A 72089-nucleotide genomic window follows, 5' to 3' on the forward strand; every position below is an offset into this window, starting at 1 on the left:
AATACATAAACCATTCCTGGCATAGAATTATTAACATTTTATATCCCAATAGTCACCATCTCTGCTGTAAACCTTTTCTGAATGCAGAGGATGGTGGAGTAGATATGCACAGTTGGACAACACTGATGAAGCATGGCAGGTGGGTCAGAACAGTGAGATTAGAAAATCACACACAGAGTAAAGGTCTTGACTGAACAAGAGCCAAAATATGTGAACATATCTGAATTGCCACAATAATAACTCTGCCCTCCCTAATATTTTGAAATTTGCTCAGTTATTTGAAAACTGTAGCAGATTAGTGATTAATACATCAATAAAATCCAAGTTTGTGCAAATAACATTTAATTTATTTAGAATATAGTTTGTAAAAAGCAGGAAGTAGAGGCACTTCATGTCTTAATCACTTATTTGTGAAGCACTAATGTGTGCTGAAATATTTCTCCAGACTCACAGAAAGCTGGTGTGTAAACTTGTTTCTTATGCTAGAAAGCACTCCGGTATCCAAGGTGATATCATCTTGTTTTGATGGTGATGCTATGTTCCATTTGAAGGGCTCCTTTAAACTGACAGCTCATGTGAAGAGGCTGCATAACTAAGGCTGGCTTGCCACCTACTGGAGTGTTCTTGTATCCAGACTTTTCAGGTGTAATCCTAGCATCCACCATGTCACACTGTTATCTCTGTATCCGTTAAATTATTGCTTTCCCATTGTAGATATTTTAAAACTCTTCAAATGTCTTCATAACCTTTCATGAGCTACACAAACATTCAGTAGCTTAGTTGTGAAGTGGAAACATGATTTTCGAAACCTTGAACTTGTAGTGTACATTAATATTTAGCCCCTCCACCTCTATACTCCGACTCTAAATAAAATGCTTAATTGGAAGGCTTAAATGTTGGATTACGAGTCCATTACTCTACTCATTGATCCCCAGTCAACCCCAAAGTGAAAAACAGAGCAAATAATTACTTCCAGATGTCACCTAATTATAATAATATATAACGGTTAGAGTTGGGTACATGCAAGTTGAATGTGAAACAAGTGAAAAACTAAAACAATTATATTCTAATAATATTAATGTAATAGTTAGATAATGTTATAATCAATATTCTTATTAATAATAATCATGATAATATTGATTATCATTATTATTTGTATTTTTATAATAGTATCATTCTTAGGAGTATTAGTATTAGTTGTAGTGGTCAACGACTTAATACATATATTTTTTTTTCTAAATTATTACATTTAATTTATTTAATCTTTTAACTTTGGGATCCAGATTTCTTTGTGGGTCTGAAAACACCTAATTAGAGGTTTAAATTATTTTCAAAGAATTTGAGCATACGAGCATATTTATTTTTAATAAGAAGATTAATATAGCATGAAACTTGTTCGGATTGTTTGTATTGTAATCAAACCACTATCAAAAAGTCTTAAATATGCCTTGTGCACTTCACGCAGAATCTGGATTTAAATTTTTAGTCAGAATTTGGTCTGTCAGAAACAGGAAATGTTGGTAATCTTTCATTTAGTTCCTCTTAAAAGCAAAAAGCAAGTTCATAAAGAAAAGATCAGGATAACAAACGTACCCAAACCAGCAGGGGGCGGTAGACAAACAAGCAAACACCTCAGTGATGACGGTCCTTAACGTGGCTGAATAAAGACGTCTCTTCTTGTCTGCGCTTGAACGAGGCAGCAGGGCACCGAGCCGAGGCTCCGTGGTGCTGAAAGGACAGCTCCACCGCTTTCTGACAGCTGCAGGTAGGCTCATTTGTCGCCATGGAGATAAATTAGACAAAGTAAAGTGATCGTCGTCATCACCGGCAACATTACGCATCATTCTGCAGGGAATTAGAAAATATAGATGAGGCGTAAATGTGCGTTTGGCACGACATTCTATCACGCTGTTTAGGTATAAGACAGATTTAGGTTTAAAGTGTGATAATTTTAGTCTGAAGGTTTTTATATCCAAAGTTTGCTTCTGCTGTAGGTCAGCAGACCTCTGAAACAAGGATGAGATATTCTTAGTATTCTCAGTGGCACCTAAGAGTCCCTAGATCCTCATTTGCTCAGAAATTAGTTCCTGTCGTCCTCAGAGTTGTGTTTTCCTCACTCAATCTTTGTAAGAAAAAAACCCCAAACTGTGTCATTTACACGTAAACTCTGTAATTTCAACTCAAGCATTTTTAACTCAAATAAATTATTGTCTGGAAAATGAAACAAGATCTTGTTTCTTTACTAAAATATGCATTTTTGCACTGATAAAATATTCAGCCCTACGTATGAGTGAATTTTTATAACCACAGTTCAGTGCACATTCAGCTGCAAGTCTTTAGGAGTTTGACTGTACCGTCTGCAGACGTTAATATGTTCTCCAGTTCTTCTTTTCCAAATGGGTTTAGTACGGTTAGATGAAAGTGGCTTTGAACAGCAATTCTCATGTCTTGACACAGATTCTTAAGTGAATGGAGGTGTGGACTTTGACTGGACCATTGCTAAAGGTTTTCTTTCAGGCTTGCTCTGCATTTAGCTCCATCAGTCTACCAGTTTTGATGTAGAGTCTGTGTTTCATGGCATTTTTGCATTAAAGCTAATAAGTACAATTTTGGTTTCGTCTCTGCAGAGTGTCTTTCTCTACTTGAGACAAACTTTTTATGACTTTCTTTGTTATGTGAGATGACAAAGCTTGATAAACTAACCCTACTTTAATTTCACAATAACTTGACCCTTGACCTGTTTGGCAATTGGCAGCACTTGATTATATTTAGAGGTTTAAGGAGCAACTAAGAACAATTTGCGTCACAATTTTCTGAGTTTTTTAAAAGGTGTATATTTTTCTTCCAGTTGAGTTACTCACTCAGTTGTTCTGTTATTATCTAAATATATTATTCCGATTTAGTTTGTCTATTGTTTCCTTTGCTCTCACACAGATATGTTCACCCGGATGTTAAAGCTGAGACTGCTTAATGCCGTAGCGCCTGCGTATTTCTTTGCAGCTACAACAGTCACATTTATTTTACACTTTTGCCTCTTCATCCCGACAATCTTCCCCAACCCGGACACATCGCTGAAGAGCTCCACAGTCCTTCACACAACTGTTTTCCTTTTCCTGATGTTTAATGCTTTGGGGAATTACATAATGACAATCAAATATCCGGCCGAGAGTAACAACGAGATTGCGATTCCTGTGTGTTCACCAAGTTGCTCTGACAAAGTGGATTCCCACTACTTACTTAATGGCCGTCATTTCTGCAAACTGTGCAGGAAGGTCATTTTCAGGAGGGATCACCACTGTTTTTTCACTGGAAACTGCATTGGCAACAAGAACATGCGTTACTTCATCATGTTCTGCATCTACACATCATGCGTATGCATGTACTCCTTGGTTCTTGGCGTGGCCTTCCTGACAGTTGAGTACTCCATCTCCTTTGAGAACCCATTGACCTTCCTGACCCTCCTCCCTTTCTCCACCGCCTACTTCTTCATGGGTGAGTTTACTAGTTTAAAGCTATGATTAACCACTTTTATTGTTTTTTCATTCCTAATTCATGTAATCCTTTCTCTCACAGGCACAATCTCTGGCCTGCAGCTGTTCCTGGTGCTGATGCTCTATGTGTGGCTGGGCATTGGCTTGGTGTGTGCAGGCTTCTGCTGCCAGCAGGTGCTGCTGGTGGCCCGGGGGCAGACCTGGTGTCAGATGCAGAGAGGGGATCTGGTGGATAACCGCAGCCCCTGGAGAGCAAATCTCAAGGATGTTTTTGGCGCCCGCTGGATCCTTGGTCTTATTCTGCCTGTGCAAACAGTGGAGATGTACTCTGAAGACACAGATGGACTTAAGCAAGACTGACAGTTGTCCATTTGTCTCAGTGAGAGCCACTCTCTTCCAAGTGGTTCAACCAAGTGGTTCATTTAGCAAAAAATAGTTTTTCGGCATTTACTGTAGGTGTAAATTAATTTTTAATCTGTATGGATGCTTTACGATGTTTGAAATTTACAATAAGATAGCTGACAGTTTCATCCTCTTACAGGTAGGAACCATATAAGCAATGTGAAATAAGTGCTGAGTATAAATGTTTATTCTTAAAAAGGCATTTCTAAAGGCAATATTAGGAAAAATAAGTTGTACCTTCCAACAAATTGCAACCGATCATCGGTTTTCATCCAATCAGTAGTCTGACTTTACAGCATCCTCCCAACATATCCATAGCCTTAGTAAAGATGTGTAAAAAGGCCTTAAATTAAATACAGCTTTTATTGCAATAGCATAATCCTATTTTGAATATTTAAGAAAAATGCAACCTGTCCTCTCAACCATTCCATAAGATTAATTTTGTGTCCAGGTAGTGATTATGCATCTTTTCCTGTGAACCCATTCACCTTAACAGGGTTGCCAGGGTCTTTGGAAGTGATACAGGCCTGCAGCACCATAGACACTTAATCAGAGGAACAGATAAGAGGAACAGACGCTTGTCCACGTACTTTGTTTCAAACCCATGCTTGTTACAAAAGACTCCATCTTAAGGACATGGATCCTTTAAACTCTCTGTAATCTTTAACGAAGCGGAGGTATAGATATTTGTAAATGTAAAGACAGAGAAAGTAAATACCTAGATCACATCCCAAATTTCCAGGTTAAACTTTTCAAGTGTATTTGTGTTGTTGAGTTTTCAAGTAGCCACTTTGTGACCTAAGATAAGCACATGTCTGCCTGACATGAATGGCATATTTTTTGTGTCTTTTCTATTCTGAATAGATGAGAGAAGTGACAGCACATAAACATTTTTCCCAAAAAGAGGAAAAGTGGCACATCTGTAATTTTATTAATTTTAGGTACATGATCTCCCTTCAAATAATCATTTTACTAAATTTTTAATGTGCTGTGACTCAGGGCCTCATTTTTACACATTTCTTTTTGGCATTAAAATAAGCAATGTGGGTGCTGTGTTTTACAGCAAGCAAGTTTCCAAGCAATATTTATATGTTTGCCTTTAAAGCTTTATGCTATATAATCACCAGTACCATGCAGTGCTCTGAGATTATCTTTCCTAACCCTAATTTGATTCTACAGTTTGACGTTCAGGAAACCAGGGGCAGTTTTCACTGTTAAATTAAGGGCTAACAGATGAAGAAAGAATTGGCAGCATAAACAGCCAGACTTCACAGGACTGCTTGACTTGAGCCTGGGGACATTTTCTACTCACACTAATGTTTTTCTGAATGAAAATTGTTGACGGAAATGGGGATTATAATATCCAGGGTATTACTCACAATGTGCCATGCTTATAGGCGAAGATTTGATATCTTCTTCCTCTGCTATAATGACAGAATAAGCAGCATTAGAACAGGATTTTATTCCCCCTTTCTGATGCATCTGCAGCTGCTTCCTCAAAAGTTGTGGACGTTTTGGTATTCAAGCATACTTTTGGAGACAATGTTGCCTATTTGTGTATTGCAATAAAAGTTTAACCCATTTAAAACCACAACAAGCGGCTACTTTTTTCACTTTTACTAATGACACATCCTTAGAAAAATAACAAGAGGAAATTATCTCAGTTTAAGACTTGACAAAGACAAGAATGCACAAGTCACAAAACCAAACAGCAGCAGAGTAAAAACAAGAAAATCCCATCCTCTTAACTTTAAATATGATTAATATCTTACCAAAAACCAATGATTAATTAAAGATTTAAACAGAATTACAACTAAGGATTTTAAAGACTGTAAATTTCAAATATGAAGGTTTTTACAATATAAAGCAACTCAGAAAGTAACGTGTCAGTAGATCATCCAAATTGGCAAAAAAAAATAAATCTTTGGAGTCCTCTGAGTGCATTCAACTTCCCTCCACATGATAAAAAGATTTACAAAACTACGATAAAAATCAAGCACAGAAATATGAAGCACAAACATGAATAGACTTAAAAAGGCACAGGCATTAAGATATATATTTAGATTCACATTATTTCTTCGATACAGAATGCTTGACTGAATAAATCTGGGACCAAAGTGCAAGTCTAAAAGCTGTCATGTTTTTGCCAGAAAACCTTTTATACCAACATTTATAAAGCAAACTTTGACAAAAAGAATAGAGATGGCAACAAAAGATCTAGAATCTAAACCATCATGTGGCTACAGCACTCTCATTGCTACATTTCTGTTCCATATCAACAGAGCTCTGAAAAAAAAAAAGATGGAGTAAATTTCACCATGAAACTGGCAAATATCTCCATGTCACTTCTTAAGATTATTCACACCACTTTGTTAAAATTTTTGGTCACAGTTATGAGGAATAAATAATACCAAAAGTAAATATTATATTTAAAACGTGAGAAAAAAAACAAAACATTTTACCAACATCCAGTGATGTTTCTTGATAAATAAACCACAATAGGAAAAGAACCAAAATAGTGGCAGAAATAACCTGATTTAGTTATCTAATGCCTAATAACGATGAAACTTGATGAACCATTTTAAGTGTCAGAAAAATAAATGCAGTAACTAATTAAAATTATTAGTGACTGAATAGTTTTGTAACAAAGGTGATCAGCGTCACCATTTTCAAACTTACAAAGGTTTAAGGTTAAAGAAACTTTAATTTTGGTTTTCATTGAGCTGTTGAGGAAAAATTTCTTGGTAATTAATCATCATCAGAATCCATCACTATACTCAACCTCCAATATTTAAAGATAAAATTACTATGTGTTTAAAGAAACAAAATTCCAGAAATTTTTAAAGTTGGAAAATTTCCCAGGGAGAAAATGAAAAGAAACGAGAAATTTTAAATATTTCAAGTTGGTGCTGCTCATGGATTCCAGATGTAGCTTGGAAAATAAAATAAAAAAAACAGATTTCATACAAGTAGATCTACACATATCAAAAGCTATTCCAGTCACATACTGACTTATTAAAGGGTAAAACGACCACAGCCTCTACATGCATTTTGCATTCCTCCATCACATGCAGATGATTTCTACAACCTGGACGGCTGACATTTCTCATTGAAGATTCTGAGGCGGCCCAAGAAGAGGATAGTGTGACTAAATGCGGCTTGAAAAATCCAAGCAAGGAGATTTTTACTGTTCATGCTTTCAATTAGTAAAAGGAATCCATGCTCAATAATATTTATTATTTTTGGAGTATGGTGTTATTTCACCTTGTTTAAAGGGAGGGGTAGGCTTTTAAAAATGTGTTTGATGTTTAACGAAATAATTGTTCCATGAAAGCAATTAAAACCTAATGAGATATTTTGCTTTAAAAGTTAAAGCTTTGCAATTGTAAAATTTATTGGATGTTATCCGTTAATGGTAAAACCAAATATTTACGCTAGTATTTGAATATGATGTGATGAAAAACTATCATTTTTTAAAAATTAGGTAATCGCTTAAATTCACGTGAAAAGTTTCTGAGAATTTTCCACCGCTTTATAATCTTGTCATATTTTAAGTCTGCCACTCAAATGTGGTTTTTATGTACCTTTTTTATTTTTAATCACAGTATATTTAAAGTGCACAGCTTGAAAAACAATATTACAAGTTATTCAAATTGTAGTCATTTGAATAACTAAAATATATGACTAACTGGAGTCATATTGACTCCATTTGAGGCTTTCCTACTTAAGATATTTTTTGGACAAAGTATCTATCGCTGTCAAGTAAAACAGACAGATACAGCTGTGTACCTCAAGTTATTGCTGTGCAAGTTAAGCAGGACACAATCAATATTAACGTAGCCCATGTAATACTGATAACATGTTGCATGTTATTTTCCCGCAGTTGAAGTTACTGAGGCTTCTACGATGTACAAGGCATTTTACTGACTTGCTGTTATGGGGACAAAAAGAAAACATCCCTGAAAATGTCTGCACTGACTCAGAAACCTTGATGAAAAACATTAGTGACCTGTGTGTTACTGCATCCACCAATGCAATACAATACTCTGCAGATTGCTTCAGATAGGGTGAAGAAGTGAAAAGCTGCAATCTGATCTAGATAAGTCACAATCTGTTTGCCTGTCCTCGTTTCAAAACGAAGCAGAAAATGTACACATTTATCAAGAACCAATCACATTTAACTGGTTTCAGCACTTGATGTGCTGTCTTTTTAGCTTGTTGTGACCCAGTTCACCCAGCTCTTTTCTCCCAGTGTAATTCAATTGCTATGACTATTCGCACTTTAACACATAAGGCATTTGCTCATGCATTTAACAAGAATTCAAAGGTTATAGTAAAAACAAAAAGCATGTTGACCTGTTTGTTAGAGGTGTATGACAGACGTCAGACATCCGTCTGGCTAATCTGCTATAAGGCATGCGTTTTTTTAGGCATTTGACACAGACAGCCAGAAAGCCCCGCTGCAAGTACCACTTTCACCCATTTCGCATCAGAGGCAGATATTTTGTTAAAGGCAAGGGTTTGAAACATAAGCATGCTTCCAAACACCCGTTGATTACAGAGGATGTGCTTCATATTCATGTCAAACCAGCAGTGCTAAATGTTTCAGGATTCCTGGTTTCTACATTGTGCTCTGCGCAAATGTTCATTTCCCCTCAACTTTCTAACATTTTGTCGTAAGTGGCAAATAACTGTGGATGGCAAGAACAACAATAGACAATTCTGAGATATGTGTGGTGTGCATATGAATTCAAACCTTTTAGCTTTACATCCATAAGTAAAATCTAGTGGCAGGTCAGGATTAAAAGGGATAAAATAAGACTGCTAATGTATATTTATCGTTGCAATTAATCATAAGTTAGTGAACAAAGGCGCAGTGGGCAGAGCAACATCAGGATGTGGCGATGTTCAGTTCTAAATGCAAATGGGAATCTGTGCAAAGATCTTACACCTAATGTTCACAGGTGTTTCCCTAATTTAACAGAGCCTGAGCTGCTTTCAAAGAGGAATAGGAAAACATTTTAGGCAAACATTCCCCAAAGCTGTAATTGCAGCAAAAGCTGGTTCAAAGATTTACTCTTAGAGGTTAGGGCCACAAATATTAACTGCCCTTTTGAAAAAAAAGAGAAATCTTTTGATAAATATTTACAGCAGGACATTTGTTGTAATTCTTAAAGAGCAATCATTTCATTCCTAATCTACTATTAGGTTTTGATATTAAAAAAAAAAAAACTTTCAAAAAGGTGATGGCTACATTTTTGTATACTTGATGTTGTGATATTTGCACAACATAAGGAAAATAGACCTAAATAAAATTGACTATCATTCTGTTGTGGAAATTAAATTCAATTATCGAATGAAAACAGCTAAAACCTTTATTGTTGTTATATCTATTTTTAAAACAACTGTTTCTTTTTAACTTTTAGTGTTTGAAATTATAAAGTGTTGAGAGCCGTTGCAGAAGAACCAGTCGGGGCTCCGGAATCACAGGCTGCAGACTCCTGGTCTAGAAGATAAAATTCCAATAACAAGTTGTTTGCTGTTGTAAAGTGACAAAATGTATTAAAAGAACTTCTGCAAGGCACTGTCCACCTACAGCCGCCTGATAAAATGGTGAAAGCTGAGCTGTGTTTGCCATAACCGTGTGACACATTCAGCATCTGATGACCTCTTCATTAATCCTTTTGAAACCAGATTCAGAACTGCTGATTATGTCCACAAACGCGTTATGCTAGGATACTCTGAACTTTAACCCCGAACTGCTGCTTTTCAGTGTCTTGCAAAGACACCTGGAGTTTAGTCCAGAGCTGTGGATCCCCGCTGCTCAGCGCTTCGAGCAGCAGAGCTGTTTGCTCCTGCAGCAGGTGCAGCTGGCCCTGCGTGCGCTTGTTTTCTTTGATCAGTTGCTTTGTGCGCAGCGTAATCCCTAGCAGGCCAGACTTGTTGAGGATGTTGTAGGTATTGCTGAAACGCTTCAGTTTGGTGCTGTGCATGGAGATGGGATCCTGATATTTCTCTGCAGGCATGCTGCCGTCATCAGATATGCTCCTCAGCTCCTCATATGTGAAGTTGGCAAATGAGCTGGTTTCTGTTGCTGCGGTCAGAGATTTGTCAGAATTTTGCTCCTGAATCTCAGTGTGAGATTTGTTGCTCGGTTCTTCAAAGTCGCAGACAGCTTGAGCTTGCATTTGCAGATCTGACAGTGGGCTGGAGGAGATGTCAGGCCTCAGAGGGTCATGGCGTCTCCTCTGTCGCTGCTCATATCCTGCTGTTCCGCTTGCAATCAGCCTTGATGTTTCCACTCTCTTAGAGGGCGAATCCACTGGGTAGGGGGCAATTCTTGGGTATGATTTGAGGATGGGAGTGTAGCTTTTTGATTGTTGCATGCCGTCAGAGCCAGCTTTCGGAGAGCAGTTTGTGCCATTCGATACCAATGGCTGAAGAAGAACCACCTGAGATTGGGGCATCACTTCCATTGATGAAGGAAAGCCCCACTGTTTCTCTGGTGGAGCCATTGGTGATGGCTGGAGACAGAAAATAAAAATCATTTTAAATTTACTTTGTAACACCAGTTTAGTAGGTAATAAACATAAAAAAACCTGTTCAACCACTCAGAAACGATCAACAATACAAAAAAGTCCTATTACTTAACTTGGTTGTCATAATGATACAACAAAAATCACAATTTACTACATTCTGATGTTTGCAATAATTTGTTTTTCATTTTGCTTTTCACTAATCAGCAAACACAGTATACCTAAATGCTGACATCACCACTCTTGCTGCTGCTGCACAGATTAAATGGCTGCTCCTCAAGGTTCCCTAATGGTATTATAAAATGGAGGAGAGAAGTGGGGGAAAGCTTGATCTAACCAGATGTAAAACCATACGAAAACGCTGGCAATTTGAACTATCAACACAAATTCCTGTCTGATCAATTGGCCGATTAGCATAGTATGAAACATTATATTTGTGGCAGATCCTGAATTTGATCCCCAGCAGAGGATCATTTGTTCATAGTTTCTGCCAAATAAGCTGATTTAATAAGCCTGATCTTAGAGTTTACAGTTAGGAGACAACAGGAGCGACAGACTCCAGGACAGCTGTGCATGTTTTCATGTAGCTGCAGCATGCTGGCAGGTCCACCATCTGAACAGTACAAGATTAAGCTGTATTTTACACAATTTGTTGTGTGTCAGAAATATATGGCACTTAAAAAGAGGATTTAAATTCACTTTGATTTCCCTCCAATGACTTTCAGATTATGCTGAAGTCAAATGACATTTATTTACCAGTCAGACCATGGTACAAAATCAGAGGTGAATGAGAAGAGGACTAAAACTGGTTAAAAGAATCTCTTTACAAGAAGTGTTTAGATTTTTTGTAAAAAAAAAAAAAAAGAGACATGGGGAAGCAGCTCCTCCACTAGCTCTATGGTTTCAATGCTTAATCAGTAAATGCAAACCTTGCTGCAAAACATAATATGATTGGCAGGATAAAGATTCAAAATTGCCAGAAAAAATTGTTGCAATTCTTTTGCTTTTTACAAAAAACAGCAAATTCTATAAAATTTGACTGTTGTGCAACTGAAATTTTGGACAAAGGCAAGATACATGATTCAAACAAAACTTCATAAAGATTACAACTCTATAATCTATTTATGAATTTCAGAATTTATAAAAAATAAGATGTGACACTTACAAAGCTGTTAGTTTAGCAGTTACAAACAGTGAATATGGTGCATGTTGTTCTATTTTACCTGCTTTAGGACAAAGTTGTTCATAATGATCATTGGGGACAGTCCAGGATATGAACCTCCTACCAAGGCCACCGGCTGACCAGCTGGATCCTGCCCGATTATTGACCCATTCCTTCCAGTATCTTCCGAGTCTGTGATCTCCACTGCACTGAAGTACTCTGAGCTGGCATCTGACAATGAGAAGGCTGGCATATGGGTCTGATCATGTTCTAAAGTCACAGGTTTGTGTATAACCTGATCATTAAAACTGTAAACAACTCAGACACACATTACGTATCTCTTCACCATGAAGAACAGGACAGAACAAATCTAGTGATGGAGGCTGAATCAAATTCAGGTCAGCCTTGATCATATAAATAAAGGTCATCGCCTGCAGAGCTCAGTGCACATTCTGACTGTGAGCTAGATCTCCACATTTGATTTGGGTTGACTAATTTTATCTCAAACAAATGTAGTTTCTAATAATAGTACACACAAGTCAATAAAATGGAATACAGGCTTTAATAACAAAAGTAGGTATTCTGAATTAAAGTATCTAATTCTTAAAAATATTTCTTATATCTTACAAGAGGATTTTTGCTCTTGTGTAAACTAAAATAAAAATAATAAAAAATGCTAAATGAAAATACAGACTCACAAACTGGAACAGTTTATTACAAATTTTTAAATACCCTTTGTTACCGAGACTGACATATAGTTTGTGAAAACTCAGCAACAAGTCATTTGATAATATTTGCTCATGATTATTTACTGCTAAATTTGTTGAGTATTTACAAAGCAGGAATCTAAAAGAAACACAGTAGGAAATTAAGTGTATATATACCTAAAAAGCAATGCAGCACTGAATCATTTGAAATCCAAGTGATATTTCACAGGTGTTGCAAATTTCTTCTGGATACTTCAATGTGGACAGAGTCAATAACATCAGATCATGTAATGCAGACAAACCTGAGAAGCCTGAATCTCTTTCCAGGTCTTGTTTGGACATTCTCATCTGCGCTGTCATTGTAAATGGTGGCAGTCTCTGTGTGTTTAGTTTGTTAAAACTGCTCATTTTGGAATCCACTGAGGAAAAAAACACAATGGGAAGTTAAATAGTACCAACATCCCCCCCCCAATCAGGAAAGGTGTTGCAAGTTAAAGTATCACAGTCACAAATGTTATTCTTTGCAAAATTATTCATAAGTATCACTAAATTAAATCATAAAAATTAATTAATTAATTAATTACATATTTCAAATTACAAATTTAGTAAATAATGAAATTAAGACATGGGGCTCATTTTAACATGTAATTCATCATTTTGATGCTTCTTTGTAACAGTACCCTTAAACATATTAAAATGCACATTGCAGCTCATTAGAGAAGCATTAATAGCATCAAGGTCCTCTACAGATTAATTGTCTTGAAAAATTCAGTAATAGGTCCAGCCACTGAACAATAAAATACAATGGAATATGTATGAATGCTATTTCAACAACAAATATTAGAGCCACAATTATTAAAATATATATTTAACATATTATTTTCCATTGGCTTGTCATTTTTGAATAGTGACATTTCATACAAAAATAGTGGTATCTAATAAAAATTAAAAACTGATTTCAACTGAAATTAAATCCATATAAGCTGTTTAAATTTTAGCTGTTAATTAATAAACTAATTTCACTGACTTTTCTCACGTACATTGTGTGACGGTGCATAATACTGCTTGGTTCCTAGAGATGAGTAGGTATCACCACAAGGGGTCGCCTATCCTCTTTTATTTGGTGATACCTACTCATCTCTAAGGAGCCAAGCAAGCAAATTGATATCACGTCAATAGGTCTGGTCGATTTCTGAGATTAGTTTACTTCAATCGCTTCAGACATAAGTGCATTGACCTCAGATGAAAAGCATCTTCCTTATGATTTACAGAATTTGTTATCCTCTTTTTTTCATTTTTGAAGTGCAGGTTTCTGGGCTTGTTTTTCACTTATTTGATATTCTTATCTCATTCCTCTAATCACCTACCCATCAAGCTGTCCACAAATTATACGTACGAATGACATTCCAATGTATTATTTACCAAGCGTCAATGTATCTTATCTTGCCTAACGCTTTTTATTAAAATATGACATTATGGTGTATTGCTTTGAACATATATTTGTGAGGTAAATCCCCTTTACTATCCAGGACTTGATTAGGTGAAACATAACAAATTTGGCCCCGTTACTGAATTCAGCGTTCGGTTCAATGACCTGCCATGCTCCCGCAGCCTGTACTGTTGAAGTAGAATGAGTTATAGTTTCACTTCTTCACAATGAAGCATGAGGAAACTAAACAAGTAATTTTTAGTGTGCATAAAACGCGTAGCTTGTCAAATACCGTTGTTTAGACGAGCAACGTACAATTTTTTAAATCAACCGCTACGAGCTTTACAATGGTTAAGTTTATCTTAATGCAACAACAGTTCAACAGAAGCCAAAAAACAAAAAACAAAAACAAAAAAAACATTAGCTGCTGTTTGTGTGCACTGAGCAGGGACTACACGTCTCCCTGTTTATAGTGTGCTTTCCTTCGCTGTTAGCACAAATAGCTAGGTGATGCTAACTGGGTTGAATTTAAGCTAACTACGACGTCTTCCCGAAAAGAACAACTACCTACTCCACTAATAGCATTTTAAGAAAAACTTACCAATAATTCGTTTTCTTTAAAACTGATATTTGATGATAGTGACATCCAAGTTGCTTCTTCAGTTGCTGCTCGACACTGCCGAAGCTAACATTCGTTACTCCTCGCTATCTGTTCTGGTTTTGACCGTTATCACGTCTTACAGGCAAATATATTCAAACGTTTACTTTAACATTAACATTTGGTAAGTGATATAGGTGAGTAAGACTTTGTCTTGAAAGGTAAACTTATAATTGTATTCTCAGGCGGGCTTAAGTAAGAATTGTACGATCGGTTCCCCCTGCAAGACATAACGGAGGGCTTAAACATCCCATGGTAACATGACAGGTTTCTGCAGTTGTCAAGGAAACTACTCAACAGTTTTTTTTGTTTTTTTTTGTTATTCTAGAAGGATAGCTATCGGGGAACAATCGCTAGCAATAAATATAATGTAAGTCAGTAGAAAAAAAAATATTATGGCTCACAGAAAGTGACACCCAAAATTCAGTCTCACAAAATAATTAACTATTACATAGCTCAAAGTTTAAAGAATATGGAAGACTAATGACTTAATATTTGTTCAGAAGACAGTTGTTTACGTCCTCCACAAGGAGGACACAAGCAACTAACGACCTTTGCCATTCAAAAGTTTTTTATCCAAAGGTATTCATAAAACGTTGAGTGGAAGGAAAATGTGAAAAATCTTGAACTTTATCAGCCTATTCAAATTTGTAAGCTGTGCCTTGAAAATAGATGTTGTTGAAAATTGCATAAGTAAGTATATATATCAGCAAATGAACACAACTCACACAAGCTATTGTCTGACAGTAATAAGAATTTTATTACAAAATAAATATTTAAATGAAATAAAAATAATGGAACGGGTGAAATATTTCTGCATTCTCATAGATTTTCTTTGATATATGAAAAAGAAAAAAGTCTCACATAATTAACTTGACTGATCAATTCCAATAAGATTCTGCTTCTGAGAACAGATTCAGGAAGTCACCTGTGGAGCAAGACTTAGTGAGTGTTGTCTTACCAGAGGGGAAAAATGCATAAAGGAGACACTTTTCAACCTTGTGATTTTGATAAAGGTGCATCAGTACCACATGACAATGAATGTGATCCAGAAAAAACTATTTAAAAAAGAATGCACTTTTCTGGTTGACCAATTCTTCCAGGCCTCATCCGGAGTTTGGGTCCCGTATTTAATTTGATCACATGTGGTGGATTTGCTTTTCCAGTGTCTTTTTTAGCATGCCTCTTAAAAAAAGAAATAATAAATGGAGGTTGCTGAAACAGTCCTGTAGAGAATTGAATGTAAAGAATTGGATCATAGCATGCTGCAATGGAGTCAATACATCCTACAAACCTTTAGCAATTGATTAAGAAACTGTGACGATAGGGTAGATCTTTAACTAACCACACAGTTTCATGTCTAAGATTAACAACAACGTTGTCAAATAAAATATTTCAATATTGAGCATTATTATATTTTAAACACTAGAGGGAGACCTATCATTGTTGCATGTACAAAGCAGCAGCTGTACATTCAGTCAAAAATAAAACCGCCAATACAAGTCAAAGTGTTTATAATAAGGTTTCGACAAAGGATAACAAACTTTTTAAAGGTTGCTGGTCCAACTATTTTAGCAATAAATATAGAGATTTAACGCATATTACCACCTTTAAATACAGAAAAAAAAACCTGACAACTTAAAATAACTGACACAATAACATCAAGTGGAAGTTTAAAAGTTGAGTCTGTTCTTTTCTACATTGCACTGGCTCCCATGGATGTCCATTGTGTCAGATGTGTAACAGAGAGTGTTTCCACCAATCAATATGCACATCCTGTTGAATCTCGTTATTGCAGACACCCTGTCCGTCAACGGGACAACGTGTCAGCAAACCAACCCAGCTGTTGGAGTCTCTGGCAGTGGACACACAGGTTTTGATAGATGAGTGGAGGAGACTCTTCATGCTGTCACCAGGCTGGAGATAAATAGTCAGCCACACTGCAACAGTAGTTGGGTTGTCGCTAAGTTACCTCCGAGGAATCTGGCACCTACAGGTTAACGAGAGTAAAATATCGCACCTTTATTAACATGATTTCGACAACTAGCTGGTACTTTTTCCTCAGTAAAAAAGTGCATCATTACCTGTCACAGTCTTTTGTTTTTTGTTTCTCCTTTCTCTTCTTTCCTCTTCCTCGTTGCCTTTTCCTACACAATTAAAAAAATAATAATTATCCAAGTTTTCCAGATTCTTTGAAAATTTTTACTACTCATTGTAAAAATTTAGAAGAATAAAATTCTTACCTTCCAACCTTCCTCAAAGGTTTCCGCACTCTGAGGAGAAAGTTTCAATAGATTACTGGAGAACAAATCAAAGTGTGATTTTAGTTAAATACATATGTAGTGAATGTAATTACCAAACTGGTCTCTTAAAAGTTTATATTTGGAGGGTTATTACATATATTTCACAGGGAACCTCAGTCTGGACCATTGGTTTACTTTCTCTCACTATCAGACTGAATGTGATATTGATTTGAGTTCTCAGTCATTCTTCTGATTTATTCATTTTCCAAGAGTTGTACAATAATGTTTACAATTTAAATTACTATTACAATCAAGGTTTGGGTACACATGTACAATTTTATTGCAAGTGTTCTCTTATCCCTATCCCTATTTTGCCACAAATTTTTGGTGAAATGTCTCTTAGCAAGTTGCATCATTTGAACATTCTTTTTGTAGCTTTTTGTATCATGCTGACAATAAAATGTAACCAATCTTCTTGGCTGAAGTTGACATCAATTGAGTTGATGTCAGAAGCCATATCAGTAGGTTCCTTTAATTTCCTCCTGCTTTGTCAGCTCCCAAACCAATTTTGATATTTGTCTTTTGGATCAATGTCCTGTTGGAACTCCCAGTTTCAGTCACATTCAACTCAAGAGTTTCTTAGGATATTCAAGAACAATCGAGGAGCAATCAAAACTCAAGGTTATCATAAACATAAACTGCTGTAACGTGAGTGTCACTGTACAAAGTCGAGCAAATTTAACATTGCCATTGCTGAGAAGATACTGAATGCAAAATAAGCTCCTTACCCAAAACATTACAAATGATCGAAAGAAATAAATAAGCAAAACAATTTCAAAATTCTTTTATTTCACCTACAATCATCAACTAGAGTGAGGAGACATAAACTTAAACAAGTGCTTCAACAGGACAATAAATGTTAAACTGGGTTTTAATTGTATATGCAAGGTAACATTGAGTTTCTGGAATGGCCTGGAAACTCAACATTAGTAAAAATGGTAGAACTACATCTAAAAACTCCAAACTTACCAGAAAATCATTCAAGTTTCACACTCTAATTACTGAGGAATTGAGTGTTAAAAGCTTGGATAGGTAGAAACAGTTAGCCTGATCAACGACCACAGTAGTTTCGTAAGTTAAAATTAGAACATGGCTACATTGTGTACATTTTGTGACAATGTAAAACTGGACTTTGAGAGTTTTTTTTTTTTTTTTTTAGCAATGATACATAATAATCACTTAGGCTTTTTTAAGTACTTCACTTTAGATAGTCACATTGAATTTTTCAGTGTTATTATGCCTTCTTTCCAATTAGATCCCAATATTGTTAATTCAAATGTGAAAGATAACAAGTCTTGATTCTTTGGTTGAGGCCTCTGTGGAAACATCATTGATAACGGTGGTTTTAACAAAATACAAGTAAATAGTAGGAGAAAGTTTGTATTTTTGTACATTTGTGTTTTACGTCATAAATTATGGAAAAAAAATGTTTTGTTCTCTTACCTACATTCACATGTCTTATGCTCCACAAAGGTCATCTCAACATATTCTTCACCTGGTTCAGATGGCCGGATTTTCAACAGCTGTTTAGCACAGTCAGAAGTCAGGGTTATAATAGGATAATACCTTTCAAAAGTCCTTAAACTTTGAAAGATTTTATTATGCCACAACAATAAACATCAATGAAAAGAAAATAAATAATACATGGTTTTCAACATAATTCAACACTGAATTCAGTTGGATTTTGGTGTGGGCTTTGAATAGGGCCTTCCAGCATATAACTATGCTGCAATGTAAATGAATACATTTTAGCTCTGGCTGTTTGGTTGCAGTTGTTGCCGTGGTGGAAGGTGACCATCAACCCCATTATCATGTATTTAACAGTTTTTATCTTTGCCATCTTCTTATTTCTATTCATTTTCCCATCAGCTCTGACCACAGCATGATGGAGCCACCTCTATGTTTTAAGATGTAGAAGATTTTTGAATATCGACCGAAAGGTTGAGATTTGGTTTCATTTTGCAAGAGTTCCTTCATCGACATGCTTCTGTCTCCCAGCATGACATATCATTTATTTTAAGCAGATTAAGTCTGGCGAACGGTTTAATCCTGGGTTTTCTCTAACAATGGCACTCATCTGTACATTCTTTGAGAAAGGCAAAATCTGCAAGGTGAACAACTAGCCGTTGTTCTATTTGAAGGTTCTGATTAATGCACTGGCCTGTGAGTTTATGTGGAAAGACATGCATAAATAAGACTGCGGTCTGGGATTGTTCTTTACATTTTCTGTTTATAAATTAATCTATGTGAGCTCTGTGATCCTTGGGCTATTATTTAAATTTCTCTACATCTATGTACTTAGTGTGTGTTTTTATGTCTTCCTAATGCTAGATATTCACTAATGTTCAAACCTCTGAGGCCTTTATACTATGATTAAATTACACTAATTTGGACTCTATTTACTAATTATGTGATTTCTGGTTTAACAGGATTTGATTATGACATCATATTTTTATTGGCAAAAAAAGAAAAGAAAACCATGCATCATTTCATTACCCTGCAAAAGCAATGCTCAACTTTGTGTTGATCTGTAACCTAAATCCCCTAAAATATATTGAACATATGAAGTTGTGTACAATTCTGTAAAATAATCCAGGAGTATAGACATTTTTGCTGTTTTCTTACCTGCATTGTGACATTTGAAGTTTCAGTGGGATGACACTCTAAGTTCTCATCTCCACAGCAGCCGGCACATCTCACCAGTGGCACACAGGAGGGGCTGTAGATGTGCTCCACCTCCGTCGGGTATTCCTGGACAACCTCTACCAGTTTCTCCATGGTCCGACAGAAGCTGCGACCCCACACCTCTTGAAACATCAGCACTGTTAGCAAGAACAGGAGGATGAGCCACTTTGGAATAACTTTTGGTTCTCATAAAGATGCTGCGTCTGACCATTCAGAGCAAATTCCCAAGCTCTCTAATGAGAGAGAAAATCACTACATGGATTGTAAATAAACTATGCTATTAGATTCTATTTATTTGTTCACAAATAGTATGATTAATTAGTTAAACAGGATAATGACATGCTCATGTGATGTATACAGAGACGTAAAGCCAGATGTGATATACAGTGTATCCTGTTTTCTTATAACAGAAAGAAACATTTGTAGAATGTGCAGTACACTTTCCTGTGGGAGTACATGTGTGAAAGTGTCCTACTTGCTGCGGGGGGAAGAGAAGAACAGGGACGACTATAGCCAAACACAGAAGGAAGAGAAAACAAACACTGGGAACATGGCCATGAACAGAACCCTGCTGGAACTGGAGCTGAGTTGCCCCACAGGCACCTCTGGGACTGCACTGACCCCCAGAGGTCACCAACTGGAGCCTGACACCACAACAGCTGTTTATAAACGCAGACAGGCTGGGAGGAGATGGTTGGGGAAGCATCCATGGTCAAGAGACGAGGCCGTGAACTGTACTGTTGTAATACAATGTTAAGAGACATTTTACTGGCCACTTACAAAACTAAACTAAACTCAATTGTATGTCTTCCACTTTTTTAAACTTTTCACTGCTGCACGTATTCCAGATCCCGGCCTGGAAGCTGTGCAAACCTTTAAGTTGCAGTTTATTTCTCCTTTGGCAGCATTATTTTATAGTGATGTGAGGGAGGGAAAGGATGTGAGGAGAGAAGGTCAGAAGTTGGGTAATCCCTTTTGGCTAAGACAAATTGTGTAGATTCAATTCAAGCTTTCTGACTGGAAGCCAACATTCCTGAACTCTGTCATTAATTTTACATCCCAATAATGTATGGAAAATACAAACGAGTTTGAAATCAGTTTCATTCTCTGAGATCTAACCTCTGCTGTAAATAAACACAATATGGATAAAATAATCCATTGTGAGTATAAGTGTGCCAGGGCGTGTGTAAATACGACAATTTATTTTATAATTTAGAAACTATTTATTTTGTCGACACACTGTTTTCAACTACACTGATAGTTTCAACTTTTTAATTAAAGCTCATGCAATTAACATGATTAATTTCCAGCACTTTGATACATTTTGAAATAAAATGACAAATACTTACCTTCCATGGTGCTATTTGTGTCTGCCGTAGGTAAATTCTGAAAAGAGAAAAAGACATCTAAAAAAATGTAATAGTAAGAACCTCTCAGAAAACATATTTATCATATCATAAAAAGCAAGATTGGACAAAAAACCTTTACAATTGAGAAAACAACAAATGAAACCAGTGTTACTGAGAATAGATAAAAACGTCATATTCAGCCAAATGTGAGAATATGAAGTTAGTTTTAAAAACAGTAATGAAATAGCCTGCTACACTTTTAGAAATGCTGCAAAAAAACATCTCTACATTTGCATCGCATCTATGGAGTATTTTAAAAGCATCTGGTCTGCTGACCTGAGGAAATGAAGCAGTTTATGGGCGGGGCAGCAGTTCAGACTGTTAAAATGAAACATAGCTATTGAGAGACTGCACTGCTGACAAATGAAGCAGCTGCAGCGGATAGAAATGGAAAATTATAATAAGCAAAATAAAGTGTGTTGCAGTGGTCAAATCAACTGGAAAAGGCAACAATTTAACAGTGTCACATGTTGCATTTTATATGACATTAATATCTTCTAACCATGTGTCTAAAAAGACTTCTCTACAGAGGTTGTAGTTAGTATCTTGTTATCATCTTGTAACAATCTCTACAACTTCATCAGTCTAAATACACTGGCATCCACTATAATGTTTGGCTACTTGCTACGTTCTCCTTATGTGGGTCACTTTGGGGTCATAAACTGTTCACACAGATTCCTGACTGCGATCGCATTTAATTAGTAGTATGAATGACCACACTAAAAAAAAATCAAAAATGAGATTTCAGTGAAAATTTAGACTTTAGTACCAAGATTTGCTGTGAATGTAGCCAAGCACAGGCTGGAGAAAGCAGTCAGCAAAACTTTAAAGTGGACTGTATAAAATGAAAGAAAATAATAATGTTTTTGAGAAAAAAACTGTAATAACTGGCAGAAGACAGAGAAAAATGAAAAGATCTAATCATGGAGTCCTGTGGTACCGAGCAGGGGAGGCCACCAGCCGTGACAATAAAACCATTACCTTTTGAATCTTCTATTTGAAAGGTGAGCCAAAAATGACAAAAGTAGCACAAATTCATCTAAGAGTATCAGATTTTTCTTTCAATTTTATTTAACACAGTATCATTATGTAGCCAAATATTGAAAAGGTTAGAAGTTTTTGTCCTCCAGTGGTGACAGCTGGTACTATACGGGCCTAAAATGGGTTGATAGGGGATCTTCTTTTCCTACTCTGGATTGGTTGAATCTTTTTGACAAGCAGCACATCCTCGCTGACATGTTCCACAGTGTGCCCAACTGTTTAGGTTCAAAAACCTGCTTCCTGTGGTGTAAGACTCAGTTCTTTATTTATTTTCCCATTGATGGCTTCCCCCTCCGTCTTGATTTTTTCCCATCATCCCCTGATAAACAGAGTGAATTTGTCATTCGCCTGGGAAAACACAAAACCTCTGCTTGACTCCATCTCAGGAAGGGAAATCTAGGTTTGATAAAACACCCTCCGGCAGAAGTCCAGGACAGGCGGCAGACAACCTGCTTCCGCAATCCTTCGTAATAAAATTGAATTTCATTTTTCTTTCTCTCCAACACAGACCTGATAAAATGCAACAGTCAGTGCAGACTCTGATACATGGAAAAGTGTTATGCAACATCAGGCAGTTGTTTTCACACCATCTGTTCACAGCATAAAATGCATCCTCTTCCTGTTTTGAACCAAAATTAGCTTGTGGATGAGGATGGTATCTGTCAGCACACTGCCACAGTCAGCAACGTGATTTAAGGGGAATGTCCTGATTTGACGATGATGAATTCCACGTCGCACAAATATTCAAGGGATACATTTTAAACTTTTAGTGAGATAAGTAGAAGATGCACCTCCTGCAGGAGGATTACCCACAGTCACCCAGGGTTTCTCCTTTCTGCATTTTGGGAACAGATGAAGCTTCTCGCTCTTTTTCTCAGAGCAGCTCATCATCTGGTCGACATGTACAGCTGTTCCTCTGACAGCAGAGTTGATCCATAGAGTGGCGCCCAACGAACTGTGTCTGCTGCTGCACAAAAACACAGCAGGACACGAGCTTTGCTCTGTGAATATATTTTAAATCTCAGCATGGGAACGTCACAGTGCAGTTTAAGCTATTGTTCAATGTCACTTTCACTCAGTCAAGCACTGATTATTTTCCATTCTCTATAGCAACATCAGAATAAAACAAAACTCTCTCCACCATTAGCTAAGATCTTTTCACTTTTTCTGTCTCTTTTCCATTTTATGAGCTTGCTACACATTACAAAAGCTTCTTGGCTTTGACTCACTTGATCTTCAAGAAGTCAAGGGTTAAACCTTGTCATAACAAGAAAATATCTCTGGTGCCTGTTTGGTTTGAGAATAGAGGAGTATGAGAGAAGCTGCTGCAGTGATGTAAAAAGAAGTTGCCTGAGATGTCTCAAATAGCAATTTCTTCTCCTCATGCACTTAGCAGTATTAACTTTGCGATCAATGGTGACTAGAGGTAGTTTAGCTCTTGTGGAAAAAGCAGGGTTTTATATCAGTAAATTATGAATGATCTTGACAAACAAATCCCACAAGGTAGATCAATTTCTGACTTCACTTTAGTATCTCTTTCATCTCATTTCCCTAATTAGGCTTTTTTTCAAGGAGATTCACTTCTATTTAATTACGTTTAACATGGTCTTGTGTCGTTTTCAGGAATTATTTAGTGAAGTAAAGGTTACACAAATAAACAAATATTAAACTTGGCAGAGTATGTTGTCTAGGTTTGTCTGGATATTTATGAGCATGTGTGCAAATTTGGCTCATTTCTGAACTATTGCAATAGAATCTGCATGAAACAAAAGACTGGATAACACAATCATGCTGAAGACACAAATTGTTTTATACAACATAAATTTCTTGTATATTTTCTACAAAAATAACTATAAAATCCAAGGAATGGTTTCCTGTCCAGAAGCAGGTAAACAAGCAGATAAAATAAAATCAACAGCACAAAACAAATGAAAATTAGGCTCAGCGCTATCCCTAATAATAAAAATGTGCAGTTGTTTATTTTTAACATTAGAAATCTTCTATTCACGTTCCATAATATGTTCACTTAAAATATCTTGAAAAAGGGATTATGCCCATTGAACCTTTCTATATTTTATTAAACTACAACCACAAATTCCAGTTATTACGAAAGAACAACACACACTAACACATATTTGTTCAGCAAAGGGAAGAGGAGATACAACTGCAAAAATGTTTCTGCAAAGTTTTGACTTGGAAGGCCTACATGTATTTGTAAAACAAGTATGCACTACTTTTTGTTTGTCTAACCTCAAAAAAATCCCAAGTTTATGGTTCCCACAAGAAAAAAAAAAAAGAAAAACTTCAATGACAGGAGAAATTTCTACAGAAAATTTAATAAATTACTTCTTAAGTAGTGGCTGTTAAATTGTACAGCAGCTAAAGGAGTTCCCCAAACAGTTAAGAGTTTCTGCTGTACTCATGTGTAACTAGAGGACTCACTTAGTCCCTGAGCTCCAGTCGTCAGGCCACAGAGGCCCAGAACATCATCACTCTCTAGTCCCACACAGCTGAACTGCGTCATCTTTAACCTCCTTGCTTATTCCATCTGTCAGGGAGAGAGTAGCATGCGTAGGGAGCACAACTTAACATGACAGATTTTGCTTAATGCTTCAAGGATATATAAGTTTAGAGGGTCAAGCGGAGGAAGTCAGTTCAACAGCAGGTACAATGGCAATTTGCTGAACAAGATCTGGGTCCAAGCTAAAATAATCAGCATTTTTTAAGATAGCAAAGAATGAAGGGCATCGTGCCATATGCCAATATTACAGGTCTTTCTGTTCTTTCCACTGGATTACAAAATAGTGAGTGTAAGGATGAGGGATGTTTTGTTTGATAACAAGTGGACAACAAGTAGAGTGTTAGATACATTTTTATTGCACTTTTATATATAGTTCAAATGTCTAATCTATTACATAATAAAAGTAATAACTACCAACAAGCAAGAAAGTCATTGAAAATACTGAATATTGCTGTTATTCCCTCAAAAAGGTAAAAGGTATCATGAGGACACCAACTTAAAACTAAGGACAATTTCTCTAAACACACTTGGTGGTTGACAAAATATGAAATTTTCACCACAGCGAAGCCAACAGCATCTTACAATTATTAACACAAATCATTCTGCAAGACCTCGGTTTTCATTGTCAGTGTGATTAAATCCCACTGATTTAACAGTGGTGCTATAATAAGGCTTTGGTTTTTATGCATTTTACTGTGTAAATGCTACATGTTCAAGCCACAAACCCTTACATATTCCAACTTTTAGTGACAAAATGCACTATACAGTCTCTTGTAGCATAACAATTACAGTTGCCCCAATTCCTGCCTTATTATTTGATTGCTCTGACTTTTAAATAAATTACTTCAGAGATGTCAGGTCACCAGGCTGAGTGGGCTTTTTATCAGTTTAAACCAAAACAAGGTTCACATCAGCAGAACTGTTTACTTTAATAATGAGGAAAAGCAGACTGGCAGAGATTTGGGAAAATCCCCTCATCAGTTCTCAAGACTTGGGCTAAAAATGACTTAAGCAAATAATAGATCCTGCATTTATATATATTAATTTATGAACATACATACACACACACATATATATATATATATATATATATATATATATATATATAAAAAGAGAGAGAGAGAGAGAGAGAGAGAGAGAGAGAGAGCAAAAGAAAGATAAATATATATACCATACATATAGGACTTCAGCATGTTAATTTAGATGATTTAATTACAATTTCATCACAATTAATCAAATTCTTTTTGAATAAAGGTTTCAGAACTTCTGGATTTGCACACTTTTTTGGTACACCCATACTCTTACCCTTGAGCCCCGGCTGTGTTAACAATTCAAGGCTAAAATAGCTTTTTTAAAATAGATAAAGTATCATGAGGGATTCCTGAAACATTTGAACGTTGAATTGGAATCACAGCACGTTCCACTAATCTAATCGTTAAATTACCTAAATAACAGATTATAGACAATAAATATGTTTGTAGTTGATCTCATATGTCTGTTTATTCAATAATTTAGCAGCATAAAGATTTTTTTAATATAACATTTATTTGTAATATTGATATATAGTTAGTGATTGATTAATCACAGACAAATAGATTTAAGGAATTTATTTTTTCTGCTACAAAGCAGCGTCCTGAAGTCATTTTTGCAAATTGATTATTGGTTCCTTCTTGCAACTATTGCCCTGGCTAGCACATTGACAAATCATTCATATCAAGGACCATCACTGACTCAGATAAAGTGGCTCATTGTTCAGATATCTCTGTCATTTTAATAAATCATTCTTAAAAAGGATGGCACATCGGAACATGTTCTTAGTCTTATGATAGGATGAAACTTAACCCGTAAAACCACAGAAAAAGTGGACACAACACCACTCCAATGCTACTCTTCCATCTGCCACCGCGATCCAGCTTAGGTACATCAACAACAAAATCCACAGCAGCATTTCTCAGGCCTCACATGCAGCTTGAAGAAAACAAAGCATATTTTCCACCCCTACTAAGGAAAAGCAGGCACTGTTTTGTATACACGAGGCAGGTGAACCTAAAACATCAGGAGTGACATTACCCAGTCGGGTCTGCAAAGTGGTCAGGTCAGAGCTCATGATCAGGGGCCACTTTTAAGTTACCAACAAACTTCAAACCAGAACACATGAACGTTCACAACAATCATTCCAGAAATCAGGGTGAGGAGAGGATTACTGAATCTGGACTTGTTTCACACGCTATGAAAAAGGCACATTGATGTGTTATGAGGCAGATTCCCAGATCCTAAAGCAGTAATTTGGAGATCCACATAATGCATCAGGTGTGTTTGCGGCATGTCAGTGACTTGATGCATTCAGTTGGATTTTCTTGAGAAGAAAACTTCCAAACAATTTGAATAACAAATATAACTTGACTGCACTATTTTAAAATGATCTAATTGAAATGTATTAGCAGCTCATTTTAAAAGGGGCTTAAGAGAATATTTGTTGTGAACCGACACAATATAAATACACTAAAATTAACTTAAATAAAAACCTGGCATCATGCAAATCACTGGGTAGAGTCTCCACCCAAGTCTCAAGTCTTCACTATTTTACACAGATCCTCTTCCAGGATTTATCTGTATTTAGCCCCGTCCATCTTCTCATTAACTCTCACAGGCTAGTTTTTTAAAGTAGGAACAGCGTGTTCAGGGTTAGTGCAGGGTTAGTTCTTTTTTGCCACACAGGCCATAAAGTTCAATTTTAGTTTCTTTTGACCAGAACATCTTCTTCCACATGCTTCCTCTATTTGGATAATGGCAAACACGTAGCTGAAGTTCTTCTTGCAACTTTTCCAAAAAATGGAGGGTGGCAACAGTTGTACTGTTCATAAATCCCGCTAAGCTCTGGATCTCGGTAGCTCCTCCATGATTATTATAGTCCTGTCGGCTTACAAACTTATTTTCTAGTTATGTGATTTGCACCAGATTTTATTCATGGCTAACAGAACAAATATTCATGCATGCCACATTTTGTAGATTTTTATTCTATTTTATTCTATTTATTTAACTTTGTATTTTGGAATTTCATTTTGAAATATTAATTACTTTGTGTTGATCTAAAACACAAAATCACAATGACAGTAAAGAAAGTTGAAGGAGTATGGGTACCTTTGCAAAGTAATCAATTTAAGACTGATAATCTAAGAGAGTTTCTTACACTCTTTAAAAGTTAATTTATCTTCAACAGGGAGTTTTCTCACTATAAGGGCAGGTATGCTTTCTCTGCTTTTCAAAATAACACACGCTGAAAATAAGGTCAACAGACATGGAGGAGGTAAAGGTCCATATCGATGTTGATTTAATTAAATACAGCTTCCTTAGTGTAAGTTCATTAATGAATGCACAGATGTTTCCCCAAAGACATAGACACAAACAGACACAACCACTGTGTAAATGGTGCACTCATACACAGACACACACACACACACATTCACACACTACACAAGTCCTAAGATAAGACTGACCGGTGGTAATTGTGGTCCCTATTACAGTAAAACGCTTTTCTGTAAACCACAGTAAATTACATCCAGATGAGAGATTAAAGCTTGCTGAGTAGACGGCTGCCCCGAGCATCACCACTCCTCTTCCTCCTCCAAAGCAGAAGGAAGGAGAAATCCATATTTCCTGATTGCAATTGCAACTGTCCCCTGGGCCAGGAAATTACAACTGGAGAGAAATACCCCAACAATGCAAATAAAAGCACCATCAGTCAGCGAATCACTACAACTTTGTGAGCACACTTTGACCAAGAACGATGGGCAAGAGAACAAAACACAAGGAGTATATCAATTTTAAATGTTTGACAGACAGAAAAAAGGTTTAAGTATTTTATTATGTTTAAAGTCATCATAGACACATCTGAAATGTTGATTTTATAACATCCAGAGCTACAACAGACAGGCTAAACATGAACATATGTGGAAAAATATGAATGGTAACAATTGTATTTGAGACATAAAAGATCAGTGTCCAGTATTAATTTTCTTCTAATGTCAAGGAAACACCTGTGCAACATCATGCACTTGCATACACAAGGACCACACCTTTATCAGTAATGGCTCCCTTATCCAGGACTGAAATTAAGAGTTTGTGGATCTCTGGCCTAGAGACAATTTTGGTGCCACACTGAAAGTTAGGCTAACGTCAACATCAAACTTGTCAGGCCTTGTCCACATGAGGACAGTTTTTTACAAAACTATATTTGTGTTTGGATTTTCAACAATATATTATTTCTGGAATTGCTTTTTCCACATATAAACCAGAATATTATGTTAACTGACATAATAATTAGGTGTCTGATCAGAGGCAACTACGTCTCCCCAAGACAGAAGAAAATCTTTGGATTTCTAAAGGTTTTTCTAATTTGACAGAGGCATCGAAGATGGTACATTTCTGTACTTTTACAGGTTTTCTGGTCAATCAACTGATCGCCACTTTTTAATAAAGTAATGACATCTCTCTATTACAGATAAGGCAACTAGTACTGATAATAGCTTCACAAAACTTCAAAAAATCTGAACTATTCCCCTCAGAGGCTGTGGCCAGTCAGTATCTTATCTGCAGCAGACATGGTTGGCTCTAGGATCTTTGTGGAATCAAAGAAGGTGTTGTGAAGTTGTGGAATGACTTGACATGGAGACATGAAACTAACCCTTCCTTTCAGATGTCTCCAACCTCGCATGTCAGCTCAGAGGCATAACAATTGAGGTTACACTACAACTTCTTAATGCCATCTTAGTTCTTTAAAAAAATTCACCTCGACAACAAGAAGACGTTTCAGACAAGTGTTGGAACCCAAAATTGTGCATTTTTGCCTTTCTAAATTAACACCAATCTTACAATTCCTAAAAAGGCTTTTCCCTGATAACTCACAATTATTGAATTGAAACTTCTGGTGTAAAACATGTATGTCAAGTAGCTGTCCTGCTGGACTTTTTAAAATTTAAAATAGGAGTTTATTCCTATATATGGAGAAATGATGCATGGAACGTGTTAAAACACTTGAGAATGGAGTTGGTCTAGTCCACTTTGTCTTGGCACCACTCTGATTAGCCATTAGCTAGAAAACTAATCTCTGTTTCAACAAAGTAAATACACCAGACAGGTATCTACTTCAGAAAAGATACTGGGTAGTCATAACCTCTCAACTCCCACTGCAAAAGCATCTAAACCATCCTTTTAAGCTTATCCCTCCTATCTTTTGGTCAGATATGGAACAGGCGTTGCGGGTGCAATGATGAATGTAATGCTCAGAAACAATCTAATGTTATCTGGTTTGTATGGTTTTATCATAGAAAAAAAATAATTGCCTCCATTTTTGGTCAGAAATTTAGAACAAGCTTCCTTTCTAATGAGATTAAGCTAATGGTTAGGCAAAACCAAATAGCTTTTGGTACTTGTGGTTTTGTCATGTAGGAGTGGCAGAAAAACATACCAGAGATGCTTACAAACTCTATCCTCAACTAAAATTCCTATCACACCAAAGCAGGTTATCATCTGTGCCAAACCCAATGGACTAAAGGAAGTCAGGTTTGGAACTGCTGACGTACCATTTTCTTAGCCCTCTTGCACACAACCATAAAATAAAGGAGGTAATTTACACCAAACACTACAGATGAACTATAAACTAACGAAAATTTGTCAGAAGCAACAGACACTGAAGATTTTAGAAAAACTCACCTGTATTCAATCTGCAATAGAGATATGATCTGGAATGTATCTTCTACCTACACACCTGCGATTTAGCAAATGTACAAGTATTCATACAGCATGTGGTTTACACAGGAATAATACAAGTAATTGGAATGCACAAATACACACTAACTTATTGGACAGCTCATGTAAAAAGGTGAGCAAGAGGTCACTATTGTTCAGATAGGAAACCCAGATGCTTCCACCCTCAGTCTGGGGCAGTAATACCGTAACAAATCAGCAAGCGTGTTCACAGAGCGTAGCTATCAATGAAAATCTGACCCGGATTTAAGAGCTTCATGTATTTTATTGATGCTTAATTTTGGACTAGTGCTTTTATGTTTATTGCTGTGAACTCAATGACCAAAGCGTGCTTAGATTGACTAAGACAATGGTATCTGTACGACAGTGTGTCTCTTGGCCAGGTCTCACTCCAAAAGTTGAGATTTCATCTCAATGGAAATCCAATAAAATAATGATTAAATGAATCATTATCAAATAATTAATTAATTTTATAAACTGACCCTGATGGTACAATGAGTGTCTAATATTAGATTTTATCAGATTCTGTGCAGTATTTTTACATGAATGGATTGCATTTGGAGGAACTAGCTTGATATGAATTGAAACAAAGCCTATGTGACTGAATATTTATTGGATCTATTGTAATTTGAATCCATGTAAATTAATTTGATCTGGATTGAATGTAAGTAAATTGAACTGAAAAAAAAAATCTTCACTGAAGGGAGGGTTTGGTAAACACTTTCTGGCAAAACCTTTTCTCGAGGATCCAAAAACAATTCTCAGTCTATTTTGCATATAAGCTCAGTACAGCGGGCTGCACAGTGGCACAGTAGGTAGCACTGTTGCCTTGCAGCAAGAATGTCCTGAGTTTGATTCCTGCCACGGGAAACTCTTTCTACAGGGAGTTTGCATGTTCTCCCTGTGCATGCGTGGGTCACTCTAAATTCTCCCAAGGTGTGAGTGTGTGTGTGCATGGTTGTTTGTCCTGCCTGTCTCTTTGTTGGCCAGCCCAGACTGGCGACCTGTCCAGGGTGTACCCAGTCTCTCGCTTGAAATGTTCACTGGAGATAGGCACCAGCACCCCTCCTGACCCCTCTAGGGACAAGGGTGTACAGAAAATAGATGGATGTAATGCGACATCCATCCATTCATTACCTCATTACAGCATGAAACACATCAATGGAAAGGAGATAAGGAGGCATCACAATCAGATGCCTAAACCACAACTGCCCTCCTCCATAAAACATCAAAAAGATACAAAAATAAAAACAAAAAAATAAATAAAAATTAACACAAAATATAACTAAGAAAATCAGAATTACAATCAGAGTAACCAGAAGGAAAGGTTTAGCGCATACACAATAAAACTACACACAAAAAATTAAGAGTTCCACCGAGTAAAAACCACATCACTTCCAGGTCGTAATCCCTTGTAATCTGATTTGAAAAAAATTTATTTGGTGGCAATAAAAAATCCGATCTCTAAAAAGGCTCCATAAAGTAAAAATGAGTCCCAAGGTTCAAAATAGAAAAGTAAGAACACACATTCAGAAACACTGAAATATGTAAGCAATGAATCCGTTGCACTACAAAATTATGAAACAGCAAAAAACCCACCCTCTTTTGGCCACTCTGTGTTTCAGAGCGGACACAAGTGATCTCTTTATTTGCAAAGCTGCTGATAGATATTCCAGCTGTGAATGTCATTAAAAAAAAAGGATATTATTTATTAGTGACGCATTTTTAAGCGTGGGAAATTCATGAAAGTTGTTGAATTTCTAACTTTTGGGGGTTTTATAGATGGTGTTTGCAGCAAAGAAAGAGAGGTGAGGAAATGCTCCTTCACTAATAAGCAGTAAAATACATTTGTAGGGTTAAAGAAGTATCCAGATTTAGGACTAGCTCTGTGTGATCTGACAGATTAGATGTTGAATTGCAGAGATTGCACTGTTTACACTTGCCATCAGTCTTATGGGCAGCAGGGGGCATTTAACCTGCTACAAACTGGGGCCCCTGTGCTTTGTCATTCATGTTTTGACTAAGCAAGCCATGAGCTGATTATACGGATTAGAGGAAATGCGGGAATACCACATGTTTTCTACCAAGTTTCAACTTAACAACAGCTGCAAAGTGTCCAGCTTGGAAAACTGTTAGGACATGAATCTTTCACAGACCTTTAAAGCTTCTCTGAGTCAATACTTCAGAATGCAGGCTGCAGAGTGGTAAAGTCTGCTGATTCAACAGGCTTCAGCGGTGTGTGAAGTGTGACAGTGGGAGTAAATGGATGAGAAAAGGAACTGAATTTGCATTAAACATGAGATGCATCAGAGACAACTGCCACGCCGGATGGAAATCAGAGACTGAAAAGGTTCAAGAGCTGGAGCTCTATATGGCACAAGTCCCACTGTCCAATGACATGTCTCTCGAGTATCTGTGACACAACGCAGGCTTGTTAAAGAGTGCCCACTCTAGTGTCGGGTTCACTTTGCTCAAGCAGATTTTCATTAAGAGACCACCAGGCGATGCCAGAAAACAGGAGACAGATAAGCTTTGTACTGCCTGACAGAAATACCTCAAATACTTCTCATCTCGATTCTGTACTTAATACTACCTTTTACAATTAAAATGTACAGAAACATGAACATGGGCGGTGAAGGGGGGTGCCTCACACTTTGAGACAGCTCTGCAGGATCTCGTATTATCCAGCTACAATAGAACATAACATTAAAATGCATTCCAAAAGAAACAGAAACCAATATGTCTCCACACCGAAATAAATCACACAGAATGAGAACAATCCATGTCAGTGAAACTAGTGTTTGAAGAAAGCGTCTGTAATTATGAGCTTAGTGTTTTCCCAAATGTACACGTAACAGTGAGTCACTTTGCATCATGTGCTGCTGCAGATGAATGATTATGTGGTTTGTCGTGTTTCACCTTGTGAATGAATGAGCTGAATGGCGCTCATTTAAAAGTTACTCAAACCACAAATTAGTGTACCTTGTCATCAGGAATGACTAAAAGTTGATTTATCAGATCAGAATTTTTTCTTCCATTCATTTAAAGCTTTCGAAAACTCCTTATTGTAAAATGAATGCATCAATCAGTAGCATGTTTGATGGACTTGTTTTAAGCTTTGGTGGATAAGTGGGGATCATCTTCTGTTTGATTCAGGACTGCCATTTCTACTAAAGAACTTGGAGGAATTTCCTGTTTTATCGGTTTTGATCCTCAGATCATTTGTCTTAGAAAACTGGAAATTAGCTTAGACTAGGAAACAATGTGATTGGTCCATTTGTAAGAAAAGCCTTTCTAAATTTAAAAGTCATGTTGACAGACATAAATTCTAGTAGTTAAAGATTGAAAACTGTTTCTATCTGAGCTAGGAAATTGCACAAAAATCAGCAACCAACTTCCCTGCCTTCTTCCAAAGGGTGCCTCAAAAATGTTTTTAAAGGGAGGGCAGCCAGATGGAGGTCATTGATACTCCTGGGGTGGCACACCAAAACCACAAGCCCAAAAAAGTAGTGGTGGGTGAGGGGCAGAAAATTTATAGGGGAGGTATTCATCGCCCATCCTTCCCAACTCACCAAAATCAGATCAAGACAAAATGCAATAAAGAAAACAACAAAGTGATTAAACAGACACAAAAGGATAACATATAGACATCATAAAAGTAGGTTTGTTTGCAAACAAATTGCAAACGACCATTTAATATGAACAGTACCTTGATTATGTGTATGGGGTCAAAATAAGTGCTACAAGGTCAGTTGAAGAGATCAAAGAGTCATTCCTCTCTACAAATCCTCTCAAGTTGAGTGGAGCAAAGAGATTTTTAGGCTTTTCTGATTTGTTCAATTGGATTTCAGTTTTAATTCTGGCAGCAATCTCTAAAGGCAACTCTGCTGTCATAATTGTCTGCTTTGAGTTTGTCATGTTGGAAGGCCAACAGACAATTATTTAGGCTTTACTGGTTGGTAACTGTGAGACTCTATAGAGTTTGATTCCAAAACAATAGTCTGTGAATTTAGCTCACCGCAAGCAAGATAAAATCAAGTTGCAAAATCCAGGATGCAACACTAAGTGTCATATTGGCAGTTTTGTGTAGATATAATATAATATAATATAATATAATATAATATAATATAATATAATATAATATAATATAATATAATAAGGAAATAATTGCGGGTTATGAATGCTTTCTGGTGCCACTGTAAATTAAACATGGTATTCTCAGACCACTTCAACAATAAGCCCCAGGCTATTTTGGTAAAAGGAATGAAAAAAAAAATGGGTTTCCTTGGTTTACTTTACCTTATCACAAATTTTCAAAACTGTAGTCAGTGATAGCAAAGAAAGAAAAGACCAAAAACAACGTGAGCAGCGATGGCTTAGATCTGACTCCAATTACCAATTAGGCGATATGATCAACAACTGAAAAATCAAGCAGAATAGTAGCACATCTGAAAAAGAAAGTCAGTGATGTGCTGGTATGCTTAATTTAAAGTGGGCACCAAAATGTTGTTCTGCTAAAGGCCTCATAAAACCTTGGACCGGCTTTGGTCATCACTAACTTATTCATTTCATAGTCATATTTTAAGAAAAACTAGTCTAAAATATCAAACAATGGCTATAATATTCTACAAAACATAAAAAAATATGAGTAACTTTCTATTTTTGTTCATATGAATGTGAACGTAGAGTCAATTCACAAATTACGAACAAAAGAAAACTTATGTTTCACAAATATTGCAGTTAAAAGGTAAAAAAAAAAAAAAAGAAAAAGAAAAAAATAATAAAAAATGTCTGCGTGTGAAGTGTGAAACAGCATACCTGTGCAGGTGAGAGGAGCAGGTAAAGCGCCACCACACACCAGAGAACAAAACTCGGTGGCATTTCGCGGTGTTTGCGCAGAGAGAGAGAGATTGAAGTGCCCAGGCGCGAACTTTTACTCAGTTTTAGAAATGAATAAACTGAAGGGAATAATATTAATGAAAAAAGGCGTGGTCAGTCAGGTTAGAAAAACGATGCTGAACGGGATTTCCCGAGTCATCTGCTCCAGTCCGAGCGGTGAGAGTGAGCGAAGTCACGTAGCTCCGCTGCTGCCGGCTGTAACCTGATGAAGTTTGCCCTCACTAATGAAAAAGGCCCCAGGGACCCGGAGAAAGTGCTGGAGTCAAAAGCGATTCAATCCCTTAGGATCTGCACTTAAAGCCAGAGCTTAAAGAAATAAAACACATCTATAAAGTGGTTCAAGCTGCGAGTCACAATGTGAAAGGACGATTAAAACAGAGCAAAAAAAAAAAAAAAAAAAATCCCCGAGCAAAGTGAAAACAACAATATGGTTCAGTCCAAAGTCTTTGTAAAAGAAGAGCCGCTCCGGAAGCAAATAGTAAGTTGTGGACTGAAAGTTTCAGTTTCTGGTCTCGCCCTGAGCTCCAGCCGGCTAAAAGAAACACTTGAGTCTAATTTCCCCGCACCACCTTTTTATTGGACATTTAAATCTCCTCCCCTTCCCTGTCCTCCCTCTGTGTCCTCCTGAGAGTCAACTGAGACTTTACAGCATCTTTCAGCCACAGCCTGCTCATTTATACCGTCACTGCAGCATATTCTTTTTTTAACGTGTGGTGATGCGCATGGGATTTACTGTACAGACTGCTCACCAATAACTGCGTAGTCTGTTGTGGGTTATTTTGCTGACCCGTTATGTCTCAGATATCCCGACGAGTTAGTTGGGTTGATTCAACAAAATAGGGCTGAATTATGAATTTGATCCAACATAATTGATTAGGTCTTCAACAACAAAACAAAAGGCTAAAGTGATTAAAGGTTTCAAAAAAGTGTTGAAACAAACATCTCATTACCTTGATTATGAAAAAGATTACTTTAAAATTAACATCTTGATACATTTTTTATCCACTTCACTCATTCAGAGAGCCATATATGGTTCACTTTAGAGTGGTCAACTATAACAGTTTGGTTTTGGAAGAAGCAGGAATACCCAGAGAAATTCAATCGATCACCTTCTTGCTTACAGTTTTCAGCTTTTATAATCAGAGAGTGGTCATATTGGAGCCCAGAACCATTTCAGTCACTTTGAAATCTGTGTGCTGAAGTCGGGCTACATCAAATTCATGCAAGATAGTGGGCTCTTGAATCTTGCTTCTCTGTATGTGAGCTTCTCATATAATCAAAGCTCTTCTCCAACACTGTAAAAAAGGAACCTCAGGGGTTATCACATTAACAAAAGAATATCATGTACTGTTAACTAATTGCATGTTTGAGCCAAAAACATGATACAATCATGTTGCAAACAAGATATTCCACAACTTCAACGTTTATAAAATTGAATCATGTTGAGCGAACATGATTCATTATAGTCAGACCGATCCTATGCTGAAGACCACGAGTGAGATCACGCGATATCACGCAAGTTCACGCAAGATTACGGGAAATCACGGGATATCACGCGAGAATACGCAAGACAATCGGTTTTTTCTCGCAAATGGAATAAAATGTATTCAAGGTGGGATAACGTGATTCAATTACGTCAGCTAGATCTTCCGCCAAAAAAAAAAGAACGTCGGGGCGTAACATTAACAAAAAAATATCATGTACCTTTCACACAATAATGTTGGGTTTGAAGCGAAAACGTGATAAAATCATGTTGGATAAACAAGATATTTCACGACTTCACATTTATAAAATTGAATCATGTTGAGCGAACATGATTCATTATAGTTAGACTGATATTGTGCTGAGGACAACGAGTGAGATCACGGGATATCACGCGAGAACACGCGAGACAATCGGTTTTTTCTCTCAACTGAACTAACGTGATTGAATGACGTTATCTCAACTTGAATACATCTAATTCCTCAAGCTCCCAGGCCTCTACCAGAGGCCTGGGAGCTTGAGGGTCCTGCGCAGTCTTGGCTGTGCCAAGATATATATATATATATATATATATATATATATATATATATATATATATATATATATATATATATATTTTTTTTTTAAAAAATATATATATATATATATATATATATATATATATATATATATATATATATGTTTTTTTTATTTTATTTTATTCAATATCAATATTTGTCAAAGTTAATCTAATAAAAAAAAACACAGTGACGTCAGTTCCAAAGCGCTATTGTGTCAGACTCATCTCCGCTGAAGAGGATCCAGCGACATCAAGAGATTACGGAAAATCACGCGAGATAACTGGCTCGCACCTTGTTGGGTTTTTTCAAGGGCAGAGGGGAGATTCCTGGCGTGCATCTACTTAATTTGAAGAAGGTAAGAGTCAAACTATTTTCATCTAAATCCATATAAAAATATGTAACTTAAAATTTCTCTACCATTTGCACCATTTTCTACTTGTTCCATACTTGTGTCACATTATTTCATGTTCTGTAGATTAAGTCGGTTAGGTTAAGGCAGATAGCTTTTTGTTTACATTTATCGCCGCACCATGTTAGGTACATTCTGTGCGAAAAAACTCTGCAGAGCCATATGTAGTGTAAGGGTCACAAAGCTGCTGCCAGAGACACAAATGGACCCCGGAAATGTCACAGTTTTGCTCCTCCTGAGCTCCCTGGAGGTTTAGTGGATTTTTAACACACTGATCTAACATCAGTCTATTTCTAACTATTTTAATTCTATTCAGTAATGTTACTATGGAGGTAAATGTAGATACACACACACACACTTTGGTACCTTCTATCATCATCGAGATTCTTAATTAATTATGGTATAAAAAGTCCTACATTTCAGTCGGTGAAACCTGCAGAAAGCATTGCTTTCTGAGCTTTGTTAAATGTTCCTAAAAATACCTGTTAGTTATGGATTTCTTGTATATTTTGTCAGGCTAAAACTCTCAATGGATTATCCATTATTACAGACTTGAGCTTTCTATTTTTTTTCTTTAAAATACATATTCCTCTGCTGTAAAGATGTTGGGGTTTTTTGGACTCTTCTTTGTTGTCCCCAAATAATTGTAGCTCAGAAACAATATTGAAGTTCATTGGTTTAATTTTGAAATGTTGATGTTTTTTGTGTTGATTGTTTGTGCTCATTTTGACCTTTGTTACTATTGCTTCTACCATGTTCAATTCACCATTGTTCTGCACATATGTGCTTGCATACAAGTGTCCAGTGGTTATATTCATGAGGCATTCAAGGGACTTGTACTAAAAGATACAACTCAGTTCAGTATGAATTGCATATTTTAATGGCTGAAAATATATCTGATCTCTTTCAGAACATCACCTGTCTGTAATCCACCTGCGTAAGTACTGGTCAAGGGGCTCATCGGCTATCAAGTTATAGATTTCAGTGGCTAATAGTAAGTTTTGCCAGATCTAAAGTGACTGAATGTAGTGTTAGAGAGCTTATAGAGCTAGAGTTCAGCTAAACATTTATTTGGCCAGTCTGTTTTATTTGTCTTTATTTGCGTGGGGATGTGGAAATGTAAGGAGTGTAGTCTCTCTCTGTCTCGTAGATATGACCTGTTAAAACATTTTACACTTAAACACCGGCATATGAGACGTTATCCATGCCCACACATAGACTGTCCATGTACTTGTAAGACATGGAATGCTTTGCATATTCATTTAAGTAGAAGGATATAGACTGTGTTGACCATTCTGTACTTTTCACATATTTCTTTGGTGATATATTCATGTCTTATTTAAACATCTAACTGAAGCTGTTAGATGTTTAAATGAGATGTTAAACTCCATTTTAGTCATGGCATAATGAAGGGATACTAACAATTTTAAATATCTTTCAAATAGACTGCAAGCCACTGATCACTTTTGTTGTCACTTCCTTTGAATGTAGCTATGTTTTCAAGTGTGTGAACCTATACTGCTGGAGTTTTGAGATTGTTCTCATTGTTTTTTGATCTGCATATTTAGGAAGACACTGCTGAGGTCAGACGAGAGTGCATCCTCAAATGTCTGTGTGTACCTAAATGAAGATCCAGAGAAGCTGGTGAGGGAGTACATGGTATGTTAAATTCTCTTTGTGTTTACAATAGAACTCCTAAGAGTTGTTAAAATACTTTCACCAACTAAGGTCCATGAGTGACTCAATCAATGTCAGTCTTAATTTATTTATTTAATTACATGTGAATTGTCTCTCCCCAATACCCTTCCCTAACTCCCTTAGGACGTTGATGAATGCGCAGAAATGGCCAAAGCCGAGGCTGTCCTCGGAATCGTCATTTGAGCAGAGGGTGCAGAGGCTGCCGATGCACATCTGGATGTTGGGATTGTCCTGGAGGAGGTGGAAGTTATGAACAGCTTGGGCAGTGTATCTTCTGCAATAGTGATGCTGCTGGGACTAATCTATGCACTAAACTTGAGCTACCCTCAAGTTTAGTGCGATCAGCACTCAACTTGCTCAGTAACTCAAGCATACCTTTGAAGTAATACAGAAAATAATAATGAAATTGGATGGAAAGAACTTATCAAAGAAAGCACAAGTTCTCAATATGAAACTCGCTGCTAAGTTGAGCAAAGTTTCACATGGAAAATGAGTGTTTAAAGTCTGCAGTAGAAAAGATTTATATTGTTACAGTTCTCTAAGTTGAGCAACTATACTGACATGTTTTATGTTGTAAAGAATTGGCTGGGAGATGAGACTGTAACCTTTTTGTAGTTGTTTTTTTATTTCAATGTCAACTCAGCTGTGTTTTGTGCTGTGTAAAAAAACGATGTATAACAATTCTGAAAATACAATTGTGTTGTACCTTTTCTAATTGTTGAGTGTTCTTCCACTTTCACCTAGTGCTATCTTAAAATGCTTGATTAACGCTTGAAAATATGTCTTTGAATTAACGTCATAAAATAATGGAAAGGATTACCAAACGATTAACTAGCTGTCTTTTAGCATGAAGCATATATTTGTTGAGCTAACTTGCTTTTAGTGAGTTGGACCTACTGAATCAGGTAGTGTGAAGGTACCACTGTAAAATAAGGTGGTTTCAACTAGATTTACATTCATCTTAATGAAGTTACATCAATGATTTGGTCCTAAACATTGCAGATTAGTTGGGCGGGCTGTATTGCACTACACTGGGTCATGCTATAGTAACTGAGTTAAAGGAACCTTTAAAACATATGTTGAGCCAACACATTTCATTTGAATTTGAATAACCTTAATGAATGGAGTTGAGCCAACTCATTTGATTTACAATCATCCATTGCCTTACCATAATTCTGGTTAAGCCAACATATTTGGTTTAAAATTAGAACAACCTTAATGAATTATGTTTTGCCAACTCATTTTATTTATATAAGAATAACCACAATATATTACGTTGAGCCAACATGTTTGATTTAGAATCACCCATTGAATCACCATTGTAACAAGTGGAGCCAACACATTTGCTTTACATTGGAATAATCTTAATAAATTAGGTTGACCTAACACATTTGCTTTAAATAGGAGTAACACAAGTACATGGTGCTGAAATAAAGCAAAGTAATCAGGTGGAAATCCTTTCCATAATTTTTTTATGTTCATCCAATGACTTATTTTTTTCAGTGAAAGACAAAAGCAGTCTTTTTTGCTGTGCGATTGTAATTTATGTATTTATTTGAAAATTGTCAGTGTTCCAAGTCTTTAACGAGATATTTTCAAATCTTCTGAGTTTGTGTGAAACATTTTTGTATGAAATGTCCAAGAGAAGGATCCTCATTAGAATCAGCAGTCTTTTTAGAAAAGCTTATTGTTTTCACAACACTCCTCTCTTTTTTACAGTGTCTTTGTATTTTTTAAAAAAAATTTTTTATTTATTTATTTTTTTACCAAAAATATCTTAAAAAGTTTCTCCAAAATATCAGCAGTTCACTAAAAATCACTTTGATAAATTTGGTTGTGCATTAATCCAGAATCAGAAAGAATATTGTTCAAAATGGTGGTCTGTGAACAGACCAAGGACCGAGTCTCTTCTCGGTCACAATGTTTGGTTGAAAACACTCAATTCCTGCTGCAATAGCATAAACCCACAAGTTGGGCAAAAGACATAACTGCAGTTTTTTTTAGTGCACACTTAGTCTTGTTTGAGAGCCAACCTTTGAGTCCTTTAGATGTTCTGTAAGAGCTATTAAGGGAGAGTAAATATTTAGAGATCTTTTTCCACTGCTAACAAGTGTGGTATACTCATTGGAAGCTCCAGGGTGAAAGGAGACTTCCCTCTGTGGCTTTAGTGTTTAGTCAGGTTAGCTAAGAAAGAGGGGTAGATTTCATATTGTCCACACAACCCGTTGCTCTTCTGTTTGAGACTTTCTGTGTTTGCAGAAACCCTGCAAGCGGAGGATTCCTTGTGGGCTTCCACACATTCTTTCAGCAGCTCTGAATAGCTGCACGGCCCTTTGCTATTGAACAGACCACAGTCAGGAGCGTGGCATTTCTAAACATCTCAGACACTGGAACACCCCCACTCCTTTCTTAGTTTTGCCAGAGCTTTAGACATTATTGGGATTTGGAGATCATCTAAGACAATTCAGGTATGCTGTGATTTCACAGTTCAATCTGTCTAAATTGTATCTCTACTGGCCACACAATTCAAGGAAGAGAAAAAGCTGATTATTGAAGAAAGTGTGACTATCTCATTCAAAATTTTCCATGCTGTGCATTCCTCGGTGGGTGTTACTAAAGAAAGAAAGTTTCCAAACAGTATCAGTCTTGTCTGTGTAATTGCTACAACAGTTCTGCAGGTGCAACCAACAGACTCCATGAATGAACGGGTTGCTTCCCTCATTGAAAGGATTTGGGTTATCCTGTGCTATCTATGTAATGCTGCCATAGGCTTAGGCTACTGGAGGACAAAGTGACCACTTCTCCTCACTTTCTTCTTCTACTACTCTCCAATTTTCATTGTTTGCTGTTCTTTCCACTGTTAACTTTACGGTCTGGCGTTCTGTGTAGTGGTGGCGCCTCCCTGGAGGAGGGCATCGGTTGAGATACTGCTGCCCACAATGAAGTGTGCCCTCTTGCTATTAACTTTTTACTTTCACTTTACATTTTAACTCTGTCAGTTCTTTTGTTTCTTTTTTGTGTATCTGCTCTGTTTTCCCAGAGCTCCAATTGGTCAGGAAAGATGGGCGCTCATACTGATCCAGTTTCTACTGAATGTTTCTTCTTGCTAAAGGAGAGTTTCTCCACTTTGTCAAATAGCACTATATAAATAAACAGAATTGTGTTGAATTGAATGAAACTTTTATAGAAAAGAAGGGTAGTCACATATTTCTTTCCTATTATAAATGCTTATTTCTAAACTATGACTTGTTTTTATCATTCTTATCTGCGCAAATGCAGTGTGTTATGAAGCTCAGGTTGCTTTTATTGCAACATTCAGGTCACCTGCATTGTTGGATTTGGAGTTTCTCATCTTTTGACAATATTCTTCATTAGGTTAGATGAGTTTGTTGACCAAAGAAAACCACAGCAATTCCATGGTTCTTAGTGAAGGAATTGGTACTTTTGGCTGGATGACCAGGTGCCAAGTTCTGTTGGAAAATGAAATTAGTGTCTCCATCAGGCTTATCAGCAGAAGGAAGCACAAAGTGCTCTAATAGTTCCTAGAAGACGGCTGCCCTGACTTTGAACTTGATAAATCACAGTGAACCAAAGGCAGATGATAACATGGCTCCCCAAACCTTCTCTGATTTCACACTGGACCTTATGCAACTTTGATTCTGTGTCTCTACACTCACCCCCAGACTGATCTTGACTTTTTAATTAATACAAAATACCCCAACAATGCACAGCTGATGCCAACATCAGCTGTACGCTAATCATTAAAATCTATACGCATGTATCATCTTTTCTATTAACTTACTGGAATAATTTAGATGAGTCTGTAATGAATTCAGTGATTTTAAAGATATTTGAAATAATACAGCAAAAAGCTGTGAATTCTCCCTCCTGCAGGAAACACACATGCTGTTTGTCCACAGCACAAAGACAGACTCACCATCTGCACTGCGATCTATCTGTGTTTTTAAAGCTGCTCCAGCTGATAGGGTCTAATAAGATCACCCAAACTGTTTGCTCTATAAATACATGCAGATAAGACAAAATAAACATGGGCCTAGCAATAATGTGGGCTCATCCTACGATGGTGGGGGACAAGAATAAATGGATCTCCATGTTGTCAGATTGCAAGGTAATTTAGAGGAACTTCATTAGACCAAAGAAGTTCCTAAGATCAGAAAGCTTGACGGTATTGGTCACTGACTCATTGTTTGGTGTCAGAAGAGAAGAAAAACAGAAATTCCTAATGAAATTTATTATGCACCCATTTAAAGAACAACAAAACTTTTTAAGGAAAGACCAGCAGGATGGACAAATAAGGCAGATCAGCGTGTGCAGAGGCTTTCAGAAATTGGAGTCCTATCGTAAGCAACATTTCTCTTTTGCTGTTGACCCCTAATCTTCCAGGATTGCAGTGTTAAAGTAAACAGATGAACAACATTAACTATGTTCATTCATCATTGCCTAGCCAACTTTGGGTTCTTCCCAGTGAGGTCTTTAAGGGGAGCGCAGAGACTTTGAAGGACGTCATTAACAGCTCAAGTGTTCAGTCACAATGTCACAAACAAATTGTATGAATCAGCTCATGTTGATTCTAATGGCTGAGGCCAGGAAGACTCTGGGAAATTATATAATATGATACGAATCAGGATGGACCACCTGGACAGCCCAAACAGGATGAGGCAGTACTTGACACCTAAACGCTGCCTTCCTGTCATTAATTAGCGCTGACGTCCCACGAGAGCCTCAAACATCTAAAGCTAATACAGAAGACCTGACAAATAGGAACTACTTGTGCTTTTAGCAGAAAGCTGCTTACCTTATAAGGTGATTCGCATTGTATCGCAACATTGTGTTGCATTACAGACAGGTGGAATCCTGTTTACACCTCCATGATATATATTTTTTAATCTCAGACACGCTTTTGTTCCAAGGCTGTCAGGTGTCATCCTGTTTTCTTTCATGTTGGCATTGTTTCATGCTTCTAAGGAAGTCAGTCAATATGTTTACAGGCAAATGGAAGTTATTTCAGCCTGAATGTGTCATAAATCAGTCATTTCCAGACACTGTTTTTATGCAGCTGTGTATTGGACAATGTCAACCACAGGCTGAGAAAAAGAAAGAAAAGAAAATATGACAATTTGAGGGACAATAATAGCACAGAATGAGATATTCAGGGAACCATGAGCAACAACTTCCAGTGGGAAAACATCCAATATAATAGGAGCTACTAATGTAGCATTTAATTACATTCAGAGATTTGGTTAATGGTTTGAGAAGACTTCACATGAAGCAGAAGGAGGAAAGAAGTTTAGCATTGTGGTGCTAACTGCCTTAAATATTTTTATTTAAAAGTCTTAATGAAATTTATTGTGCTTTGCAAAAGTATTCAAATTATTAGCAATGTTTTGTTTTCAAGGTATTTTATTCAGGAAGTCCCTTAAAATAAAATCTCCTTTTCAATAGAGACCTGACCATGAAGCCCACCGGTGTTCAGTATACAAAATAATCATTTAAAGGTGAGGACAATTAAAACATCATACTTAAAAACATACAAAATATAAGCTTTCAGCATTAGAATATTCTAGATGTCTGAGTTTTTATGAAGAGTTTTAAATGTTGCAAATTAATTCAGAAACCTCTCTGAAAACATTTTCAAATGTTACTTAAATAAAAACTAAAAAGTATGCGTCATATTTTTCAGTACCTCTGGCTTGAATTGCAAAGAATATCCTGCCTTTAAAAAAAACAGAATTAGTAACAGCTGGTTAAATTTATCTACCTATCTGCCTAAAAATAATAGGAGAATCCTTAAAGAAAACTTATTAAAGTTAGCAAATTACTTGGTACTCGGGTGAAGGTTAACTCACGTCACACCCACAATCGTAAACATACAGACAGAAATACAAAGGAATGGTTTCGATCAAAGAAAATCAATTTTTTTTATCGTGCCCCATTAAAAGATTATATCTAAGTCTATTTGAGAAATTGTAGCAACACTTGAAATTTTGTCTTCTCTCTCATCTGACCAATATGTGCTACTTTCTCTCTCATCTGACCAATATGTGCTACTTCCCTGAATGGGCAAAAATGACAGTTTCCAGATGTGCAAAGCTTGTTGAGACATACTCAGAAAGGGTGCAGCTGTAATAGCAATGAAAGGTGGTTCTCCAAAGTAATGACACAGGGTGGCTCAACAGAAAAGCATAACACACTTTTCAGATTTTAATTAGCTAAAAGCTTTGAAGGTCATGTTTTTTTGTTTTTGTTTTTAGTTCACAATTATGCACAAGTTTGTGTTGGTGTGTCACAGAAAATGTTGTCTACAAACTGGAGCTTGTAGATCTAATGTGAACAAATGTGAATACGCTCAAATATTAACCATTTTAAAACAAGTTTATTTTCTCTGCTCAGAAAAGAGAACCTCACTTTTATTATCCGTGCTAAGTGGACAAAAAGCAGCAGCAGCAGCCGGCGGTCAGTTCTGAAAGGAAACAGGGTGTTTGTCTAAGATACAATTTCATCACCTTCAGAAGTAGCAGGAGAGAAAAAAAGCCTGTGGCAATATAGAAAAGAGGGGAACAACAACACAGAGTGAGTTATCATGGTTTCTGTCTGTGCTGGTGGTAAAAGCAGTTGATTTTATAAATGAAGCGCAAGCTGTGCAAACGGCACACAAGCAGCCTTGCAGTGAGAAAGCAAGTTATAACTCAGGCCTGCAGTGATATCTTAAACTCCATTAAGAAGTCCCACATGTGGAGCACGTTCCTGAGTTCATTGGTGGAGCTCTGGACTCATCATGAGATCTTTTAAACATCTTTCCCCTGCTAAACTTCCCTCTATACATAATGAATCCAAAATTTAGGTTGAATGTCAACACAATGTTCAAAGCTTCAAACTCAAACAGGTATTCTGCAAGCTCCAACATGATTTTCTCTGAACATACACAATATTTTGCCAATCTGACATGTTATTAAAAGAGATAAAGAAAGGAGAGGCTAATGAAATATACATTTGACAGCCAGCCAAGATTGATAAGCAGGGAGATTGCATTCATTTGCAAAAGACGGAGAGTCTTGTGTAAACATAAATTCAATCGGCCGGGGAGATTTACAGAACTAAAATCACACTTGAGTGCAGCGGTTTATTTTGTTAGAGAACATGATGTTTTTACAAAACCTCAAATTAGTTTACCCTCCTTAGGGTCGAGGCAGAAGATTTAAAAGGCTGCCTCAGAAAACAAACACATCTGTTACATTTAAAAAGTAACCCACAGACAGTAGCTGTGGATTATTTGGAGATATCCCATAAACACAGCGCCTTATAAAAGTATTCCCACCATTTCCACATTTGGTCATGTTGCAACCAATGTTTTATTGAAAACTGATGTAACAAGCAACACAAAGTAGTGAATAAAATAAATTGGCCTATTTGAATTCATGCACTTATGCTTCATAAAATGCATCACAACTGTATCAGCCAATTAGTAAATGGAGTCAATTGTGTTAATCTCTTAGTAAATACAGATGTTCTGAAAAACCTCAGAAATTTTTTTTTTAACATTAGTGAACAAACAGCTTTGCGAAGACCAATGAACACAGCAGGCAGAAATAATGTTTTTTTTGATCAAATAAGACTGACATTGAACTTTGTGCACTATGATGTGTGGTAAGAAGATAGAGTCACACTGCCTGTCATCCTGATAAAAAGCAAAATGCAGACATACGATACAACTAAGAATCTGTGAAGGGATTTGAAAATTGATGCTCTCATTCTTCCTGACTGAGTTTTAACTATTTTTAAAGAAGTATTAATAAAAATGTAAGTCCTTTTGAGGTGCAAAGAAGACAGAAACACTCCCCAAAAGACTGTAAATGGAGTAAAAGTACAAATGCATGCCACACTTTTCAGACTTTTATTTTAAATAATTGAAAATTGTTTTCCTTTTCCCAACTTTTATAGATTACTTTCATATCACATAATAATCATCTTATTAAAAGATACTAATGTGTCAAAAGGTAAAAAAGTTCAAATATTTGCTTCAGTACAGCTGCAAATATAGGAAAAAAAAGTTTGCTGAAATTTCCAAAATCTATAACAATCTAAACTTTTTAACCTCTATATTTAAGCTTCACATGATAATAAAGTCTAAATATTTACCTTAAATACAGATATGATAAAACTTTCATAAATCAGAACCCACCACTAATCTCATCTAGACTTTCCAAACTAAGCTTTGCGTTTGAAAACTCACCAGTTTCTTCTTCTTTCTTCTCTTCATCACTTTGCTACTTTGATGTTTTCAAATGTTGCCTCCTACTTTTATTAAAATAGTAACACGCAAAGTTTCCAGACAGCATGCAGATTATGGCTATTAAAACAAAAAATTAATTCGGAACAACTCAGAGAAGATGATTTGTAGATCAGAAACTTTCACCACTTAGACTTTCTTTTTTGCCTCTTTGGATATTTTTATACATCAACAGTTTGGCTAAATAACCTTAAATGACTTGTTATAATAAAGTAATACAATAAATAATGACTTTGTGTATAGAAATAGCAGTATGAAGTTGCCATCTATCTTTAATAATCAGGAAGCATTTAAGAAGAACACAAGGGTGTCTTGATCTGTCCAAATGTATCTGTACAAGAAAAACAAACAATCTTAAAAGAATGGGCATACTTCTTGAATGTGTGTGGATTATTAAAGATAATTCAAATCAGTATTGAAATAGAAAGTAAACATAACTAAAAGACAAATAAACCTAGAAAAACCCCATATATAGTTGCATATGAGTTGTAACAAAAAGAGGAAGCATACAGAAGTGGGGAACAAGTGCTAGGTGAAGGTGAAGTTCATGTGTGTGTGTAAGTGTTGATGCAAACTCAAAATTGTCCAAAGAGATTTGTTTAATACATTTATTAAAATAGTTTCAGCTTGTAGAACAAGAAACAAGGAAATGAGAGCCGAGCAGTGAGAGGGTGGGTGGAGGTCAAAGAGCAAGGGAAAGTTAATAACTTGAAACAACAAATAAAACATCCGACGGATGGGAATTTGGCTGCAGTTTAGCTTTTTCATCATCAAAAGATCCATTTTGAATCAGAAAATGTGTTGTTCACCTTTGTGTTGATGTTGCTCCAGAAAACTCTTTGACAACAGAGGCTTAAATTTCTCGAGATGAGGTGTATATCTGTGCTTCCTCTTGGAGTGCTGCTGTCAGGAAGATGGCAGAGACAACCAATCTCAGATGGTGCTATGCCCTCAGGGGACAGATAAATGAGGACCACCGTGGTGTGAAAAAACACTCAGACTTTAGCACGGAGTCTAAAGGTAGAACATGTTCTTTATATTAGCGTAAGTCAAAGCTGAATATAGAGAGAAAAGTCTGGAGGAAAGATTTTCAGCAACTGAACAGTATTTTCCATTACGCCTCAAAAGAAAATAAGCAAACAAATAAACTAATTCCAGGATGGTAAAAAAGGGTTGTGAGAAAGAAAGTTTCAAATTTTCTCACTCTTAAATCAATGAACAAGCCAGAAGCAAATGTACAAAAAATTATAAGACATTTGGTAATTGTTACAAATCCATGGAAAAAATCTTTACCCTCATGCAGTTTGTAGGGAGGAATTCAGATATTTAAATATACATTTAGTGTTTTTATATGTGCCAGTGCCTGATGTTGTCTCGGGATCCATTCCCAGACTTAAGTATCTACCCTTTCTTCCTTTCAAAATAAGTAATTCTCAATTGTAATGAAAGCTAACTGTGAACTTTGATTTTCAAGTCTTACCACAAAATCTCAATTGAATTTTGACCAAGACTTTGACTGGGACATTCTCTGCTCTAATCTATTCAATTTTCCTTATGTCTCTGTTCCATAAATACCAGCTTTGTGGAGTTTAAAGACCTACAGTTCTGATGTTGACTGATTTTTAAACCCGGTCATTTACAAGCTCACTAGCCAGCCATGTGTTGGTTGCACAAGGTTATTACTAATTAGATTACTTCTTTCTAAGTCATATTTTATATCAAGCGATCTGAGTAAAAAGGGTCTGAATAAATTTTAAATAAACGTTTTTCATTGTTTACCTTTTAGAACAGGAATAAAGTTCAGTTGTTACAGTTATAATAAATGATCAGGGTCAAAACCTACAGATAGTGGTGGACTTAAAGCTGAACATTCAGAGACACATAAAAACAATGATAAAGTCGGTCTTCTATCACTTGAAGAATGTCTCCACTATTAAAAGACTAATGTCCCAACAAGATTACTGCAACACCGTCTTCACAGGTCCGTCTAAAGATTGGACAGCTTCAGTTGATGTACGCTGCCGCTTGTGTTGTCATGAAAACCAGGAAGATAAAGGACATCGCCCAAGACCTTACACGGGCTCGCTTTAGTGTACTTCATTATACTTTAGTTAGTTTATAAATCTTTGAGTGACTAGTTGATGCCAAAATACATTAAATGTTGTCATATCGACCTTCCAGACCTCTCAGGTCTTCTGGTTCAAGTCTGATCTGCATCTCCAGAATTATAACAAACAAACAAAAAAAAAAACAAATGCTGAAACCCTGAGATTCTTTTAAATCAAGGCTAAAACGCATTTGCCTTCTGTTAATATTAAATGTCACATACATTCTAATCTAGAGTACACTTTATTACTTGTCCTTAGTCTGATACTGTAATGCAACGTTTTCTTGTTTATCATGTAAAGCACTTTGAACACTTGTTACTAAAATGTGCCATACAAATAAATATCACATGACTTACACATTTTCGGCTAAAACACATAGATGTTGGAAGATGACAAATGTAAAAAAAAAAAAAAAGCAACAAAAAACAATATTGAAAGCTTAAAGCCTTCAAATTTCGATGTGTATTTTTTAGGATTTCAGTACCCCATTGAACACTTAAAGTGGATTTGTTTACCGAAAAGTGTTTAGTGTGATGAAGAACAGAAATTTCTCCCAGTCTCAAAGAACTTTCCAGAAAAATCTATTTTGATTACTTTCAGACTTGACAAAAAATTTTCAGCTGACAGCAAAGGCTTTGATCTCCCCAATTCAAATCTTCAAAAAACAGATTGAGAAAATTTGCAGTAAAATCAACACAGTTCTGGTTTTTGCTTTGAGTGCCAGAACTAATTGGAAAGAGTTGTTGGGAGTCAGAAGGTGTTGTGATAAGATGTGAGTGGTTGAAACAAGCGGCGTTGAATGAGCAGAAGCATAATGGTCTCCCCATACTTGAGTGAGTAAAAATTTGAAGTCTTAATTAGGTGAAAAGAAACAGAGCTGTGCCCCTGGGCATCGCAGCCCAAAGAAGAATGAGTCCAAGCTGGTGAGCCGTAGACGTCATTAGACGCAATCATCCAGCACACGTTCCACATTTGTTTCCCTAAGCTTTATAATGTTCACTGCAACCTCACTGAAAAAAGGACATGCTATCGACCAAATTATCACCTAGATTAGATTTAACAATGGAGGGAGAGACACACTTGCTAATATTAACTACTATGTATGAAACCAACAAGGCCTAAGGGAGTCTGCTTACAAACTGAAGGCCGCAGTGGGTGCTGTCTGGGGGAATCCATCCCAATCTCCAAGAAATTTCCCATAGAGATGAGAAGCAGATGTCTTTCTTTTTTCCGTCACACAGACTCCGCTTCTGAGTCTCTTGATCGTACAGTCAAACCTGGCCCTCCTTCCCCCCAGGGATGGGGGAGGAACATGAGCACCATGGGAAGGCTAGCTGTCCTTGAGCCTTGAACACATGACGAAGGAACCCTTTTTTGTGGGAGGCGCTGCCTTTAGGTACTGAGCTGTGAGCTCCCAACTTTCTCATGGAAAAAAGCAAACAAGCAGATTTGATAAAAACGTCATGCACTGACGGTTCCTGCTGGCAAGCTGGCTTTCTTTGGGCGGACTGCAGTTGCTTTGAATTTACTATTTTGTTCCCAGTGTTGATCCAGGGGATGACCCTTGACTTCTTCCAGGAAGAGGAATCACGGACATCAGATGGGAGAGACCGGTCCTCTCCCTCTCTTCTCATCGCTGATACATTCGCATTAAATTCTCTCTGGGCCAAAATGCACCTGCAGTTCTGGCGGGTCTTAAATGCAGTTTCCCCAGAGCCCTACTCTTTGGCTCCTGAGGCTCAGCTCTGACGTGAATACTGTGGCTCACAAAGTAAACAGACAGAGACGGTTTGAAGGGCTGGTCACTGCGTGTTTGGTTGTAATCTGTAAACAGTTTCGGAAAAAAAAAAGAGCAGGAGGAATGATGATCCTAAAAGGGGCAAGAGGACAAGATACAAGGCTTATGGTTGTCTGTTAAATGTTCGCAATGCCATGCTGTGACATGCAAGATAAGGTTTAATGAATCTGGGTTGCCTAATAGTCAAATATCCTCTTTGAACTGTCATACTCAAATTTAAGCCACCAGATTGTAAACATAACAACGGGCTGGTCGTTTTTGCCTAGGAGGACAGAGAGGAGTCCTTCTAGGCATCTGTTTGAGGCATATCTTAAACTAAATTATGTTAACTGAAGTGCAGCCATTTAATGATGAAAAATTACCATCAGAATAAACTATGACTATTAACAAATTAGGCTTCTTGAATTTAGATGTGAAAATCCAAACATTTTGTAACCCATGTGATCTTCTTACTGCTGCACTCTACTTTTTATAAGCTCCCGGAGTGGTTTATGTGACTTCATCCTGGCTAGCTCGCCAACAGTAATGCGGTAGAGCTAAAGCGGTTCTGACTGCTGCTTAACCAATAAAAGAGATACTTTACAGCAATCGAATGTGAAATTGACAGTCACAAAGTGAATGTGAATGACTGAAAGAGACAAAATGAAATTTACACAACTTGTATTAAATATTTAGGAGGGAAACCACATACTGCACTTCTGAAGTTTTTATCATCGTATAACCTCAAACTGAAAATTTATTAGGCATTCATGTGATACGCCAACATAGATGTTAAGAGGAAGAAAAATAATGCTGAGTTTTCCTTTTTTCAGAAAAAACAACCTGGAAACGATGACATGCATTTGTATGTCCGTCTCTCATGGGGAAAGTGCACCGAGTGACAGATTTATGCCCCTCATTCTTCATAAAATAACTCAGAACCAGTCCGATTGGATGTAGAGCATCTGCAAGCATCATGTCTTGAGTTAAATCCATCCATTGTAACTCTGGCTACATGTTTTGGGTTTTTGTCTTGCTGAAAGAAGAACATCTTCTCCAGTTTTAGATCTTGGATTCTCTACCAGGTTTTTTTTCAAGGTAGGCTGGACATTGGTGCAGTTGAAAGGACTGTCACCTTGTATCAAGGTCCAGAGTTGGTGTCATTTGACCAGATCACCTTCTTCCACATGTACTGCTATGTCCCCTTCTCGGCTTGAGGCAAACTATAAACAACCTCTAAAGGCATCTGATTTCTGTGCAAGTCACAGTCCAAGATCTTAAAACTGGCACTGTAAATATTTTTCATTTGTGAGTAGTTAACATCAAAAGAAAAAGTAATGCGCCTTTCAGGCTGTAAATCAGATCTTGCAACAGCCACAACAGAAAATAGCCAGATGTTATCAACTATAGTTCAAAGCACTTCACAAAATTTTCCCACCTTATTTTTATTTCTGTGCAGGCTCACAGAAATGGTGCATAATACTCCTTAATCATTTCACATTTTAACAGAGAAAATCTGTTGAGAAACAGCTGGTGTTCTTTCACACCCTTTCAGCTTCAAGCTCCTCCTCTAGTATTATCTCAGAGACTTATAGTGGCCCCTCTTTGAGGCCACTTAGTGTCTCCGAGGAAGATTTAAGTAGGTTTATAAAATATATTGTACATGCAAAATGTACAAAATGTGACAAAGTTTGTGTTTCGTTAACACTGATTTAATTTTTTGAGATCATTGCTGTATTAAAACCACCCAGATTTTGATTTGAGAAAATAAATCAGAGTTTAGAGGCAGTCCTCCTTCATTCTTCTGTCCATTTTAGTTAACTCTCAGCATAATGATAACACTGCTGTGCTTGACGGCAACATGTCTTATTGTTTCTGGGTTGTTTATGAACTTCATACCCAATTTTGTGGATTTCTAAATGGATAATCTAAATTATGACTGCTAAAAGCAGGCAGACATTTGTTGGGATAGCCAGAACTATCCCAGAAGCTAGTCGATGGATGCACATTGCCCCATTTCCTTTTTCTATTTCTTGCAATATTGTTAAGCATAACATTGGTGGGGTTGTAATTAAATTTTTGAGCCAGTATGTGTTTGACTTTGTATTGATTCATTGAAATCCACATTTCAACCTATAATTCTGGCTTTTAAAACTCCCTGCAGTCTTTGCTCTGTGCAGGCCTTGGTTACATTCCATCAAGCAGTTCAAATATGTGCTCACCACTGCGTCAAGACCGTTTTTGAAAATCCCATTTTAAAAGCAGCTGATGACAGCATGAATCTGGGACATGTGAAAAAGAAATGTATTGATGCAAATTATGCTTTAGAATGCCATAATGAGCAAAGCTCATCTGAGGCTGTGGTTGAAGGTTATTGAGGAGGATTACAGAGTGTGGCGTAGCTAATAAGGCTGTGTTTATATTCTGTGCTTCACTGTTTAAGTAGACCTGAATGACCCTGGATTAAAAAGGAGGTTTGATGGCAGACGAGCACACACACTGATAAATACACAAATGTCAAACTGGAGTCAGCAGTGTTTGGACCACGCTGGTCAAGATGTGCAGAGATTATCTGTATCAGTGATATTCATGTCTGCAACAAGTCATTACTTATACAAATTTTTGAGTGAATACAAAAAAACCCCCAAAAAACGTTAAAATTCTGCACAATGTTGTGCACATAAAAAGTTTTATTTTTTGCTACCTGTTATGTTAGCATTCAGAAAATAGCACATTGCCTTCCAAAATCCTGAATTCCCCTTAAAACATTTTTACTCTTTGTCAAAAAATCTAAAGTTTGAAGTTTGTCACTTCAAACTTTAATTCATTTTAATGACGTTTTAAATCATCAACCAACACAAAGTAGTGAATGACTGTGAAGTTAAACGTGTGATTAAACATGAATGTGCATTAGCAGTAAGGTTATCCAAATCAAGATTTTTTAGAACCAATATTTGCGACAAATAATTGATTTCAGTTTAGTTTATTTAGATCAAGTCCAAGGGCGTAAATCCCATCTCAGAAATTAATATCTGGGGAATATCATAATTTCAAGGTAGAGTTGAAGCACAAGAGTTTAAGTGTCCAGTCTTCTAGAGGCACTACCTTTCAGCTCTAAGATGCATTCCTTCCGCCACACACCTGAATCTTTTAATTATTGTTTTGTATACTGTAGGCCAGTGTACATGTGTGCGTCTCGGCCAGGTTTTCGAGACGCACACGAGATTTTATTTCAAGGGACTTCCTGGTAAGACAGCAGTTAAAAAAAACCTTCCATTTCTTGAAAGGTGGTTTCATCACATAAAACTCTAACAACTGAATAATTAGTAAAACATTTATGTTTCATTAGGTGGTCACAGAACCTGACAGTTGGATTATGACTGCTAAAAGCAGGCAGACATTTGTTGGGGTCCAAGAAGAATTATGGTCTCTTGTTAACACTTTATTCACTGATCCATCACACTGACATATTTTGGGGCAGGACAATTGCCACTGTGCTATCATACTTCACAGTAACCTGGGGGATTTCTTTTCTCTTCCTCTCCACTCCACCTGACTAAAGAAACACCAGCCCACAGGCACCTGCACAGAGCAGAGGGAGGAATTGTTTAGACGGCTGATGAAAGCTGGTGATTTATGTAACACTGTGGTCATAACATGGAGACGTGAATGTGCGGGTTAGCGTGATGAAATGCTGCTGAATTGGCCGCTGTTTGGTTTTCAGTGCTAGGATCTGAATCAAAAGGGGATTCCTCCTTTTCTTAAAGTGGAGGGGGTGGCGAGAAATCCCACATCTGTCATTTTCAGTGGTGCAGTTCCAAGCGGTCCCCCACCCCCTTCTTCCTCCTGACGTCCTCCCTGCAGCTTTCCTCCTCCTCTTATTACTCCTGCTTCTTCCTGAGGGGACATATTCCCACAGTGTGGCCAGGGAGAATCTTGATCTTGTCTGTCGTGACATTGTCCACTTTCACCGCAGAGATACCCGGCAGTTTTATAGCTCTGCTGAGAGCTGAGGGGGTGGGAGGTGAAACTTAAGGGACGGAGGACTTGTCGTCTCAAGGGAAAGCCCCCCCACCGCTGTCCCAAATCTATGCTGTCCTCCGTATCGAAGATAAGATCTGACATGGGTCCTTGGAAGTGGGTTTGCACACTCACGAGACACAAGACATTATACATGTGTGCCCCCTACCCCCATCCCTCCTGGGAGGCTTCTTATCTATGTGAAGAAGTCACTAAAGGAAATGCCAGCTTAACTGGAGGATCCTGCACAATAACGTTCATGTCGTGTCTTTGACGACAAGTACAGAAAACATGAGGCGGCGTGTCTTGTAGCCATTAGGCAGGATGCCTTGTGGCATTGTGGATGGTGTGCTACAAGACGTGACCTTTGCACTCCCCCTGTGTTCAGGATCAGGTTACAGATCTCACAGACATGGCCTGGAAGCGACAGAAACAGGCTGAGCAGTGCAAGCCTGGAAAACATGCTTATGCATCCATGGACGTTCTTTATTCTGGGCAGGAAGCAAAAACTTGCAGTTGCAGAACAGCTGCAAGACATCAAAACCTACAGCGTGGGGAATAAGTGATTATGAAATATAGCATTCAGTTTAAACTGCAGAGTTTTGCATGTAATGGTTTGTGAGACTGAGGTCTACTGTATAAATCAGACTGAAAAAAAAAACAGTTTCTGAATGCAGAGCCACTGTGAAGAAAGTTTTATGTTTTATTGAGAATGTTTGATCTTTGTAGTGAAATAATTTTTAACCTGAGACATGAAAAGACACAATGCTAGAATTAACTGTTTTTCTTCAGGTGCTTTCTTGCTGCTGAAGAAACAACAACAAAGAAAACAATCCACTTTGCAACATACAGACCTTCACAAAAGTAAATAATTTTCACATTTCTATGTACCAAGGACTTCTATTGATTTCATTTGATAAAATTCTTAGAAGGGGACACATATTTAATTCAGAAATTATTCACACCCTGGCAGATTTTTAATTAAAATAACCATTTTTCACCTAAAAAGTTTGTTTAAAAAAAGAAAAGAGACATCCAAAACAAAACCATGTCAAAAAGTACGACTTGACAAAAAACAAATGTTTAACTCTTATTTGCATGCAATATTCAGAGTTATTAATGTTCTTTTTTCAATATTTTGTGAAAAATGTTATCGTAATCAAAAACATAAAATTTCTGACCTTTTTTTTCTTTTATTAATTGTTACATTACATTCCAATGTTATTTTGAGGATTTATCTTTGGTGATGAGCTCCAAGTCTTGACAGAAAGAAGGCCTCCTAATTTTCAGCTTCCTCCTGATTCATGTCGGTGCTCTAAATTGTTAGTGTAGGTTCTCGTCAGGAAAGAAATTGTTAATTTAATCTAAAATCTTCTATGGGTGTGAATAACTTTGGTTTTGACTGTATCAAACATGAGGGAAAAAAATCCACCCTCAAATATTCAGGGAGATGTCACTGTGATGCTAAACCTATCTTTCTGCAGAAAACTTGAATCTGGGCCAGAGGTTCAACATTTTTAGGATACAGCCTCAAAAACAAAGCCAGAGATACAATTAAATGTTTTTGACCAAAACATATCGTGTTCAAATGTACCAGGTCAGAGGCCAACTGTGGCCTAAGCATTCAAATTCACAGATACCTTTCATCTAATCCGATTTGTATAACTCTGGATGTTCAAAACTGGTTAAGATGTATAAATTTCCTTAAATTAGGCATGACTTTGTGTTTGTGACAAAACCTTTGATTAAAGCAGTGAGTTTGTGATTGTAGGGTGAAGAACTATATAAAAGTACACTCCCAAACAAACAACACAGTTAATGCCTTATCCAAACAGATGGGCTTGGCATTAAAATATGGAGATAAAGCAAGCCAAGACTGAACTCTTTGAAAATTATAAAATAACCGGAAAATCTGAAATTATCAAAACAAGAAATGGTCAAAACAACTAAATGATTGAAGCAAGGATATTAGGCAATTAGATGAATGCTTTGATCTGCTTCTAAACAAGCAATCACATTTCTGAACATGTTTCTTTTCAGAGAATGAAGTGAGACCAAAAAACCCCAGAATCATTGTACAATACACAGGGCAGTAAATTTACTGTCATAATAATAAATAAACAGAAGAGGTGAGCAAAAACACTAAAGCCTCAGCAGTTCAAAAATCAGGAAAGAACAAAAAAAGTGTGCAATTTTTCAGTTTTATTTGTAAAACTGAAAAACCCCTCTCTGCATCCTCACCTTATCCTCTGTTGTAAGGTGAGCCTCTTCCATTTGACCTGCCTCTTCTTTTCAGCTGTTTAAGAAATGGTTCCAGCTTCACATATATTTCAGGAGAAATTTCTGAATCTTCACATAAAGAGCCTCATAAATTCAGCAGCTGTGAAGTCAAGTAGCAATAAAACGCTTTAACGGACTTGTTTTGAGGCCAATAAAGAAATGATTGTACATTTGTTGTTATTAAAATAAAAATTAAACTGTCATTTGCAATGCTTCTCACAGTAGTCTATTTATTAAAATGCATCTAAAAGAAACATAAAAACCAATTAATGTTGCATAGAGTTTAGTTTAGCTTGAGGTTAGATTTGAGAGGAGGACAATTTTTATGTCTACAACAAACTTGGACAGAGTCATAAGGAGACTGTGATGAAATCTTAGAATTGTGTCAAAACAGATAAAATCCTCAATCTGCTTTCAAATTTAGTTGTTAAAGTCTCAAACTACAAAGCAGAGAACGACTTCACTACAAACCATTTGATACTACTGCAGTCCTGACTGATTGTGACACACTGATCCTTCTGCTCCATGTGACCTGCTTTACAGGGAGATTTTATCTTCATATAAATTGGAGTTTGAACAGACTTCAACTCTGGGAGAGTTGGCAATCGCTACTCCATCTGAAATTGCAGCTAATCTCAATTCCCAGAAAGTTGTTGGGAAATCCTGGAGCAACCTGAATCATTCAGCAAGTGAATAACAGACGACATGAGGTGCCAATGCGAAAACTTGTCATACTTCGCTGACTCTGGTCAGTCTGCTGTGACCTGGCTGAGAAGTTAGAAGCAAAATTTAAACCATGAGTCTCTTGAATTATGTGCAAGATAAAATGCTAGTAAATTAGGTTAATAATAGATAGTTCAAGGTAATATTTACCAGGTGAAACTGTAGCGTAGTTTTGCTATATTAAAAAGGATTTTTTTGATGCAAAATTTGATAGGCTGTGATTCATAAAGTGACAAATTCGCTGGATCATTTGATTGAACTTTAATTGGCCTCAATGTCAACACAAAGTGGGGACATTATGCCATCAGAAAAAAAGAGAAGAGTGAGGAAAGGGTGGGTTGAAATCAATATTATCACAGAAACCCATATCACGTTCCATGTTTCCTAATAAAACATGCCTTTTAACGCCCAAATCTCTTTTTTCTGCTTTTGAAGACCAAAAAATTCTTATAAAAATTATAAATACAGCTTAAGGTAAAATAAATAAATAAATAAAATAACAGTCATAACTGTTGATCAGATTATTGTTGACCTTATCTCCTATATTCATCGGTTGACATTTGAAAAGAAAAATGGACATGGAAAAACCCCAAATAAACAACTTTAAAAAAATCCTGTAGCTCATTTCCATTTTAAGTTAACCTTAGTGACTAAGAACTTTAAATGAGTCATTTCTGATTGTTGGTCTGTTTTCCAGCCAGTGAAGCCAAGCCAAGAGGATAAGCCTCTCATACAGCAAAGAGAATAGCAACAGTGGTAAAACGAAGTTTCCTTACTTATTTTTTACAGAGCAGCAGCAGACAATGTCATTATATGTCACCAAGTCTGAATAACAGTTTGAAGCTATCTGCATGCCAGCTGATTGTTTGGAGAGCTGCCAGGAAAGTACACAACCATTACAAATGTAAATGTGATATAACTCATCTAGTTGGATGAGGGTGATACAAAGATTTCCACACTGTCCAGGTGAGCTTGGGGTGGAATAATAGACAACTTTCCAGAGAAGCACACTATGGTATTCATGTGTCAGAGAAAATGAAAGTTGCTGAGCAATATTTGAACATTATTGCATCTGTGTAAACTAATCACAATAAAACATAAACATGCCCTAAAACCTGTTTGCAAATCTGCTCCTTTTTACTCTGAGATGTTGGTGCCTCAGGGAGAAGTGCTGGCTCTGAAATTAGCAGGTTGACCACACGGGGGCGCTCTAGTAGTTATAGTAAAGTGCAAAGCATCAGGTTGGTATTTACATTATGGAGGTGAAATGGATAAACCAATTATTTGGTAAACTGCAGGATTAAGTGACGCTGTTAAAAAAAACACTTTCAAAGTTCAAAAGTTGCTGTTTTTAAGCAACATTAATGAATTACAACTGAAAATAGGACATTTTTAATCTATAGGTCTGGAAAGTAAATTGAGCAGAAGACTTGCAGCTGCAATTGCTTGAAACGTGTTTATATTCAGGAGGGTTGAATTCTATCATAGGTCATAATTTTCCTATTTGTAAAAGTGTCTTTGTCAAGAGGACACTTCTTTTCTAAGGCAGAGGAAAACATTTGGATTATGGATCTTGCTACTGTTAATGTAAAAATATGCTACAGATAGGTAATCCTAGAAGCTTTTTATAGAAACACAGACAGCTGCAGTCATTTGGACTGATGTATAGATTGTGTTCAAGTACAAGGTTAAAAGTTAAGTGTATTCTCCTCCTCAAACCATATGTCAAAGATATACTGTGTTGTGACAGTTTCCTGTCTGGAAATGTCTTCTGTGTCTGCTTCACTATGCCTGGCTGGATCTCGAGCAATAACCTTCAGCGTGGTGGGCAGAGGTTTGCTAATGAAAATTTCATGTGCAAACATGCCTACGGTAGAACATCACCCACATGCAGCACTGAAGAAAAATTGCCTGCTGGAGACCATGTAATAGTGGTGACAGAAGTCACTAGTTTGTAGTCTGTAAATGTAACACTTCAGTGGATTGTCTTTTCTATTTTTAAAAATGTAGTCTAATCATTGGATAATGTATTATCTGTTGACAGCTTTCCTTTAGTTATGACATAAAATTTGTTCAAAAAGATTCAGTATTTTTTAAGACATCATAAGCAAGGTACTGTTTTTACATAACAGTAAGATAAAAGAAAGGTCATGTGAAGCTTCATGGGTCATTGCATTACTTTAGGAACACCAACGGAGCTGACACATCAGCTTTGACATTTCATCTGCTTTTACTGCTTTTCTCCAGGTCAGTTTGACCTTGCCAGTCTTTAAGGTCTAGCCAAAGTTATTCCATCTTCCTCAAAGCTGAATTACTGGAATATTGACGATATGAAGTTTTTTGTAATATCAACAGTAATGAATTAGTTTCAATAACATTTTATTTGATTGCCTTACAATATACAGTTGAGACCAGATATTTACACACATTGCATAAAAAAAATATAGTCTATTCCCTCTGTCTGATGTTAAATCAAACTGAATTTTTCAAGGCTTAGCTCAATTAGAAATATCAACATTAATTTGCTGAATGATTTTTTTAATGCTTTTTAAGTTAATACAGACTACATATATTTCACTTGTATTTGGTAGAAGCTAGAGCTGAATTTTGAATCGTATTACTGGTTCAAATGTTTTGGGTATCTTTCCAAAAACATGTCACTATAGTTGAATTATACTCAATTTCCCCTGACAGAACTAGTAAAACTAGGTTTGTTGGCTACCTTGCTCAAATGTTTTCATAACTGAAGTTTGAGGAGAAAACTCCTATTTTATGGACTTTATTTCACACCCTCTGCCTGAGAAGTGATCCCTTGAGTTATATGTATATTATAATTTGATTATTTAATCAAATTGTGTTCTTGTTATTTCTTTTAAAATATCTACATCGTCAAAGACCTAACCATCTAATTCATTAAACATTTACTAAGCTTTCAGACATGGCCTTTGCCTACTGAAGCGCAAAGCAAACCACAATTTTCTACCTTCTAAACTCTTGGCATCCCTACGCCAAACAACCTTCCTTCTCTCTAAACTGCACAGGTCAGGTTATCTTTAGTGCACATTGGATACAGTCTGTGACTGGAGAGTCAGTCACTATTTTCTTAGGCGACTTAATGAGCCACAGAGGGGGGCACTTGGATTGGGGTTCAGTCGGCAGATTTCCCAGAGGACGCATTATCCCCTCGGCATGTCCTTTTATTCCATTTAGACAAAATATAATGTTGTGGGTAATAAAGTATATAACAAGTGAGGAGGAAGAGGAGGAGGAAGAGGAGGAGGAAGAGGAGGAGGAGGAGAGTCAGAGGGATGTTGCTGTAATACTACTGCTGTTACATAAATGTCCAAAAATATTCTCAGCATACATCCCTCAGCATCAAAAATTAGATCAGGTGTCTAAAAATAAAACCAGATTCTATGCACACTTCATGCTGCAAGGAATAATCTCTGCTGAAGAGTAAGAGGAAAATACCTGGCTGCACTACTGATAGAGCAAACGTAAGAACAAATTGAGGAATTGGGGGAATTGTTTAAGATTTTTATATAAATTGCTGATGGGATAATAAGAAAATATTATGGAAGACTCATAGCATGAAACATTAACACAACTGAGAAATTTGTATTGCTAATCAATGCTTTGCACAAGTATGAGCAGCCCCAATTTCTTTTACCAAATAAATTCAGTGTATTTCAATAGAATTTTTTGTGACAGACCAAAACCAAATAGCACATAAAGTGGAAGGAAAACAAGGTTTTCCAAACATTTTACAACTAGAAATCTGAGTGTTTGTGCATTACTATGAACTTGTTAATATTTTGAAGAACTACATTTAACTTCAATTTCAGCTACAGGTTTTTGGTGTATTTCTAGCTGTACACACGTGAAGAGTGACACTTCTGCTCATTCTTCTTTGCTTGAACGCTGGATTTTATTTAGGGGTATTAAAGAAAAGTTGGGCACAATATATTTTAAATATTTGGAAAGTGTGTTTTCACAATTATGAGCAAGAATCAGTTGATCTAAATCATACAGTAACTCTATTAAAATAAATAAAAAGTTACTTTGTAATGTGACAAAATGTGAACACTTTAGAATATTTTAAAAGTAAAAAAGCCAAAAAATGTTTTTTAACACCTTATACATAAAAGTGTGAGAACATGAGCCTGTATTGAGAGCTTTCTACTCTCTGAACTAAACTCTTTATCTTGCCTTTGAAGCTCAAAGAAATTTTGAGCTCAAACCAAACTTTTCAGGACTTCCATTGTATGAACTGCCCAAGACTGTGACCAAGTTAGACATATGAACAAAACTTATTTTTTTATTGGACTGTAGCTGCACATACACTTGTAAAAGAGTGTCCAATTATAAACTCACAAAAGGCATGGGGAAAAGTTTCTGGGCATTGGCACTTCATTGTCACAGCCACAAAGCTGTGGCTGAACTGAATGTTTGAGATAAGTGCTTTGGAGCACAAAAACAAACTGAAACAAAAGAATGTGAGGTGGAGATTGGTTTTGTAAGTAAGTCAGGCAGAGGAAGAGTCTCTGACGTCCAAGGGCATCATAAACCCCAGCATGCTTCTGCACAACAAAGCCAAGAGGGGCACAAATTCTCTACGCGCCACGAATCAATTTCACACAGCGAGGGGAGGACTTGGAAAGAGGCATATCAGAGAAATACTGAAATTCTGCATCTTGTGTTATTGGATTTGGAGCAATGCAAGCTGGGGGATCCAGTCACGAAGAGCTTTTCCCAAGCCTGGCACAAAAACCTGTGGTCGGCTGAGGAAAAGAGATTGCTCTGGCGGTTACCTTAGAATAAAATTCATAATAGGTGAGAAATAACTTTGCACTTTTCACACAGAAAAGTGAACAAACTTCATAATCTGTAACTTTGAAGAAAGCATGGAGGACCTCCTTCTGAGTGAAAACAAACTTAAACTTTAATATGAGAAAATCATCTATAAATAATTTGTGTATTTTTTTATTTATCAAGTTATGTGGTTATCGTGAATTATGCAAAATTGATCCAATTTAATTTAATTAACTGGATTTAAGTAAAATGTGATTTTATTTTGTTTCATTTGTCTCTATTTTAATTTACAATCTTTCCAAAGGTCTTTCTTCATTTATCTTCTTGTCATAATGCTCAGCCAAAACATTTTAAATCAATATAAAATGGACAAGAGGAGGTGAAAAAGAATAATTAAACTGATCAGTCATTAAAAGGCAGTTCTTAATAGAATACATGTATGTGTTAATATCTGCAAGTGGGCTTAATAAAAAATTTCCGTAATCTTTAATAAGTTCTTCAATACGGGTGAATGATAGGAGGAAAATAATCTCGACGACGGAGACGCAAACAACAGAGGTGATTAGAAAAAGTCATTTAAGAAAGAAATACATGAGGCATGTCACCAAGGTGTTATTGAGGAACATGGAGTGCAACTGATGCTGAACTAGATGTTGTCCTTGCATATCTAAAGATTTGTTACTATCCTCGTCACAAACAAGCTTGTCACGGAGAGGAGGGATCTCAGGGTCTCATCTTTGCTTTCTTGAAAATGATGCAGTTCCTTTTGCATCTTAGAATCATGACCTGCACCGTGCACCAGATCAGTTTGCTCTCTGGATAATATTCACGTCCTCTCAGTCTGAGATGTTGTTCCCAATCGAATGAAAGTGGCATGAGATGAATATTTTAATGAAGAAAACATCAAAACTTACAGGACTTAACAAAGAGAACGGCACATAAAGCATGGGAGGAATCTGCAAAGAACAATAAAAGCCAGTGAGGTTATGAACTGGAGCAACGTTGGAGAATCCCACTAGATGAAGGTGAGCAAATCAAGGGGATAAAAACAACTGCAGAAGTGAATAAATGGCACCAAACAAAAAAAAATCTACACACCAAAGCTGAAAGACTAACGCAAAATAAACCTAGATGCAAAAAGAACAGAATCCAAGAACACAAGGAATGAACTAGTATGGCAACACATTTCAAACAACAATGAACACAGTGATGCAAACTAAATATGGCAAGACATTGTGAAGAAAACATAACTAAAAAACAAAAAGAAATCCACATCATATGTTGTCTTGTTTTATCATGCATGTCACATACATCTGAAAATACATAAATAAAAGTGTTTTTGATTTTTCTGACCAAGTTGCATGAGGTGGTTATAATTCATATGCGAAAGGCTTAATTCTGCTATGCAGTTAATAAAATATTCTCTACATCTATGTTAAATAAGCAATTAACAAAGATGTAAAATCAAACTGTTTATCACATCATTTAAACCTGGAAAGCTGGTATGTGCAGAAATGTAAAATTATTAATGCATTATTTTAAAGATCCTAAAAATATGCGCAAATTCACATTTTCTGCCCAAGGGTTGCAAACCATCTTAAATTAGGAGATAGTAGTGACACGCCCCCTAGTGTTTTGTGTCTGCCAGGCCACTGGAGTTTGATAACCTTGCTCTGTGTCCGGGAGCATCACTGAAGGAATGTGAATGTCATCCTCCTGCTGCTAATTGTTGATTCAGCTCCGAGCGTCTCTCTCCCTACTGCGTGGTGGTCGGGTTTTACTCCGACCAGCCCCTCGTCTTTTCCCGCTCGGACCCGCGATGTTAAGCACCGAGGATGTTTTGGAGAGTGGGGACCAGCCTTGCATCCAGCTGGAGCCCCTGAGGTGCACGCACCTGCCGGACAAGGCGACGCCGACCGGTGGCAGCCGCGCCGTTTTAGTGGAAAACAGCCCGAAAGTGACCGCGAACGGAGTGTACGACATAGAGGACAGGATCCTGAGGATCACTGGATACTATGGCTACAACCCGGGCTACTCAAGTCACAGAAGTGAGTGAAAAGATGCAAGTGGAATTGGATGATGAGGGGATGTGACAGGTGTACGCATTTATTTGCAAGGTGTGACACGTTGCGCATGATTTTTTTAAGCATAGAAACAAAATCTGAAAGCAAGCAACACAATGTGAATGTTAAGTATGTGAAAAAATATCTGTAAATTATATTTTTAACTTGCGAATGCACTGTGTGATTGTACAATCCCAATTAATTGGTTTCAAATTGACCCCATTAAGGAAGTGAATTGCGTCGCTGTCTCTTGTCAGCTGGAGGCTAATCCATCTCTGAGATTGAATGCAAATGAACAGCAACACACACTGCTCCTTAAATCTAAAGTTAACTGTTTCAAATTGAGTTTGCAGCAGATATTACCTGCAAATACTCAAACTCCAGCCTGTAATGAATTGTTATATTTCAAAAATTGTACATCTCTGCAACACTACAGCTCACTTAGCAATGCATGTGTGTTGCATGAGCTGTATAAAATGCATGAACTATGGCAGGGTTTCAGCAGCTCTGCTCTAGGTTGTCAATATGTGTATGACTTGTAGGCTGATATTTGGCATTCTGCTGACTCTGAGACAATAGCAGGGATTGGACAAGAGAGCTGATTCTGCACTTTGTTCTACAAGAAACCTGCTTCCACTAAACTGTTGCCTGAGTCAGTGGGAGGATAAGAAAAAAGATAAACTACTGTAATGCTTTACAGTAGGGTTGGGTGCTAAATATAGATTTTCTGATATTGAGGTTATTTGTGCAGAGCAGAACTTTACAAGGCCCGAGGCAACAGACAACTTTGCAAGTCTGCTGCACTGCTGGCTGAATTTCCCAGTATTTTTAAATAGAAAATGAAGCTAAATTATGTTCTCTTATGGCAAATCCTTTGAAATGTAACTCAAATGTCTTGAGATTCACAGCCTGATACCCTTCACTTCATTTAAATTGAGCTTGTCGTACCACAACTTCTCCCTCGAGCCATTACATAAGAGCTGTGCTACGAATTCATGACTTCAAAATTCACATAGTCTGTGTTTTAGGATTTAGTTATTGAAATCTGTTGCTGAGATGTTACGTTCAGTGACAGTAACAGACCTGTTTAAAGTCTCAAAGGGAACATGGATTTATTCTCATTTAGCAGAAAATGGATGCAGCTGAGGCTCCTTCAGATGACTTGAATGCATGTAAATTGATTTTTTTAATGAAGCCGAGGGAAGCTAAACAAGCCCGTCTGCCATTAACTGCCTCTTGTTTATCACGGCTGTCAGTTGCAGCAGACTAACCATGAATGCAATCCCACATTTCATTACAGAAATGTTTCTGCTCTTTTAGATTGATCATGCCAGACCTGATTAACAAGAAGACAAAATTGCAACCAGATTAAGAGAACTTGAAACATTTGTGACACAAATTATGAACACTGAAAGGGAAACTTTAGTATTCCGCTACTGTTTGGAAGATCTTCTTACTAAAGGTACAGTGGCTTGCAGAAGCCCTCATATTTGCTTGACCTTGACCACAGTTCAAGAATGGTACAAATTTTGACCTCTAGCACAGACAGCTGATGCTTATAATCCATAAACCATGTTTCTTTCTTTTATTTTTATGTAAAGGTGTGGTGTAAACATAACGTTGTGATCGCTGAATACTTTGCTTGTACTGCGTGTGCTCAGTCTACTGTTGAGTAGTAAAAATAAAAAAAATTGTGGCACCAAAATTTAACTTCACAATTTTGGTCCACGTCTAAAAGGAGACACAGTTTTTAAACATTTTTTACAACTAAAAATCTGGAGTCAGTACTTTGTGGAACCACAATTGGCTGCAATGAGAGCAGCATGACTTTCAGGTGAGCCTGGACCATAATCAATAACATTTATAGCATTCTGGGAGATGAAAGCAGAGGAAAGGCCTTAGCTGCTCAACTTTTTATCAACCTCCTAAAGGTTGATAAATACTAAATACTTTCCTATTGTCTCAACAATAGGAAAGTAGTTACTTTCCTATTGTGAATACACTGTAAAGGTTGATAAAATATCAACCTTTAGGAGCTGTATAAATATAGGTTTCATCCAGAGACTATCTAAGCCATAGAAGCTGCTATATATTAAATCAGAGGGCAGTGGGACAATCATTTGCTATTTCTTCAGTTCAGTGGTCAGGATAATTCCTGAAACATTGACTTTTTCTTTAAGTCAGCCTTGAAGAATCACATTCAGGCACCTTGGTTTGTTTACTCCAGAGATGCATGCCTTTCAACCTGGTGAGTGTCATTTTCCCACTGAGGTTGTAAGACAAAAGAGCACCCAAACAGAACAGAAGGCTCATCCTGGGGTAATGATATATTTAGTAAGATCTTACTGCCAGTATGCTGATATTGCCACCTGCCAACTACAAGATGCTTCAGAGAGAGATTGTGGACCATATTCAGAGATCGGCTTTAAAGGACAAACACAGACACTTGGGTTTGTGACCAGAGGTAACGCCTTGTAAGAAAAAGTAACTTAGTAATGTTTTAACTTGCATGCAGATTTGAGACCACATATTCTCGATGTGTGACTTTAAATCAGATTAAAGTTTTCATGGTTTACGTCACTTAGTCCGGATCTTTGGTGCAGGTGTGAATACACTCATCCCGCTGTCAGCATGTCATGGGGCTGGGTGCACAGAGAATTCACAACGGATATTTCACTTGCAAAAGATACAATGTGAAAGCAAACTGCACCAAGCGAAATAAATCATTTAGGTTGGGATCAAGCAATTGTAACAAAGAACTTTCCTATTGTGAATACACTGTAAATGCATCACTCATTCTGGAAAACAACATTTATACTCTCACCCACATACTTTACAGTCGGGAAGAATGTAACAAAAATTTACATTTCTTTTAAATGTAGATAATGTAATTCCAGCCAAAACCTGTATATTTGGTTTAAAGAGACTGAAGCACATTTATAAAAATGAAAGTTTGTGTCCCTGAGTACATTTGAGTGACTTGACTTTTTATGTTGCTTTTAGTGTGATGGGACATAGAACCCGTGTTTTTTTTTAACACGGGTTACACGCTGCTTATACTAGCATATCATTCTTCGAAAAGTTGAACTAATATCCTGAGTTTGAAGAAATTAATGTAAAAAAAATAACTGTATATGTAAACCTAACCCCTAAAAAGAGAGTAACAGAAGCCTCTTCACTAAAGCATATTTAAAAGAAAATAGTTCCTTAAGACTCCCATCAGTTTAATTTGCAGCACGGGCTCAATAAAGAAACTCATTTTGAAAATATGTCTACTGTGAGCACACACCCTGCTGTGTGAATACAGAGCTGGAAAATGACACTCGCAGAAGTTTTAGCATTGTTCCCTGTTTAGATCGCAGCAGGGAGGCTGCACATCCTAAGAAATTGCATAGTAACAAAAAGGCAAGACAGGCAGTTATCATTATGCATCATTCTTCAGAGACAATGTTTAGGAAATATCTAGAATCAAAGAAAGAATAAAAAGTGAAGGCTATTATTCTTTTGTTAACTTGGAATCGTTTTTAGACTGTCTCCTAACAGTTGAACCTTGCTTTTCTTTCAGAATCATTCTTTTTGGGTACAGACTTATTTTGAACGGCCCTTCATGTCTGCTCACTTTGTGCTATTTATAACCAGGCCAACGAGTGGGATATAAGCTTCGCCTCAATGGCTTCTAGGGTGCTGTTAGTCTTAAGCGCTGGGCATACTTGTATACGAGCAACATGCCTTGCAAGTAATGGATGCAATTTATTACTGCAGCAGCTGCAGAACAACTGACCTTTAATTGAGCTGATCTCTGCAGGTTTGTCCTTTAAGACACTTACTGTAATTGAAGAAAAAACAAAGAAAAACTTAATCCTAAAAGCAATGGCTCTAACAGCATTGGCATTGCACTAAAGGTTGCTTTAATGGATGAAGTCTAAATACTGACCTCTTGTGGTGGAAAGTTTTAATAGCTCAAATAAACAAATCCACTATTACTAAATTTTGTTCTGGCTGCTTTCTCCTTCACAGGGCCAAGGGATTTTCCCAGAAGTTAATAAATAATATCTACTAATTTCTAAGTATAAACATAACAACAGTATGATGAAGAATATGATGGTTGGGTATTCCACGTTGCTTATACTCGCAGGTCATTCTTCAAAAAGTTGAACTAATATCTTGAATTTGAAGAAATAAATAAAAAAAATAACTGTATATGTAAACCTAATTTCTACAGAGACAGAAGCCTCTTTACCAAAGCATATTTAAAAGAAAATAGCTCGTTAAGACTTCTGTCAGTGTAATTTGCAGCACAGTTTCAATAAAGAAGCTCATTTTGAAAATATGCCTACTGGGAACCCGCACCCTGCTGTGTGAATACAGAACCTGTGAAATTCATAAAAGTCTAAAATTATAAAATCGTAAAACAAAATTGTACACAATATGCAGATGAGTTGATAAAGTTTCATTGTATTTAAAACATTTTGAAACTACAGTCCCTCTGTTGCCATAGATGTATCTTTGGTACTTTTTTGAAGTTTTTATAACATGGTCTCTGTCAATTTAATTGGTATTGGGGAAAGTAGCTTTTATATTTTTAATTATGTATTGTGACACACAGATCAGTGCAACTATTACTCTTTTGTTTTTAATTAAATGTAATAATCTGTAACATCTAAGCATAGAGTAACGATTATTCTCAGAGCAAATCATCTTATTTCCCTAAAAGGCAGCTCTGTTACAGCTTGTAATCGAACATACTCTGCACTAGGTGTCCTCATCTTCCACTCTTCTTACTTTGAGTTGATGCCACAGAGAGGACAGAAAACACACCTGACCACCTCACAGAAAAATGTTCATAGGTTTTCAGTTCCTATTTCAGCTAAATGAGCTTCGTCTGTCTCTGTTCTTGGGTCCTGATGCTCGGCAGAACCTGGTGAGTGTAACGGAGAGGCACAAACGACAAAGAGCTTTTTACTATAAACTGAGGAGCATTTGGTTCATCTAAATGACAAAAGAGTCTGAATGGGCTGAGTGCGTCAGTGTGCACAGGAGCAACACAGTTGCTATGGAGGTAAAAAGCGAGGATGCTGTACTATATTGTGTTGGGGTTTGTAATGCATGCAGACCAGCTTTAATTTACACTCAGGCTTCAAATGATTATTTTGAATTTTACATTACATATTGCATTATTTCAAAAACCATTTGAGACAGATATTTGTACATGTAGTGCTAGCCAGAAGTGTACTTCGTCCTGCTAATTTATAGATGAAATTAAAATTATAGATGAAGTTTTTTAATAGTACAACAAACTTAGGTGATTTAAAAATGATCTCCAAAAGGAAGCAACAATTGGCTGCAAAAGTTTAAAATTTAAGGGGATATTCTCTAATCCACACATTCAGTTTTATACTATACAACACTATCTTGAAATTATTCAGATTTAAGTTGAATCAGAAGCTTGATGGTTAAGATGGAACCATCACCATGTGCAGAGCGGAGTCTGTGATGGAATCTAATGGTTGTTGACAGAGCAACATGGAAAGGAAAAACATAGAAAATAAGCAATCATCTCCAAATTCAGGATCACCAATGTACAGTTTGAAATTAAACCTTGGCCTCTTCTGGTTTCTTTACTCCAGGTATTTCTCTTAATCCGATAGTGATCAGCATCCCTGGCCCTGCTGTCTGGTTGTTGGCTCTATTCATCAGCAGAGCTATTTTTAAGTTTAACCCTCCCAAATGAGTCAATTCCTTCAGCATATCCTCCAATCTGTTCTTACAACAGTTACATTTAATTGATTGATTTTTTTTTTAATTGAGTGACTACAGGAACAAAATTTATATATAGTAAATTGCAACTACTTAAACGCTTTTGCATTTTGTCACAGTATAGCCACAAGGTTTAGAGGATTTGATTGAGAGAAGCACAAGTGAGGTCATGATTCTGAAGACGATACATAGTTTATTTATTTTATTGTTTTTTTTTATTTTAAGAATGTGTACTAAAACTAATTTGGTTTCAGCCCTCTGTAATATGAAGAGTCAAAGTTTAATTTCCCGCTGAACCAAACTTACAGTCAAAGATACAATGAAATGGTTTAGCTTAAAGCATAATCATATGTTAGAATGGCCTAGTCAAAGCTCAGACCTAAATCCAGGCAAGAGGTTGTGGAAATACTTAAAAAAGCTGTAAAAGACGTACCCCAAAAGAGTAGCAACTGTAATTGCAGCTAATGTTTAAAACATTGACTCAGGAGATTTGAATACAAACATATGGCACTTTTTAAATAGATTTTTATTTCTAAGAAAAATTTGGGAATCTTGTATACATTTCCTTCTACTTCCCCATTGTGCAACTTTGATCTATCACAAAACTCATCATTTAGTAAATTAAACTATGTAGTTCTAACTGCAAGATGTCGAAAAATCCAAGGGGCATGAATACAGTATAAAAATTTATGCTAGTAAATTATTTTTTTCTCTGCATGTAAACACAGAAATGATCATGTTTTTGTGATGTGACCCTCTTTTGGCCAATTGTAACACACAACTGAACAGCAGAAAGGGTCGCTCTGATCTGTGATGCTCTTTGTAGTTTTAGCGAAGCTTTAACTGATGAGGACTCTAAGAAAATATAGAAGGTGGGTGGAGAACAAGCTCAGTGTGCTAAAACAAACCGGCTGCAAACAAACCACCAGTCATTTTGTGTCTCCTTTATTATTTTCTGACTTTGATTTTATGAAACATTTTGAGTCAAAATACCAGTTTCCATTTCACGTTTGATGGCATGTTACATAAAAATGTGTTTACTTCCTTCACAGCCCTGTACATCTGACTGCACACACTAAGCAT

At 36.8% G+C, this 72089-nt stretch overlaps 4 protein-coding genes and 1 long non-coding RNA gene across 7 annotated transcripts in view; 3 read left to right on the forward strand and 2 right to left on the reverse strand.

Annotated features, from left to right (window-relative positions):
• The first annotated feature begins 1659 nt into the window (after positions 1 to 1659).
• On the forward strand, positions 1660 to 5445 carry zdhhc22 (zinc finger DHHC-type palmitoyltransferase 22). Of its 2 annotated transcripts, none has more exons than XM_055038603.1 (3): positions 1660 to 1765; positions 2935 to 3492; positions 3574 to 5445. In XM_055038603.1, exons 2-3 carry the CDS (start codon positions 2937 to 2939, stop codon positions 3849 to 3851), a joined length of 834 nt encoding a protein of 277 aa, XP_054894578.1. In that variant the 5' UTR covers positions 1660 to 1765; positions 2935 to 2936; the 3' UTR covers positions 3852 to 5445. The 2 variants fall into 2 exon arrangements, with proteins under 2 accessions (XP_054894578.1, XP_054894579.1); XM_055038604.1 differs by having other exon boundaries at positions 3269 to 3492.
• Positions 5446 to 5495: 50 nt separating this feature from the next.
• cipca (CLOCK-interacting pacemaker a) lies at positions 5496 to 14646 on the reverse strand. Its single transcript, XM_055038602.1, has 4 exons — positions 14329 to 14646; positions 12601 to 12717; positions 11653 to 11822; positions 5496 to 10417 (listed from the first exon to the last, which is right to left on the reverse strand). The coding sequence occupies exons 2-4, from the start codon at positions 12704 to 12706 to the stop codon at positions 9620 to 9622; spliced, it is 1074 nt and encodes a 357-aa protein (XP_054894577.1). The 5' UTR covers positions 12707 to 12717; positions 14329 to 14646; the 3' UTR covers positions 5496 to 9619.
• A 473-nt stretch (positions 14647 to 15119) lies between these two features.
• On the reverse strand, positions 15120 to 35357 carry pgfb (placental growth factor b). Its single transcript, XM_055038918.1, has 7 exons — positions 34929 to 35357; positions 20723 to 20759; positions 19314 to 19510; positions 18132 to 18211; positions 16629 to 16658; positions 16470 to 16532; positions 15120 to 16375 (listed from the first exon to the last, which is right to left on the reverse strand). The coding sequence occupies exons 1-7, from the start codon at positions 34989 to 34991 to the stop codon at positions 16354 to 16356; spliced, it is 492 nt and encodes a 163-aa protein (XP_054894893.1). The 5' UTR covers positions 34992 to 35357; the 3' UTR covers positions 15120 to 16353.
• A 1933-nt stretch (positions 35358 to 37290) lies between these two features.
• Positions 37291 to 39742, forward strand: LOC129365608 (uncharacterized). The gene is made up of 4 exons (XR_008606542.1): positions 37291 to 37406; positions 38371 to 38454; positions 39029 to 39119; positions 39282 to 39742. It is a non-coding gene; the product is annotated as an uncharacterized LOC129365608 (long non-coding RNA).
• A 25130-nt stretch (positions 39743 to 64872) lies between these two features.
• The window catches only part of slc35f4 (solute carrier family 35 member F4), a 16394-nt gene continuing 9177 nt past the window's right edge, over positions 64873 to 72089 (forward strand). For both annotated transcript variants that reach the window (XM_055039005.1, XM_055039007.1), the window contains exon 1: positions 64873 to 65234. In XM_055039005.1, coding sequence (XP_054894980.1) covers positions 65006 to 65234 — 229 coding nt within the window. In that variant the 5' untranslated portion in view covers positions 64873 to 65005. The remainder of the gene's footprint in view (positions 65235 to 72089) is intronic.

This window comes from Poeciliopsis prolifica, unplaced genomic scaffold (genome assembly GCF_027474105.1).
Source record: "Poeciliopsis prolifica strain line A6 unplaced genomic scaffold, Auburn_PproV2 SCAFFOLD013, whole genome shotgun sequence".
In the NCBI taxonomy this organism is placed as follows: domain Eukaryota; kingdom Metazoa; phylum Chordata; class Actinopteri; order Cyprinodontiformes; family Poeciliidae; genus Poeciliopsis; species Poeciliopsis prolifica.

Excerpts from the sequence above, each read along its gene's own strand:
- zdhhc22 (XM_055038603.1), top strand. The coding sequence starts at position 2,937 with ATGTTCACCCGGATGTTAAAGCTGAGACTGCTTAATGCCGTAGCGCCT. Across the intron at positions 3,493-3,573 it reads CACCGCCTACTTCTTCATGG|GCACAATCTCTGGCCTGCAG; the intron begins GTGAGTTTACTA and ends TTTCTCTCACAG.
- cipca (XM_055038602.1), bottom strand. The coding sequence starts at position 12,706 with ATGAGCAGTTTTAACAAACTAAACACACAGAGACTGCCACCATTTACA. Across the intron at positions 11,823-12,600 it reads AAGAGATTCAGGCTTCTCAG|ATGCCAGCTCAGAGTACTTC; the intron begins GTTTGTCTGCAT and ends TCTCATTGTCAG. Across the intron at positions 10,418-11,652 it reads ACAACTTTGTCCTAAAGCAG|CCATCACCAATGGCTCCACC; the intron begins GTAAAATAGAAC and ends TTCTGTCTCCAG.
- pgfb (XM_055038918.1), bottom strand. The coding sequence starts at position 34,991 with ATGCCACCGAGTTTTGTTCTCTGGTGTGTGGTGGCGCTTTACCTGCTC. Across the intron at positions 18,212-19,313 it reads CTTCAAATGTCACAATGCAG|CTGTTGAAAATCCGGCCATC; the intron begins GTAAGAAAACAG and ends TGTGCTAAACAG. Across the intron at positions 16,659-18,131 it reads CATAAGACATGTGAATGTAG|AGTGCGGAAACCTTTGAGGA; the intron begins GTAAGAGAACAA and ends CTTTCTCCTCAG.